At 46.2% G+C, this 71849-nt stretch overlaps 1 pseudogene; it reads right to left on the bottom strand.

The window, feature by feature from the left end:
- Positions 1 to 41813: 41813 nt before the first annotated feature.
- On the bottom strand, positions 41814 to 41909 carry LOC121445197 (annotated as a pseudogene).
- Positions 41910 to 71849: the final 29940 nt, after the last annotated feature.

The following is a 71849-nucleotide window of genomic DNA, read 5'->3' as shown; positions in this document are numbered from 1 at the left end:
CCTTGCAAAGAAGCTATGCTAGTCTTTTTCTCATTTTGCAGATGGGAAAACTGAGTACCATAAGGTTGAGTGGCAAAGCTAGTTAGAATTCTAAAATCCCGCCCCCCCCCCCCCCCCAGTGTTCCTTCTGTTCCTCCAGGACACCGGAGCTGACTCTTCTAGAAGAGTCCATTTCAAATAGTTTCAGATAATAAGAGAAACCCATTAGAAGCATGTCTCTCTACATACCAAGTCCTCTCAAGCCTCAGAGCTCCTTACTATACATTTCAGCTGCACAGCATAACAGTCGTCCTTCCCTCCAGGATGGTTCTGAGCCCCAAACCTTTAATTCCTGGACCTGGACTGTTGATTGTGAACCAAAACTACCTGCTTCTTTTCTTCGTAGTAGTCATTCTGTCTGAAAGACTTCCTACTTCATTGCTCGTCTACGGGCATTACCACCAGTGTATGGGTAGCTGAGATGCTAAGACGTGGCGCTAGAAGCTGGGTGACTTAAAAAAAAAACCAAACAAACTAGTCAAGGTGCTCTCAGGGTTTTTTATGATCTAATGGGGAGTGTGAGGGCAAGAAAATGAATGGGTGGTGGGAAATGGGCTGGAATGAAAAGCTAACAGAAAGGCAAATCTATAAATTCAAGGAGGAAGAGGAAGAGAAAATAAAGTGTTTGAAGGAAGAAGTTGGGGGAGGAAACATCCTGCTTCCAAATCAGGAATCTGACATTTACTGGCTGGATGATGTTATGCAAGCTACTCACTGTCTCTAAGTGGAGATAAAATTGCACCAACTTTATGGGGTTTGTGTAAGGATTACAGGGAAGGCATGTATGTAATGTCCTGGACACAGTGTGTGCCCCGTGATAAGCTCTCGATAGCTGTCAGCTGTTAGCTTGACTGGACCTGCTCTCCTCATTCCCCGTGCCTCTGCTTCCCTCAGCGGTCCCAGGTTGGGCCAGCTTAGCTTACCAAATCTGGATCAGGCAGGACCTGTGACAACAACCCGTGTCACTTCCAAAGGTGATCCTTGGACTCTGCTGCCTCAGCTTGTTTCCTCTTCCTTCCCCTGTCTCTTCCCTGCCACCCCCACCGTGTGGAATTCTAGTTCTAAACACGACCCAGTCACCCGGCCCTGTGCTACAATGCCCCTCTAGGACCAAAGTCCGGTCCTTTTTCCTGGTTTAGGCAGTGATCGCCCAATTGCTTAGCAATCCACTTGCTAGGCTTCCCTCAATCATGCCACCCCTGTGTGAAGCACGCTGCCTTGGCTTGCTAAGTGCTCTCTCTGACTACTGTGCTTCAGCCCTTCCCTTTGCAGAATGGTGGCTAATTCTCTGAAGTCCCAGGCTTCGTTAGCCATTAGCCGAACCTGTAAGGCCTGCCCCGGAAACGTGCATGAATTCACTGTCAGCCAGGAGAGAGTAAGCTATCTTGCCAACAGCAAATGTCCAGGCTTTGCTCCTGGGGACCATCTAGAGAGCTGTGCCTCCCAGTCACTCAGGAATCCAGACTAGTGGAGAATCCATTTTGAACATGTGTTTCCATCATTGCTGAAACAGGAAGAAGGGTTATATGCTCTGGATTCTGTGTTTAAAAGATCTGTAAGCACTGTGTGGGAGTGAGCCGTGTTGCAGCAAGGATGGGAGCAGGGAAGCCATTGAAGAAGCTTGTTCCTGGGAGAGGTGTTGGTAATTTGAGCAGTACTGGGGTGTGTGTGTGTCTGTGTGTCTGTGTGTGTGTGCGTGTGTCTGTCTGTCTGTCTGTCTGGGAGGAGGAGGTGATGGATTTGGGATATATTCCAAAAAAGACAGGCAAGATTTTCTTTCGGATTGGCTGAGAGGAGCAAGGCGAGTAAGAGAGTCAAGGATGGTTTTTGGCCAGGGTTTTTGGTTAAATGTGTAGATGGATGGATAGCATCCACTCTTACCTGGCATGGAAATAGCAGAATCTGAGGAATTATTAAGATTAAGCCCAGTGACATCTGAAGGGAGCCTCGGCTTGGAGTTCTCTTTTGGGGAGCCCCACAGCTGTTGCACGATGACTTACAAGACCATTTCAAAGGAGACTTTTAAAAGTGAACTCGTTGATGAAGGACATACATAGATAGTCACAGGAGCACAAACAGATCCACATGTCTCAGAAGCCACCCACACTGCCAGCTAGCCCCTACTGAACCTTACGCAGTAGTATCCCCACCCCCTGGAAGTCCTTCAAGGTCTCTCTAATACAGCCCCATCGATATTTTTGTTTCTGGTGGGAATGAACATTTTCTGGTGATTTTTAGTAAAGAAGCAAAAACCATGGCTGCCCCCACAATGGGGCTTCCTCTTAGAGAAACAGCTACCATGGCTGCCCCCACAATGGGGCTTCCTCTTAGAGAAACAGCTACCATGGCTGCCCCCACAATGGGGCTTCCTCTTAGGTTGATGCCTTCCTTGGCGGACCCCTGGGAGACCTGAAGTCTGAAGGACCTTTTTCCCCGTCAAAGTGCTTTCCAGGCTAGGGAAATGTAAACACCATAGTGGAAGCACAGCCCTGAAACCAAACGTGCCCCGTTCCAGGTAGTGGTCAGCCACTTTTCAGAACAGCGTCTAACTAAACGTAGAACTGTTGCCTGGGTAGCTCATTAGAGGGGATCAGGGTTGTGGAAACTGGAAATAAAGTGAAGGCGTCTTGGCCACGAACCGGTTAGATCCTGGCAGCTGCTTCTGCCTGAAGCTCACTTTATAGCCTCACTATTTCCAGGGCCCCAGGCTGGACTTCGCTTAGAGGTGTAAGCAGGCACTAAAGGACTGCATTCAGCTTCAGCTTGCCGTAATTTCTCCCAGAAATGGCCAGTTGGGTAGAACATCAGGCTATGTGTTCATGAGGCCGTAGAAGAAAACAGGGTCCTGAGGCTGGGAGAGACGAGCCTTGTTCTAGCCCAGGCTGGGAAGCAGCCTCATCGGGCAGGAAAAGCCCAGAGGCTTCTCTTGGATGGAAAGCAGGATTGGGATGCCTTTCCCTCCTGCCTGGGGAAAGGAAAAGCTTGAGAGCTTCCTGTCTTCCTACCTTTATGGACAGCAGAAAGCCAAGTGTCACTTAGAGTAGCTACAGCTCCTATACAGCTCTGGGGAGACAGGTAGTATTGCCTGGGTTTTTTTGGAGTAATAATGGAGCCGAGCCATACAACTACCAAGTGGCTGTGCTAGGCTTTGAATCTAGTTGGTAAACTCAATTACAAGTGAAGCTGCTTCCTAGGTGTAGGGACAGACAGGCTGTTCTCCTTATGCCTAGAGACAGATCAGAGGGCCACCATCTGTCAGTGAGCCTCACTGTGTTCCGTGACCTTCAGAATTCTTTCCAGCAAGCGGCCGTCAGCTCTTTGGCTCTCCAGACCTGCGTTCCATCCAGCAACTTGGACAGTAGGTCAGAGGATAACCCCACAAAGGGATTAACCCCGGAATTCTAGAGACTTGGAGGGAGCAAAGTCTACTGGGTTGATTTTGGTTTTATGTGTTTTGTTTGTTTTGAATTTGTGTTTGTTTGGAGGAGGATTTCTTCTTCAGGTTTTCTGAGATAAAAATTTGCTGTGTAGCTCAGGTCGGCGTCAAACTTTTTGCTTCAGCCTCGAAATTTCCAAGCATCAGGAACACCGATGTGAGCAACCATATCCCAGGCTAAGGGATTTTTCTGTCGCTATTTGGGATACTGAGGACTGAACCCAGTGCCTCATGCATGCCAAGCAGTGATGCTACTAACTAGGCTGTGTGCCAAGTTCTCCCCTGCTCCTCTGAGCTGACGAGCCTTGTGCATTATAGACCAGAGCTGGACCTCTGAGCTACTGCCCAGCCTGAGCCCAGCAGTTCTCCACGTGTGACCCACTGAGCTCCAGGGCGTCCCAAGCTTCTTGAACCCTTTTAGATAATACTGTTAAGATGCTGTTCTAGCTGGGTGGTGGGGGTGGCACACGCCTTTAATCCCAGCACTCGGGATGCAGAAGCAGGCGGATGTCTGTGGGTTCGAGGCCAGCCTGGTCTACTAGGGCTAGTTCCAGGACAGGCTCCATAGCTACAGAGAAACCCTGTATTGAAAAACCAAAAAAAAAAAAAAAAAAAAAAAGATGTTGTTCTAAGCTCAGCGGTGGTGGCACACACCTTTAATCCCAACACTTGAGGCAGAGGCAGGTGGATCTCTGTGTGTTCAAAGCCAGCCTGAACTACAAAGCAAGTTCCGGGACAGCCAGGACTACACAGAGAAACCATCTTGAAACAAACAAACAAACAAAAAGACACTGTTTCCATCTTTGATCACTTCCAAGCCAGACCTCTTTCTCCTCAGAACTTCACCACTTTCTGCCTGTTTCTGTCTTTTTCCTGTACCAAAAGTACAGCAGGACATATGAGAACAGAGTTGTCTTTTTTTTAAAAAAATAATGTATTTATTTTGTTTTATGTGCATGAGTGTGTATGTCTGTGAGGGTGTCAGATCCCCTGGAACTGAAGTTATACACAGGTGTAAGATGCCATGTGGGTACAGGTCCACTGGATGGGCAGCCAGTGCTCTTAACCACTGAGCCATTTCTCTAGCCATAGAGTTGTCTTTAGACCTCATGTGAGGTCTCCCTTTGGGTACTGCTTCTCTAGCGTGCACTGTCTCAGTTAGCCAGGGAGCTGCCTCTATTGCATCTGGAAAGCACCATCCCTTGTCAGTGGTGGGATTGCTTCATGCTGCTGAGGGGAGGAGACAGACCGGTTGAGTCGTCGTGTGATTTCCGTCGCATTCCTGTCAATCTCTCGAGGCTATTAAAAGAGTTGGTAACTAAACCATAGCTTGAGTCTCATTCTGATAGTCAAGAGATAGTTGAAGTCACAGTGTAAACCAGCGCAGGAAACAGAGTCACAGGGGGACATTGTCTCTTTACTCTAGGGTTAGGAAGGAAGATCTGAGCGGACAGACTCCAGGAACACGGGGCCTATGTCCTACAGCTGGCTCTGGGCTATTTTCTCCGACCACTGAGAATGGCTTGGAGAAAGGAGAAGGGACAGAGAGAACTCTGGTATAGCTTACATACCCATGGAACTCCCCAAACTCAGTAGGTGAGTCAGACTTTCTTACAGCGACAAAAGACCTGATGAAAGGTTTAAAGAGAGGGAAGAGTTACTCTGCCGTTGTCATTGGCCCCGTTGACTTGGGCCCATGGAGAGGCGGAAGATCATGGCAGGAGCATGTGGCAAAGGCTACTCATGTCAAGCAGGAAGCAGAGATAAGAGAGATAAAAAAGGGACAGGGCAAGACATATCCCCCAAAGGATCAGCCTCCAGTGGGCTACTTTGTCCAGCTAAGCTCCACCCCTGAAGTTACTCACTGAGCTATCGCCCAAGCCCTCTGCTTGGGTTTCTAAGTCTAGATTTGCCACTAGTTGATTGACTTTTGGATGGACTACTTAACCCTTTTGTTTTCAAGTTTCCTCGCTTATATTCTTTGTAATGACTAAGTGCAATGGTACATACAGAATGCTTTCAAAGGATTCAATCAATGATAGTTATTATAAGCAACAAGAACCAATAGCCGACATAGAAATGATGGCCAGCTCAGATCTGGGGATGCCAACTTCAGGTTCTTTTGTGGAGCACACAAGTGAAAATTGACTACATGGATTTATGTTTGGACACATTTAGGTCAGAAATTAAAAATTTGAGAGTTATCAGTTTCTTAATGTCATTGAAACCTTGAACTATTTTATAGGGAGAATCTGTAGGGAAATAAAAGATGGCTTAGGAACAATCCCTAAGGGCCCTCAACATCTTAGGACTGGGCAGAGGCAAAGGAGGTCACTGGGGTGGCTGGGTAGTACTCAGAGATGAGGAATATTTTTGGGAAAGTCAAGGGGCAACTCAGTGGTGAAACACTTGATTAGCAGGCATGAGGCCCCGGCTGCCATCTCTAGCACTAGAGGAAAAAATCAGGAGGAGAACAATAGCTTCCCAGAAGCCAAGATAGGGGATGCCTCAGCATAGAGGCAGTGGCTGACTGCGGTAGGGCTTAGGTGAGGCCAGGGGAAGGGAAGAGTACAGGAACCACAGTGGGAGTTAGACCTTTGGCTTCCGTGGTTCCCATGAGGGGGTAGAACTGGCCCTCAGACTACATGGGACTGAAGAATGGGAGTGAAGAAATGGAGAGAGCTGGTATGACTGGTCCCTTCTAGAAGTTTGCTAAAGAGAAGAGAACTGAGGGCTGGAGAAGGCGGGCTTCAGTGTTTCTAGGAAGAAGCAGTGTCCAGGGAAAGGTGTTAGATGCAGGAGGGAGAAGCACTGAGACTTGAGATTCCTGGGGTGGTAGGAAATGCTCATAGATGTGGGGGTCAGATCAAGAGAAGCGGTCTGGGAGGACACTAAGGCAACTCGGATGATAAGCTATGGGAAGTCACATAATGTCTGAATGCTTCTCTTGTGGAACCCAGAGATGGGCTTGTGGCAAGGCTAGAAGCCCGCATACGATAGAGAAGGTCCAAGTGCTCACAGAACCACCACTGAAATGGACAAGAGGGCCCAACAGGGGCTCAAAGAGGATTGCCTGGCCATTCTGAAGCCCTGGTGCTTCTGTGACAGCTCCTGTCTGTGTAGTCCTTGGGCTGCAGCAGAAAGTGTCGACATTTTGTTGAAGTTTGAGGGATTTGTAAAATGAATGAAGGATGGTTAATGAGACAAAATGAAGATAAGACAAGTGACTAACTGGAATTTTCCTTGTCCTCTGAGAAGAACCTATTTCTGATGCTGCCAATAATTCTGTTTCCCAGTCTACTTCTTAGATTCTGCTCACTTTGTACTCTCTCTCCTCCCCTTTCTCTCCCCCCCCCCCCCCGTGTGTGTGTCTCTCTCTGCTATCCGGGTGGCACTTTCAGATTCCACAGGAGAGTTGAGTTGAGAGCTGAGTGGTAACTGGTCATTACTATGGCGATAGACAGCCTAACACCCGCTGGCTGCTGGGCAACCTCTAGGTTTCTCTGTCCTGAGTCAGAGGATTCTGTCTGGTCCATCCAGCTGTGCCTGGCATGAACATTCTTTAGAAAGTGTTCTTGGGAAGCAGAATAGCTAAAGAATTTGAGTTCTGGACCAGCAAGATGGCTCCAAGGGTATAAAAGTGTTTGCTGCCAAGCCCGATGACTGAATTCAACGGGCTGAACTCATGGCAGGATCCACATGGTGGAAGGACAGAGCTGTCTATTTCTGTAGTTGTCCTCTGTCCTTCCCTTGGACACTGCAGTGCGCGCACACACCACACACAACAGACAAACAAACACATGTAATGAAGGATAAATGTTCAAAGAAATTTGGTATTAAGCCAGGACTGGCTTTTCAGAATGCAGACTGCAGACACAGAAATGAAAGTCCAGCCCTGCCTGAGTTGTAGAGTGAGCTTAAGGCCAGTCTAGGCAACTTGGTGAGAGTCTGCCTCAAACATTTTTTTAAATAAGAAAAGGAGCCTCATCAGCTTTTTCTAAGGGCCAAATAATACGTGAATGCATAGAGCACATAGTTCTTTGCTGGTAAATGTCGCCACTTACTGTCATTGCTAGCGTGACATGTTCCTGGGAAGGAAGTGGGAAGGGCCTAGCAGATGTTCACATGAAGCATGGAGGTGGTGAGCCAGACTCCGTCCCCAGGGAAGGCTCCCCCAGGCTCTAAAGGCCCGAAGTCGGCAATGGTCTGGGAACCCAGCTGCTGAATCTGCTTGTTGCTGACTGGGGAGCAATCTTAGCTGTCTGACCCCTCCAGCCTTGTCCTTGGTTTCTGAGTCACAAGTTTCTATGCTAAGCAACTTCTTTTGGAAGTAGGGGGGAGAGGGATTGGGAGAAGAAAGGAGGAGAGCAGCTGCAGCCTTGCCTCTTTCTGAGAGGCTCAGCTCAAGTTGTAGGAATCTTTCCTTTACACCCATCATGAGAGGATTTGGGGGCCTTACTGTGACCAGACTGCCACACGGCGCCAGATAGCTGATGCGGGAGCAATACTTTCTCAGGCACCCTGACATCTAGGCCATCCATCTCTCATGTAGCCCCAGAAAAGAATGTAAATTGCCGACTCAGGAAAAGGGTGTGAGTGTGAAAGGTACAGGGCTGGGGAATGGGCTTCTAGAAACATTCCTCTCATGCCAACACAGAACACGTCCCTGGTCACTTGGCCTGAGTTGGTATTTTCCCAAGTTGTATGTTCTCACGATTCTTTGGTTAAGACTATGGTTGATGGTATGTGAAATAATTTCAAGTGGCACATGACTGAACACACAGTGTTTTAAACTTAAATAGCTGTGATTTTTTTTTTTTTTTACAATTTTTGTGTGCATTGGTGCTCTGCCTGAATGTATGTCTGTGTGAGGCTGTTGGATCCCCTGGAACTGGAGTTACAGACAGTTATTAGCTGTCATGTGGGTGCTGGGAATTGAACCTGGGTCCTTTGGAAGAGCAGCCAGTGCTATTAACCACTGAGCCATCTTTCCAGCCCCGTGAATTTATTTTAATATCCTTTAGAGTAAAACTTTAGCACATTGAATCTAGGAGCTTCGAGGATATTGTTTGCTTAGAAATATGTGGAAGTTATTTTTTTAGAGCAATTTAAAAAAATATTAAATAGATTGGCAGTTGTTGGAATTTTAGACTCACTAGACCTAGGTAAATGGCATCTTTTCTTGTGTCTCTTTTGCTCTTACCCCAATAGGCACTTTCCTTCCCTCTCTCCTCTCTCTCTCCCTCTCTTCTCCTCCCTCCGTCCCGACTCCTTCCTTTCTCAAACTCAGTGGTTGCACTGACCATTCGCTCTGTTCCTCTTTATTCCTCCTTTGGACCGTCTCCTGCACCGTGTGTGACCTGCCAGCTGTCATCATTCATCTGAGTCCCACAGCCTCAGTCTGCAATTGTGCCTCAATTCCTGATTAATCTTCTCCGGGACAGCTCTCAGTGGCACTTCCTCCCATGCTGGTGCTCCAGTGGGTATGGGTCCAGGGCCAGATCCTGAACCAACATGTCTCCGACTTTGGTCTTAGCTCTGGCCTACTGTCTTCCCAGCTCTCCCAGTTCCCATCTAGGCCCTACCTTAGTCTCGCTTCTCCTCAGACAGACACACTGTATAGACTTCTGGATTTGGCTCTCCCTATACTATACCTTGACTAAGGTCCTGTCCTTGGGACTTAACATCTCTTTATTGTTTTCATAGATTGCTATTTGTGTTGACTTTTGTTGTTGTCATTTTGAGACAGTTTTCCTCAATTAACCTAGGCTGGTCTGGGGCTCGTTCCATAGCATTAGCTGGCCTTGACCTTATGGCACTCTTACTACCCGGGCCTCCCAAAAGCTGGGGTTACAGGTATATGCCTGGCTCTTTGCTCCTTTTGTATCTCTCTAAGCAGGTTTGCTCGGGTAAAGAAGTGTGCTTTCCTCTTCTTCTGTACCTCTTTGATACTCAGTGAAGTGCCAGGTAATCAGTAAATCAGTAGGTACTGTTGGGCATGCTTTGTGCTACCGAGCAAGAGAAAACTCAATCTGCAGCGACCTGGACGAATAAAAGTTGCACTTCTTTTTCACAGGACGGAATTTTAAAGGCAGCTGGTTGGCTATTCTGCCACACATAGCAAACCATCGTTCATCCGCCGTCGTATTTGTTGCCTTGTAATTGCAAAGTGGCTGCTGCAAATCCAAGTATTACATCTTCATCTTAGCGGCGAGAAATAACTGCTTTCTCCTCACCATCTTTGTCCTGTTGCTTTTAAAGGGAGACTTTCTAACAGACTGTCCCTTGTGTTTCATTCATTACAACTGTGCCGTGTGCTCAGTCTTAGATCTATCTGTATCTTCCTTGTCTGATAGGAAAATATCTTGAGCCACCCGAACAAACTCACGCCTGCTAACAAGCCAGAAGGTGAAGAGGGTGGCTATTAGGTAGAGAGCCCCAGTGTCTGCCACATGACCCAATAAAGACCGGTTTACATAAACACCGAGCTTTTCTGCTCCGGAGTCGGGTTCTGAAACAAGAGCTTTCCAGAAATAAACAAAGAAGCTATCTTTTTTTATTTAGCCCACCCATTCTATCTGTGCCCAAGTGTCCCTGCCTCTCCTGTTGCAAGGCTAAGGCGAGTTCTCAGCCCGGCCTCTCCCAGCTAAGAGGAAGACCTTGGGCAGATCTGAGAGCTGTCCTGTTAGCTGACTGCTGGGCAGGTGAACAGCTTCTCCATGCAGACCGACGTCACCCCAGTTTTGGCTCTTTGGCTTCCATATATGCTTAGGGGAAGAAGGCATTAGGCAAGTGAGCCCAGTGTGCTGAGGTTGAAGAGCAATTCTGAAGCAGCTGGGGGTCACTGATGGGGGAGTTCAGTTCAACTGGAGTTTAGCAAGCTGGGTCTCCAGCTCTGTCCCCTTGCCCTCTCATGACAACTGGAGCTTGTACTTGTACTTGGGCTCATTTTCCCAGCAGACTGCATTTTGAGGGTGGAGAGAGACCCAGCCATCACGGGCCACCTTCACCATGCCCGGTGACTGGTAAGACCCCACTTTGCTTCTCTCTCACAACTGACGGGGCATTTGGATGGCAGTGTCCACGGTCATTCCAGAATAGTGCGTGTTACTGTGAGGAGACTCAGTGTGAGTTCCTTCTTGAGGTTTCTTGGTATGAGTTGTGTTCCCCCGTCCAGATGTCATCCAAGGTTTATTCTGCGAATTTCTGGACAGGACATGAAGAAAAGCCAGACCTCCAACTCTGGCTGCTCACACTGGCAACTCTGCCAAGGGTGTGGTGTTGCTTCAGAAGATGGCTCTTTCCTAAGAGTTTACTGAAGAGGACTGTGTTTTTGCTGGCTCAGGCCTTCTAGTTTTACTCTAGAGTCTGAAGACTGGAGGGAAGCAGCATGGTGGGGGAGGGGAGCAGTATCTTGTTTTGTTCTTTTCCTGACCACCAGCTACCCAGCAAGAGCTGTCGTTTATTCATTCAGTGGCCACGTGCTACCCCCAGCTTCCATTACTGGGAAACAAGCTCCAGCAGAAGTCACCCAGAGTCACTGATTTGGGGACCAGCGGAAGCAGAATTCACTCAATCCAATTTCTTTGAGTCGGCTGCTCTCTTGTGAGCTTTCTGCTGGGTGCTGGGTTTGCAATTATGGACAAGATCAGGCCACTCCCCTCTTCAAGCTGCAGTAGGCAGCAACTGGATAGGGTGGTACCTTCCCAGAAGAGGGAGAACTGAGGTTCTGAAACAATGAAGGAGAAATGCCCCCCCCCCCACACACACACAGGAAGGAATGGGGAGAGGGGTATCAGCAAGGACTTGGCAGAGGATGTTGTGTCTGGGACTTGATCTAGAGGAAGAAGAGGCAGTGGGTGAAAGAGACATAGGGATAAAAGGGACCCAGGCAGAGGAGAGGCCATTACCAAGGCCCAGCATGAAGAGACCACAGACGTCAGGCATGCTGGCGTGTGCACGTGTTGTCCCAGCTCTTGGGAGGCTCTGGCAGAAGGAACGAGGCTACTGTGACAGAGTGAGTTCAAGGCCAGCCTGGGCTACATAGTGGAGCAATTTGAGAGATGGAAAGGTGGGAGTGGGGAGGCTGTGTGTTGAAAGACTGGACAGAGCCATTTAGGAGGTGCGGGAACGCTGCAAGGTGAGGCCGAGAGGTTTGACAAGGGCTCCTTGGGAAGTGCCTGGGGACCATGCGGAGACTGGATTTAATTTACAGATGGTGAGGGGTGATCACACAGCTCTGAGCAGGAGAGTGACGTGATTTGACTGGCAGTCTTTTTGGCAACGGCAAGAACGGTCTGTAAGGGACCAATAGCAGAAGCAGCCATCTGGGAAAGGAGTGCATTCTCCCTGTGTTGGTGGAGCAGGCGAGATAGGAGACTGTGCCTGTTGGTTTATGGATGTGAATACCTTAGGTGTACATGCACGTTGTCATGTGCCCAGCCCAGCTGAAGTACTTGCAGATACCTCATGCTCACAAGAACTGCTTTAGCTGATGCACTCTTCCTGATCTGGAAATGGAGGCACAGAAAGATTCAGTAACTTGACTGAGGCCACACAGCTCAGAAACTGTCAGACCTGGAATTCAAACTCCCTGTAGTCTCACTCTGGAGTTCTATGCCGTTTCGTCTGTGGGGTCCTTCAGTAACAGTGTGTTCCAGAACTTGAGGCAGAATGATCTATAAGACAAGACCCAGTCTTTGTCCTCGTGGAGTTCAGTCTTGTGGAGGAGGCAGATAGCAACCAAATGGCCACACGGACAGATGGACACATGCTCTCAGAACCCACGATAGCGCCTTTGACATAATCAGGGAGGTCAGAAGGTTCTCTGTGAAGCAGATACGTGAGGTGACGTATGAAGGATGCGTGGGAACTGCTGAGGGAAATATGGGAAGAACAAACAAAGGACTAGCAAGTACAAGGACCGTGTATGTGAGTGGCCATTCCCCTTCACTTTCCTGGCGTCTTGTTCCTCCCCCATTCCCTGATTTTCTCCTATTCCCCTCCCCCACTCACAGGCTGTCTACCCACCCACCCAGTCTTCCTCAGGAGAGAGCCCCAAGCATTCCTGTATTTTGCTAGTCCAGCCTTTCTCTCCATTCACTCCAGCCATTCCTGGGCTCTTTTTTGCATTTATTTTTACATTTCATTTGTGTTTGAGTTTTGAGACAAGGTCTCATTGGCTTAGTCTTCCTGCCTCTGCCTCCTAAATGCTGAGATTGGTTCTTGCCTCTTTTTTTAGGTTACATTTTTATTCTCTCTCTTTCTCTCTCCCTTCCTCATTCTCTCTCTCTCTCTCTCTCTCTCTCTCTCTCTCTCTCTCTCTCTCTCTCTCTCTCTCTCACACACACACACACACACACACACACACACACACACTCCATGCCATGGCCCACATATGGAGGTTAGAGGACAGCTCGTGGGAGTAGATTCTCTCCTTGTCAGGCTTGGTGGCAAGTGCCCGATCTACTAAGCCATCTCACCAACACCAATCCTTCATTCATGATTTTCAAGACTTGCTTAGTCTGTGCAGCTTCCTTCCTGACCTTGCCCCACAGACAAACCCCTCAGCTCCCCCAGATGGACTAAAAGGCTGGGATGAATGGACTCAGATGTGAAGGGATATGGTTTGAGGAACCTTCAGCACTTTTCATGTGCCATTGAGCAGTTGAGGCTGAGAAGCATCCTTGCTTCTTGGCTGAAGGACTGTTTCCCCTATTGCTCCCCACTGCTTTGAAGAAGGAAAGGACATTAGGAACTCATAGTTACTGAAATCCTACCGAGTGCCTGGCTTGGTGCTGGATGCCTTCCTAAGCTGTGTCCTTCACAGCCATAACAAACTTTATGAGATGGTGATGTCATTTACTTTATCTAACATGTGCTTCTTCCCTGTGAGCTCTGTGAGAATATGGGACAGTCTTTGACTTTGCATCTCAGAGACCATGGGCTCCGTGCTTGGTGAGTACTTTGATTTTTTTTTTTCTTGCACTGCTGGATTTTGAACCCAGGGCTTTGTACATGCTAGGTGAGGATGCTGCCACTGCCTCTAACGCCGGTCCAGGAAACACTTTTTGCAGGGACTTGATTGATGATGCTATTGCTTCAAGGCAGCATGCATGCCCTAGGGCAAAAAACTCCAAGACTTGGGGCTCTTCACTGCCTTTGTGACTTGGACAATCAGTTTCATTTTGCTGAGACGATTTTCCTCAAATGGAAAATGATAACAGCGACTCCTTTGTCCTGCAGGGCTTGAGCACGTGGAGGAGGGCTCGGTGAACTCCGAAGTGCTTTCCAGATTGATGTGTGCCACGTCGCCACACTTCCTTGAAGCTAGGCTTTCTTTTTAAAGATCATTTTATCTATGTGTGTGTGTTCGTTTATGTGGCTTTCAGAGGTCAGCGGTGGGGAGTATGGCTCCTCAGACTTACGGGAGTTTGTGAGCCGGCATGCATTGATGCTGGGAACCAGACTCAGCTCCTGATAGAGCAGTAAGCACTCCCAATTGCGGAGCCGCTTCTGCAGTCAGCTAAGCTGAAGTTCCCAAGTGCAAACTGATGGCCTTCCTTTACAAACTGACTCTTCTGAGTTCAAAAAGGAGAAAAATAATAATGTAGTTCTCCGGAAAGCCAGATCTCTTCTCCTCCTCCCTTGTCCTTCTCTTCCCCCTCCTCATCCTCTTCTTCCTCTTCTCTCTTTGCAGTTTTCACAATGTCATTCCGACTCAGAGATGTTAAAACTTCCTTTTGTTGATGGCATCTTGGTTTTAGTAGATGACTGTCGTTTGAAAAATGCCACTACTTAGTCATGTTGGCACCACTGTGCCAGAGCCCCTAAGGGACAAAGTTAGTAGCGGCTGCCCAGGGGGAATATCCAAGACCCTGAGAAGACTCCAGAAGGTTGAGAAGGAGTGCATCAGGAGACAAAGGGTGGGAAAGATACAGGCAAGAATGCTGGGCTGGGTCTCGGCATCTGGATGCTGGGGGCGCCACCCAGCAAGTTGGCACCTCTAAGCTGCCCTAACCAAAGTATTCTGGAGTGGAAATAAGTTGCTGTAATCTAGACAACCAGTTAAGGATGGAAACCTCTAAGGTCTCTGCATCAGACAGAAACTGAACACCTCCGCTGAAGCCCAAAGATGGCCGCCCCTTCAGGCCACCCTGGTGGCTGCTTCAGATCCCCAGCCCATCTTTTAAAAAAATATTTTATTCGTTCATTATGTGTTATGCGTGTGTCTGTGTGTGGGTGTGTACATGTGTGTATGGGTGTCCCAGGATACCAGAGGTGTCAGATTCCCTGGAGCTGGAGTTACGGGTGTTTGGAAGCCACCGGACAAGTGTGTTGGGCCATTAATTCAGACCGCCAGAAGAGCATTAGGCGCTCTTAACTATTCAACCATCTCTCTAGATACCCTGCCCGCCTTCGGACTTCTAGCCCCATCCCTTACCCAGAGCAGCTTCAGTGATGCAGCAGCCACTCAGCTCTGTGGAAATGGCAAGAGCTCACAGCTGGAACACACGGGCTCAATCACAAGTGCTACACACCCTCTCGTTCACCTTTCGCACACCAGAAAGAAAAAATCCAGGGAGAGGGCAGAGGTGGCGGTGGGGGGGGCGGCAGTTGTCGAAGCTGGCTTCTTGCCCTGGAATGCCTGCCACATGGCCTGCCTGGGGATGCGGGTGGGGAGGTGAGGTCCACGGCTCCCTGCTTGCTGTGTGACCTCTGGCCTGCCGGCAGCCACAGGAGGCCCTGCACTGCTGCGAGGGCCAGTACTTTCCATGAGTGCTCACGGTGTCACTGCGTGAGCCTGTGCTTTTCGATTCCAAGCAGCAGCCTGGATTATCCATTTCTTACTTTTCTCCAGACCTCTGTTCTAGCCATTAGATTTTTTTTCTACCTGGAATCCTTTGGCAAGTGGGTGAAGCCACAAGTTAGTCCACTTGGGACATAGGCCAGGTGCCTGCTGGCTGGCCATCTGGCCCAGGCAAAAGGCAATGGGTACCTTCTAGGAGAAAGCCTGTGGGGGCAGGAGTGGAAGGCAAGGCCAAGGAGCTGTAGTAGCCATGCCCAGATTCATGACCCAAGCCTGGCCAACAGTACTTGGCAGGCTTCCTGGCTCCCTGTTTAGGGCAGGTCACCATGGTGCTTGGCCTGCTGGCACATAGGGGCTGGAAACAGAGCAGAGACATGAGCCCAAGAGTGGGGGCAGGGGTTACAATAGGGGAGAGCAGGACTTCTTGCCGTAGTTCCAACTGGGTTTTGAGTCATCTGCAGAGTAGTGTGGCTGCCATACGGAGAAGCCCCTATGCCCTTCTGGCCCCAGGGATTCCTGCCACTGTGAGTGCCTACGCTCTTCCCAAGGGTCCGTTATCTGTGCCATGGCTCCACTTCCTCCACTGACTGGCAGATTTTTCTTATGCCTAGTAAGCTCTTCCAGCCCCTGCGACTGAATTTGGACAGCTTTGTTTACCACTCCCACCCTGAGCCAAGCAGCCACTTCTGTGGGGGGATGTCTCCCATACTCTCTCAGTATCTGCGCTGGCTTAATGTTTAGAAGCAGCCTGCAGAAGGCTGGCGAGAGGGCTTAGTGGTCCTTTTGAAGAAAGCATTAGAGCTAAGTCTAAACTTCTGGGCTTGCTGTTCAAAGGCTTCTACAACTGATCCTTATAATACACAACATTCCCATGCCACATATTTCAACTATCAAGATACACATATACATGTGCGTGCGCACACACACACATATGCGCACATACATACATACATATATATGTGCACACACATACACACATTGAATACTTGCACGTCTGGCAGTATGTAAGGGATATGGGAAATGTGGCTAGAATGTTTTGTTTTTATTTTGTATTTGACATTTCATAGGTATAAGTATGTTGTCAAATTTTATTTGCAAGTTGACAGTTTCCAACTTTGTGTATCTACATATGTTTGAGTGGTCAGTATTTAATCTAGAAATTGGTATGTTAATGTCTGCCTTTTACTACCAGGTGGAGCAAACCAGCTTGTCCTTACTGGTTTCAGATACGAAACTAACATAACATGGTGGCTCATGTTTGTCAGCCCAGCCCTTAGGAGCCTGAGGCAGGAGAATTGCCATGAGTTCTAAGGCCAGTCTGGGCAAACAGTGAGCCCTTCCCAGAAAACATGAAAAAAGATCTCAGACTCCGATACCATCCATCTCTCAATACCAGGCACAAAGGCCATCTCCTTCTGGAGCTCCCTCGACCTCTTCTAGCTGGGCAGTCTTTCCCCATCCCCCCAGCTGTGTCCCCAGCTTCCTTGGCTTTACTCCAGCATCTCCAGCATATCCCCTCTGAGGTCACAGTTAGCAGTGCATTCCCCAGCACCCCATGGCCTATGCTCCCAGAAAGCACAGGTCTGTTCTGGTTCCTTCTCAGCACCGTCAACTTTTACAGCCGAGTCTGCAGTGGAATCCTCCTGAGGATGCAGGCTTGCCTCTGCTGTAGTTTACCCACATCCAGAGAAGCTGCCGAAATCTCCAGTTTCTCTCTAAGGAGAAGAATTATCCCCTTCCAGTCTAGGGCACCGAGTAAAGGGGTTTTTCACTTCTCCCTTTACTTCCATCTCCTTTCCCACAGCACCTGTGTGACAGGCTCCTCCCCACAGTTAGTCCTTGGGGGTCATAAACGGGATGAGAGCCTGAGGAGACAGAGGTCACTCAGACTCTCCCTCCTGTTTGCCTTTAATGCTGGACAGGAGAGAGGAGGGAGGGAGGAAGAATTTATGCCAAATCTAAAATATACATAAATTTGGGACTGGGGAAATGGCTCAGCGAGTAAACTACCTGCTGGATTAGCACGAAGATCTGAGTTCAGATACTTAGCATACATATAAAAGCTGGTCATGGTAGCACATGTCTGAAATGACAAGCAGATCTCTGGAGCTCATTGGCCAGCCAGACTAGCCAACCTGTGAGTTCCAGGTTTAGGTGGAAGCTGGTCGGTAGTGGCGCATGCCTTTAATCCCAGCACTTGGGAGGTAGAGGCAGGCGGATCTCTGAGAGTTCGAGGCCAGCCTGGTCTACAGAGCTAGTTCCAAGACAACCAGGGCTACACAAAGAAATTTTATCTCAACAAAACAAAACAAAACAAAACAAAACATAAAAGGTAGAGAGCAAACAAGGAAAACACCTGACATCAACCTGTGGCTTCCACGGGCAAGTATGTGCATACACACGCACATATATAAGTGACCATTCAAACACACACATACAGCACACACGTAGATAATAGAAAAAGAAAATGATTATAGATAAAACTTACCTATTTTGCCCTTTTAAGTGTACAGTTTAGATGGCTGTAAGTATAATCATATAATGTGCAACTGTCATTAGAACTTTTTTGTCTCCCCATAAGAAACTGCCCATTCGTTAATCAGCATGTCCTCCTTTGATGTTTCCTCCAACCCCTTATAAACCAGAATTTTACCTTTTGTCTCTATGAATTGGACTATAAGTACTTCATATACCTGGAACCACCCAACATCGGTCCTCTATGCCTGGCTATCTTTCACTGAGCATCATGTCTTCAAAGTTAATCTGTATTGTAGCGTTGTCAGAATTTCCTTCTTTTCAATGGCTTAAAAGGGTGTTCATTGATCATGCTATAGAATTTTTCCACTCACCTGTCACTTGCAATTAGGTGGCATCCATCTTTTTGCTATTGTGAACAGAGTTGTTAGGAACATGAGTATCCAAGTTCTTGCTTTTGTTTTTTGTTTTTTTTTGTTTGTTTTTTGGATATATGTATTGCAGAAGTAGAACTGTTAGTTTTCTTTTATATTCTTTTAACTGTGTGTGTATGAGATGAGGTTGTGTGTCAGAGGACAACTTGCTTCTTTCTCTTCCCCATGTGGGTTTGGGGTCATCAGGCTTGGCAGCAGGTGCATCTACCCACTCAGCCATCTCACCAGCCTGTTTTTGTGTGTGTGTGTGTGTGTGTGTGTGTGTGTGTGTGTGTGTGTGTGTGCTTAAGACAGAGTCTCATAACCCAGGCTAGCTTGGAACTGTGCGTGTAGCTCAGGCTGGTCTTGAATTTCCTATCCATCTGTTCCAGCCTCCTGAGTGCTGGGAATACAGGCAGGTGCCACCTCATGTAATTCTCCTGTCTAGTCACCAAGCAGTCCTAATCCTGCAGAGCTTCCAGGGTTGTTGTGGGAGCTTCGGGCTGCGTTCCTGCCACCCAGCTCCCACCACTGGCTAGCTTTACCCAAAATAACAACACACAAATTGGATTCTTTTAAACACTGCTTGGCCCATTATATCTAGCCTCTTCTTGGCTAACTCTCGTACCTGGACTAGCCCATTTCTAATAATGTGTGTAGCACCCCAAGGTACGCTTACCAGGAAGATTCTAGCCTACGTTTATCCTGGGTCAGAGCTTCATCATGTTTGCCCCAGAGAGCAGAGCTATCGCATCTGAGCTCACTTCCTCTTCCTCCCAGCATTCTGTTCTGTTTACTCCACCCACCTATGTTCTAACCTATGAGGGCCAAGCAGTTTCTTTATTTTTTAACCAATGACCTTCCTCCATCATTTCCCCTTTTTCTGTTTAAACAAAAAAAGAGGAAGGCTTTAACTTTAACATAGCAAAATTACATATAACAAAACAGTTATCAAGTAAAAATTACAATATTTACATCTATTTTATCTTTATCATAACTAAGGAAAACTATAACTATAACTAACTATTCTTCAACTCCATCAAAGACTCCAGAAAGATACAATATTACCTAAACAAACAAGAAATAAGCAACTTTCAAAACTCTAGAAATGACAGAGACATCTCGCTGCCTGGACAGTCACCCAAAGTTCTTTTGTACCGCTGGGGCATCCATCTTTGGCCTTCAGGCCCATAGTATCCAGAGACATTTCCATGAAGCAGGAAATTTCAAAGGCAGTTCAGTCACTATCTGCTGTGTTCTGCAGAATGTCTTGCAGACTCCTTCATGAATCAGGAACCCCAAAAGATCATCTCACCTTTAGACAAGTTCAGTAGTCCTCTCTCTGTGTGTTCTCTGTGTCCAGTTTATAGCATAGTCCAAGCAAGATCAGTTTCATGCCCAAATGGCTATCAAACTCCATAAGGATCCTCTTTGATGCCCATCTTCCTCTTGAAGTAGATTGGTGCTGCCAGGAGCAGAGTGTCTCATTGTCATGAAAAGTCCTAAGTTATTAAAATATTTAAAATGCCATATTCTATAATCTTTGAAAGATATAAAGAATGCCTATTTAAAATATATCTATATACATCTAGAAAATCTTAACTAACATGACTACAAACTTGACTATTATGATTATCTATTAACAACCTATATACATTACATTTTAAGTGAACTACACAATCACAATACCTTAATCAAGATCAGAAATACATATACATCTAACAAAATTGACCTTAAATTTAAATCACTAAAGCAAAATCCATATCAATGTAAGTTATTCATACCTATATCATATCCCCCTTTAAATGTAAAAGAACATTTATAAACAATATTTGGGAATATGGGCATAGTTATTTCTCTCCAAATTGCTTCCTGCTGAATGGGGGCGCTGTTATTCAGGTCTTTTATGGGATAACCTGTGTGCTAGATTCATGTCAGTCGGCAGTTGAGTGAAGTGATTTTTTTGAAGGTGTTCACAGCAACCCTTCAAGAGGGCGTGGTCCATCATACCATATTGGGATGGAAGCAATCCACAGAGTCTCATCCTCTGTGAAAACAAAAGAAGAAACTCTTTTCCAAAGTATCATATCCTTAGATCCAAATTCTGAAGTCAAGATATTTTCAAAATATCTATGTTGGATTAATTCAGCAGCATTTATAAACAAATATCTTTTAGCAGCTGTTGCTCCTTCCTCAGCATTCAAACAATTCAAAGAGAGCATAATAGCATACAGTATCAAAATTCTCTGTTTATTTTCCATCTTTGTACGGCTTTATTTTAACTCTATTTTGTTTATTTTTACCTTTTGAGACAGGTTTTCTGTATATCTTTGTCCTGGAATAACTCTGAAGACCAGGCTATCCTTGAACTCTCAGAGATCCGTCTGTCTCTGTCTCCCAGGCATTGGGATTAAAGGCGTGTGCTACCACACCTTGAAATCATAGAGGTCAATCTCCCTCTGCCTTCCAAGTGTTGGGATTAAAGGTGTGTCCTACCACACCCAACTACTCTCTTTCTTCCTTTTTTTTGTTTTTTACTTTAAGAACTTTAACTTTTAGTCTGCATATATTTTCAACACACTGTAAATCAATTAGAGGTTTTCTTTGTTTTTGAATCTCTCTTTACTGTATCTCTCTCTCTCTTTTTCTGAACACATGAGCCTTTAAATTACAGAGCAATATGGGTAGGATTAAAGCCGTGGCTTTGCCAGCTAGATCCAGCCCATTCCTTAGCTTTCCAGCCTCATGGCGGAGGTACCAGTTGTAGCCATGTTTACCGCCACAACTCTATGGAGTTTTAAGGTCCCTGCCAGCAAGAAAACTGAAGCATTCTGCTCACAGACCACATTCAGTTAGACTACCTGCTTGAGTCTGGGTCAGAGTTTGCCCTGGCAGGATGGCCCAGAAAACCAGCATTTTAAAACAGCACAACTTTTTTCCTGCTACGGCTGAAAACAAACAAGCATTCAGTCAGCTTTTATCAACACCATTTAAGTGTTTCGTGGAAGGACCTCTTAAGAGCTGCAGGGTTTTGCAGCTAAAGCTGAGTCAGGAAGCCTTTCTTAGATGAGAGCGTTTGCCTGCCTCTATCAAGCAGAGCAGAACTGAGAAATTGCTGCCACCAAGAAGCCATGCTGTACTCCGTTCTTTCCCAAGCCTTCTCAGGCTCTCTGTGGATACAGTTGTTCACACGTTGGGCAGCCATTCTGTTGAGGGAGCTGCGGGCTGCTTTCTGCCACCCAGCTCCCGGCCGCCTGGCTAGCTTATGCCCCAAAATAACAACATACAAATTGGATTCTTTTAAACACTGCTTGGCCCATTATATCTAGCCTCTTCTCGGCTATCTCTTGTACCTGGACTAGCCCATTTCTAATAATGTGTGTAGCACCCCAAGGTACGCTTACCAGGAATATTCTAGCCTACGTCCATCCTGGGTCAGAGCTTCATCATGTCTGCCCCAGAGAGCAGAGCTATCGCGTCTGAGCTCACTTCCTCTTCCTCCCAGCCTTCTGTTCTGTTTACTCTACCCACCAATGTTCTAACCTATGAGGGCCAAGCAATCTCTTTATTTTTTAACCAATGACCTTCCTCCATCACAGGGTCTCATGAGATCTGGTACTTATATGGTGGTATCGCTGTAATTCTTGTAATTCTGTGTTTTAAATTTTCGAGAACCATCATCCTGTGTTCCACAGTGTCTGACTAATTTTACAACTCCTCCAGAGATATAGCAGGCTCTGGTTTGAATATGTCTTCCAAACACCTCTCCACATTGAGGAGTGTGAAGTGGCATGTCATTGTGCTTCGGGCTGGAATTTGTCAAGTGACTATTGATGCTGAGCAGTTCTCCTGTGTCGGGCTGCTAAGTCTTTGACCTGCCGTCAAGACTATGCATCTAGCACTGTTTCTTAGGAGCTCTTGAAAGTGAGATGTTCCTGTCATTTTTCAGGCTAGAATGTACTTGACTTTAACAAGATTTTTGTTGTATGGCCAGTGGCCTCTGGACTCACTGTAGTCTAAAGCCTGCAAACCCATAGCCACTGAGTCCAGCAGCTTCTCTCTCCTTTGCCCATGGTGAGTTGTTAGTTCTCTCTTTCTCTCTCTCTTTCTCTCTCTCTCTCTCTCTCTCTCTCTCTCTCTCTCTCTCTCTCTCTCTCTCTCTCTGTGTGTGTATATGTGTGTGTGTGTGTGTGTGTGTGTGTGTGTGTCTACCACTGAGCTGTATACCCAGAATTGATTTTGAGAAACATTGTTTTGCTGAGTTGTCCGAGCTGGCTTCAAGGTGTCCAGCTTGATCCTTTTGCTTGAGTAGCTGAGATCACAGACTTTTGCTGCCAGGCCTGGCTTTACCCATCCTTTCTGAGCTGTAATGGCCATAGCCCTTGGATTTCTGTTTATTTGACTCATGCACCACTCTACTTTGCTAGCTAGCAAGCCATCCTGAAAGGAAAAGAGTCAGGGATTGGAGAAGAGGGGAGATGCAACAGGTGACAGATCTCTTTAAATCCATTTTCTGGTTCAAACAAACAAACAAACAAAACAAAACAAGATGGCACATAAAGCTGCTTCTCTCTCCATGCAAAGCAAGCCAACCCTTCTTTTTCTGCCAAGGAGTTCCATCACATCTTACAAACTTAGCAGTTTTCTCTCAGTCTAATTCACGAAGAAGAGAAGTAGATCTGAGAGGAAGTGTCAAATGCCTGCATTAGTCACTGCAAATGTCATCGAGAACTACTTTTGTTTTTTATTGTCTATGTGTAAAGAGCTGGCGACTCCCACGTAGGAAACAGGAAACCTGTGCTGGATGCAGTGGCTCGGGCTTGCCATCCCAGCTACTCAAGAAGCTGAGGTAGGAGAATCACCAAGTTCATGGCCAATCTAGAAAACTCAGCAAGGCTCTGTTTAAAAGCTTAAAAATCTCCCCCTTCCATATTAAGGACTGAGGATTTTGATTGGTGGCAAGGTATTTGTCTAATGTGCACAAAATGAAAAACTTCAAAGGAAGCACCTCCCAATTCTTAGCAATGTCTGAGTCTATTCAGGCTGCTATATCAAAATTCTATACACTTTGTAATTTATAAATAACAGAGAGCTATTAATTACAGATCTAGAGGCTGATAAATCCAAGGACAAGATGCTGGCACGTTTGGTGTCTGATGAGGGGCTATTGGTCATAGATGGAATCTTCTATATGGTCTTATGAGGTGGAAGGCCCCAACAAGTTCCCCTTTCCCCAGCTCTCTTTTAAAAGAATAGGTCCATTCCTTGGAGGGGCATCCCTAAGAAACTATCACTTTGTATAGGCTCCACAGTTAGTGGCACCACACTGGGAATTAGGTTCCAGTGTATGAATTAGAGAGCAAGTGGTACCAGATCAGATCATAGCAGAAATACTGCCTCAGTTTCCCTTCCCTGGTAGAATCTTCCTACAAATCTTCCCACTGTTCACACTCCATCAGGCGGTGGGCTGCAGAATGCTCTGTGTTAACCAATCTGGAGATCAGATCCAGATCCTTCTGGAATCAATAGGAACTTTATAAACTGTGACAAGAGAGCTAGACGCAAATTATTACGGAAATTACAACCAGCAGGATCTGAAATGTGGCTTTTGTGAGAGCAGGTTTTAGGTCTAATAACGAACCTCATCTGACCCATGAGGAGCTGAGGCATCATGGCTGCTCCTTCCCCTGACTTCCTTCTATTCCAGCCTCCAGAGCCGGGTACTGTGGCTTGAGGGTGGTAAATCTCCCACAGGCTCATGTATTAGAACACCTCGTCCCCAGTTGGCAGCTGTCTCGGAGGTTGTGGAACTTTTGAGACATGGGTCCTAGCAGGTATAAGTAGGTCAGTAGGACTATGCCTGCTGCCAGTTCTAGCCCGAACTCTGTGAGTTTACTATCACCCAGTAAGATGTGAGGGGCCTCCACCACATGGTCCTGTTACACAGAGCCATTCCACCACACCTTCCCCACTAGAATGGACCGAAATTCCTCTGGAATCATGAGCCGTGGTAAATCCTTCCTCCCCTAAGTGGCTTTTGTGATGCATTTCGTCAGAGTGATGAGGAAAGTAACTAATGTAATGGGTGTTGTAGATGGAGCTGCAGACTGCATTCCTGCCACCCAGCTCCTGGCTGCCTGGCTAGTTTATACCCTGAAATAACAACACACAAATTGTATTCTTTTAAACACTGCTTGGCCCATTAGCTCTAGCCTCTTACTGGCTAAGTCTCATATCTTGCTTTAACCCATATCTAATAATCTGTGTAGCACCATGAGGTGGTATCTTACCAGGAAGATTCTAGTGTACATCCATCTTGGACTGGAGCTTCATCGCATCTGACCCAGAGAGGAGAGGCATGGCGATTGCCTCACTTCCTCCCAGAATTCTGTTCTGTCTACTCCACCCACCTAAGGACTGGCCTATCAAATGGGCCAAGGCAGTTTCTTTATTAACCAATGAAAGTAACTCCTCCATCAGGGTGTCATCTAACTTTGCTGGGAGGAGTTTCCAGGCCAAGGTCCAGAGAGATCATGATTCTGTTTTTTTTTTTCCCCTTTAGCTGCTACCTGCATGTAGCTGTGGTACCAGGTCAATGTGCTCAAGACCAGAGGTCTTGTTCTCTGAAGCCAACTTTTGAAAGTTAGCCTCCTGTACTCCTGGGGATGTGTACCTCTCGTGCTTTGGGATTGTTATTTTCATAGAAGTGTGTTTTATTTTTATAGCTTCCTTCCATTTAGGTTATGTGATACTGAGTTCACTTGCATACTTTTCTCCTTGTTGTGCTCAAATGCCTGGCAAGAGTCCCTTGAGGGAGGACTGGTTTCTTTGCTCAGAGTGTGAAGGCACAGTTCACTACCACAGGGAAGGCATGGCAGCAGGAGCCTGAGGCAGCTGCTCACATGGCCTCTGCAGTTAGGAAGGGGAGACTGGTGAAGACTAAGCCTGGGCTCGCTTTCTTCTCTTTATTCAGTGTGAGGCCCTACCCTATGGAGTGGCACTGCCCACATTTGGGATGGGTTTTCTCATATCAGCTAAGCCAGTCTAGAAACTCCTCCACAGATGTGCCCAGAGGTTTGTCTCCAAGGTGATTCTTGATCTTGTCAAGTGGACAATATTAACCACCGCATATACTTTAAGAGTAAAAAATAAAAAGAAAAGTATAACTGAATAATAGGGTGTGTGTGTTAAAAAACCAGGAAGGTGTCCCACAAGTGACAGCAATTGGGATACTTTCAAAAACTGTTGTGAGGGGCTGGAGAGATGGCTCAGAGGTTAAGAGCACTGGCTGCTCTTCCAGAGGTCCTGAGTTCAATTCCCAGTGACCACATGGTGGCTTACAACCATCTGTGCTGAGATCTGGCACCCTCCTCAAGCGTGCGGGCATACATTGAGGCAGAATGTTGTATACATAATAAATAAATAAATCTTAAAAAAATGTTGTGAGGACTGTGGGACACGAATTGCCAGCATTCAGTTCCACTGCCCTTCCCATTTTGAATCTCTGGTGTTCTCTGGTGAGAGCAAGGAAAGCCTAGAATAAATTTTTCTCTCCTCTTTGAATAATTCTATAATAGCTTTCTCTGTAAGTTTAGATATAGGGCCATTAGCTATGTATTGTTCCCTAATTAGCTTCCTCTAATGGTATCCTTGCCAAATCCTAGGCACGATTGGTAGACTTTCTTAGTCCATTTTCTCTTTCTATAACTGAATTTCGCAGACTGGGTGATTATAAAAAGGACTTAAGAGCCCATGATTCCAGGAGCTAAGCTGTCTAAAGGCATTGAACCAGCATCAAAGGGTGGCCCCTTGCTGCATCATAGCATGGCGTCATAGAGGGCAGCGCATGGCAAGATGCAGCAAGTTACAGCTTCTTCTCTTCTTGCAAACTCACCATGTGGATGCGGGTTGTAGGAGTCCCATCCTGATGACCCCAAGGTATAAGCTACTGTCATGTTGCTGGGACCAAACACCTGAACAGAGGCAGCTTAGGGGAGGAAAGGTTTACCTCGGCTCGCCATTTTCAAGGGCTCTCAGTCCATCATGGTGAAGAAGGAAGGTGATAGAGTTGTGGGGTGGCAGTTTTTCACACAGGACAGACCAGAAAGCAGAAATGTCCGTCAGAACCAGAAGTGGCTCTAACCCTTCGAGACCTATCCTAGTGAGCTACTTTTGTCAGCTAGCCTCCACATAGAAGGCTCCACCACCACAGGGCATGGCGGTGCACACCTTTAATCAGTCAGGAGGCAAAGGCAGGTGAGTTCGAGGCCAGGCTGGTCTACAGAGCGAGTGCCAGGCCAGCCGGACTACACAGAGAAACCCTGTCTCGGGGAAGAAAGCGAAGGCTCCAAAACCCTCACAATTGTGCCACCCTTTAGACTGCATGTTCAGATTATGACCCTATGAGGTCCAGTCCAGATTCAAACCACAGCCCTCACTTCATTCCCCTCCAGGGGTCCCTCCTCAAAATGCCCTCACTCTATGGATTTGGGAATTCAGTTTCTGCATTAGTGGCTTTTCTCACTGCTGTGACCAAGTGCCTTACAGAAGCAAGCTAAAGAAGGAAGGATTTATTTGTGCTCATGATTCAGAGGGTACAGTAGTTTAGTATGGTGGGTGAGTTGGTCTGGTGCAGCGGGAATCTGCTTCTCACATTTTAGAGATCAGGCAAGAAATGACAGTCCCCTGCTGTCACCGTCAAAGGCCTGCCCCAAGTGAAACAACTCTAGCCATGCCTCCAGTTCCAAAGGATCTACAACCTTCCAAAACAGTGTCAATGCATGGGGACCAAGTGTTGAAACATGAAACTTCACATTCGAATGGTAATAATCTCTAACACAAGGATTTGGTGGAATGGAAACATTTGAGCTGTGTGTAGCAATGCCCCAAAACCCTAGAATTACTCTTTTATGGAAGAACCTCTTCAGCATAACAGTGTACATCCTTTCTCAGCCTGGCCCCGCCAGAAAGAAGGCCAGGCCTTCTCCCTCGGCTCCACACTTGCCTGGCCCACATTCTCCCAAGGCACCGCTTAGAGAGCATTCACACAGTTTCAGCCCCGAAGGAATTCACATGCGGCTCATCCTTCTACTCGGGAGAGTGCTTCTTGCTCCCCTGTATTTGGGCATTCCCTAGGGAGCCCAGTGGGGTCCCTGCCTTGACCCAGGCACTGTACTAGGCTAATATAATGGGGATCATCTGACATCTGGGAACGCTGAGGCTTCAGGAAATTGCCCAGGCTTGCCAGGCAAGGAAGGGGCTAAAGCCAAGAGGACATGCCTCATGGGGGTCTTCTGGCACCCACAACTTCATATTCTTGGACAGCTAGTAACAGTTCCCTCCACAGGCTGTCATTGTGCCTGTGACAAGAGAGTACTAAGCGGGGAGGGGGGGCAGATTGCTCTGAGTTCAATCTGTCCTAGTGGGAAACCCGCCAGAGCATCTCTGGAGAGCCTGGGCCAGAGCCCGAGTTACTGTCAGGATGTGGCCTAGAGCCTCATTTCCCTTCCTGGCCCTCCCTTTATCTTGCTCTTCTCCTTCTGCTCCCTGACCCCGCTGCCCCTTCCATGGGAGCTGCAGCGCAAGCTGCTCAGGAGGAAGCGGCTGTTGTTATTCGCCCTGCAGAAGCATTTTGGCTTGCCTGCTCTGCAAATCTACTCATGGCTGAGGAAGAAGACCAGGGACATCCTAGTGGGTTTGGGGGGGGGGTGCAAAATTTAAGTAAAAGCAACACATTCCAGCTTTTCTACCTCTTTGGGGATTCTATTTTTGTTGCCCAAGCAGCTTGGGAACTTGTGGGTTCAAGTAGTCCCCTTGCCTCAGACTCTCGAGTAGCTAGGCCCCTACTCCTGTAAGCACAGTAAACGGTAAATACGCAGAACATTTATCTGGAGTTTCAGTTACCAGCAAACTGGCCTCAAGCAGCCATCCTAACTTCGTGCTCACCCGTTTCTTATTTAGTCCTCATTTCTCACTGGCCATATCTACCATAGCTAAAACATGCCCTGCCTGGCCTCCTGATCTTCCCACATCTGCTTATTTGACAGATTCATGGAGGTAGTGTGAAGTCAGGCCCCACTTACCAGGTTCACCCTCTATCAGTCTCTCAACTGTGGCTAATCATATAACCAGCCTTCCCTGTCCGATGGCTGTGACCGTAACAATGGTCTGAAAATTGCCTTGTAAAAGGTTCGCACGATCTAAAAGTCATTTCTTTCCTTCTTTCTCTCCCCTTCCCCTTTCTCTCTCCCTTCCATTCCTTCTTCATTAATCCCCCCTCTCATCTTTTTCTTCCCCACCCCCTTTTTTTGGACACAGAACCTCCTTATATAGCCCAGGTTGGCCTGGCATATAAATCCTCCTGCCTCAACTTCCCACATGCTGGTATTACAGCATGTGGGATTATATCATGCCCACCTCCAATGCCATTTCTCTCTCTCTCTCTCTCTTTCTCTCTCCCTCTCTTTCTTTTTTTAAACAGGGTTTCTCTGTGTAGCCTAAGATGTTCTGGAACTCATTCTGTAGATCAGTCTGGCCTCAAACTCACAGATATCCGCCTGCCTCTGCCTCCGTACTGCTGGGATTAAAGGTGTGTGTGTGCCACCACCAGCTAGCTCCAATGCCATTTCTTATTGGTAAGGAAAACTGACCCATCCTTAATGGCTCAGCCCTGTGGTATCTCCTTAATGACTTGGCTAGCAGTGAGCTCTCCAACATCAGCACTTGGAGAGTCTTCACAGGGCACATGGCTTGGTGCCCAGAGGGAACGTTACTTGTGTCCAAGTCTGTGTAGGGCTCTCTCCTGGGCTATGTACATATGTGGAGCCAGAGAACTGGCTCAAGGTGTCTTCCCTTTCCATGGGTCCCAGTTCTACACATGATCGATTCTTGAAAAGAGTTTGCTGAGCTGGGGGAGCAGAAACAAATACACAAGTAAGAGCTGACTTTACGGCTTGGAAGCTAGTCTTGGCACTAGCTGATTTTGTGTCTCCTCTGTAAGCAGGGAGGTTAGGGAAAGTGACGAAGTGCGCTGGTAGAGTGGCTATAGAGGGAGGCGATGGGAATCTTTTAAATTATGCAGATTAATCTATCTTCTTGACTGTACTTCTTTTTTTCTCATCTGGTTCAGGATCTCTGGGAGACAGAAGTTAGTCATGCCCCATTCGTGCCTTGTCCCAAGCACTACATAGATAAATGAGACAGCAGGCTACAGAGCAAGGAGCTTGCCTCCAGGTGCCCCACACTGTAGCCCCTGAGCAGCAGAGTAGACTGCCGGCCTCAGAGTGCCACCTCCTGTGACAGAGAGGGGATGAGAGATCCCTTGGGGACTGCGGAGATGGCTCTGTGTTAAGAGCACAGGCCATTCTTGCAGGGGACCTGAGTTTGATTCCCAGCACCCACATGGTGGTTTACCATGATCTGTAACAATTCCAGGGACTCTTCTGGCCTCTGCAGACACCAGGCAGGCAGGTGGTGCACAGACATAAGCAAGCAAAACACCAAAACACAGAAATAAAGTGAAATGGACAAATAAAGAAGAAAGCTGCCTTGTGAGTAGCAAGGGTGTCCGTGAACCAAGAGAGAAGGAGCCCTGATCTTGAACAATAGAGCTACTTGGAGGTCCCACGAGGCATTACTAAGCTCTTTCTTGGGGTTACACTTGGGGTCCTCCTCTGACCCATCCACTTTTACATTGTTGAGATAAAGGTGGCTCTACCACATGGCCCGTTTGAAGTAGACAGGCTGCTCAGTTTAATTTTGCCTGTGAAGAAGTACTAAAACCAGCACAATGACCATTTCCACTGCACCCAAACTCTCGTCTCCTGGCTCCCTTTCACCTTCCTCTGCAGCCTAAGTGAGGAGATCAGGGATCTATGTGGGTGGGCTAGTCTAAGACTGGAACATTCTCAGGAGCTGCAGTCTTAGATTTTGAGGACTGGGGCCAGCAGAGTCTTGGAAGTCAGTTCTTCATGATCACTTGGTCCTCTGACATTGAAATTTGGATGAGCCGAGGCAGCCCTTAATCTCTTCATGCTTGAGAGTTTCTAGCAATGAAGTGAGACGGTTGGGCAAGATGCTAGGATGTCCTGTCAGTCTGGAGCACGTGCCCTTTCCGTGACAAAACTTGTCTAAACACTGGTTTTTAAAAAATATAAAAGAAGTACAATCCATCTTTGTTTTCTGATGCCCTGAGTTCTAGTGGTGCTAGAGAACTGGGTGAGGATGCTGGCCGGCCGGGACCCTGATGCAGTCTTCCTGGTGCAGCCTTACTCTCCCCTCATTCTCTCTTTTCAAGAATACAGACTTGGTTTTCTCTGCTGTGCTCCTAAGACACAGTGGTTTTTTGGCTCTGCTGGAGAAACAAGGCTCACTCCTTCAGGGGGAAATAGGGGTGCAAAAGGGCGGCCTCCTCTGTCCTCCCAAAACACCATTATCAGGCCATAGAATAGGAGCCTTAGTTTGTTTTCGGTTGGAGTTTCCAGGCACTCTTTTGGCATGTAATGACTGAAGGGCATGCACCCTCCCTGTACTGGATGTGGGCACACAGGTGAGCCCTGGTGGTGGGAACACAAGAGCAGCAGGAGAGGCAGAAACACTGAGGTGTGAAGGGAATTCCACCTGGCACACTGGGTCTTGGGGGGCTGCCTGTGAGGATAACCCACTAAGGGGACAGGCTTTGAGCTGGGCATGGAGGAAGAACTAGAGTGAGCAAGATAGGACTTTTGAAGAAGGCACAGGCCTTAAGGACTTTTCTCACTCCCCTGAGGAAGAGAGGAATCAGTTACAACCACACCCCCCCCCCACACACTTGTTACTGTCCCCTGCCTATCTGCTGTGCCCCAGGGAAAGGTGTGCAAAAAGGCGGTTGCACGGTTGTGAGCACATTCCGGGGTTTACTTCCTCTGTGTTCAGCAAGCGCCCAGTAGGTGCTCAGTAAATGTCTGTTGACAGACGGAGTGCACTCGAATGCCATGTCAGGCACTGGGAGGGGTACCGAGAGAAACTGGCCCCAGTCCACATCTGTGGTCAAGAAAGAGGGATAAGACAAGCATATAAATAACTTTATACAGGGACAGACTGTGGTAAATGCCTTGGGAGAAAAACAGAGACGAGCCATGGAGGAGGGGCACTCACATCTGGCAGAAGAGGTAGCAGGGCTCCAGAGAAACCCGGCTCCTGGTGGTGCCGAGCAAGCTGATCTGGGGTAGGGATGGGGCTTCCACAGTGGCTCAGGAATGTGTGTGTGGTGAGGGTGGGGAGTGAGCACAAGCTGCATTCCAGACCCCAGAGGCAGACTGGGGGGACTGAAAGTTCCTTCAGAATGGCTCCAGCAAGCACAGGAAGAATAAATCACTGACAAGTCGGAGCCTTGCTAGAGCTAGTCAGGTCTCCGACTTCTTGCCCTGCGTCAACCCCCAACTCACAGAACAGACTTAGCAGGGGTCCTTGCTGGTTGGGCAGCTCAAACCATAAGTGGTAGCCAGTCCCAGTGGCCTACCCGTGATTTCACAAAAGCCTTCTCTCCAAACTCACTGTGCAGCTAGGAACAATAAAACTCCTTGACCCCAGGAAAAGGCCACGCAAGGACCAACAGTTGCTGGCTTACTTCATCCATCATTCATGTGCCTGGGATGGGCTGTTGCCGGGCAGCAACGTGAGCAAATGGGGACGGGAGCCACGTTATTTCACTTGAGATTGTTTATCTGCTTATTGGCTGCCCCAAAGTACACAGTGGGGAGTTGGGTGGCAACATTCCTGGTTGTGCTATACATAGACAAGGGCCTGGGAATCAAATCCAGTCCTTCCTCTGCTCTCTGCTTTTGTTCCCTAGGCTAGGTCTAAAGGACGTCAGTTGCTGTGAGCCAATACATCGAATGATTTCTTTTTAACAAGCTATTATTACCATCATCAGACGTTTCCAAATTTCTTATCTCATTGAATCTTCAAAAATTCTTCTAAGGGGAAATTATTGTTTTTCCTTGACAGATGAGAAAATAAATGAGGAAATAATAGAGACATTAAGGGCCTTATCTAAAAACACACCAGAAAAACGGTGCGCCTATTGGTCTGGTCTTCTAATGGCAAGTGGCCCCAGCTCAAGTCTGAGAGTTTGAAGTTGGTTACAAATCATCAGCATTCAGGAACCAAACAAAGGAAAAGTGGAAGTGGAAGAGCCACCAGACGAGAATGTGCTATCATAGAGAAAAAATTCTTTGGCTTTTTGTTCTTTGGGGGCCTACAACCCAGCTCCCAAATAAATCCACGGAGACTTATTCTTTCTTATAAATGCCCAGCCTTAGCTTGGCATGTTTCTAGCTATCTTTTCTTAAATTATCCTGTCTATCTTTTGCCTCTGGGTTTTTACCTTTCTATATACCTTTCTTTACTTCTTACTCCACGGCTTGCTGTGTAGCTGGTGTCTGGCGCCTTGGAGTCCTCCTCTCCTCCTTTTCTTGCACCTCAATCTTTCTCCTCCCAGATTTCTCCTCCTATTTATTCTCTCTGCCTGCCAGCCCCGCCTATCCTTTCTCCTGCCTAGCTACTGGCTGTTCAGCTCTTTATTAGAACAATCAAGTGTTTTAGACAGGCAAAGTAACACAGCTTCACAGAGTTAAACAAATGCCACAGAAAAGAATGCAACACATCTCTGCATCCTTAAACAAATGTTCCACAGCATAAACAATTGTAACACATCTTCAAATAATATTCCACAACAACAATGGAAGAGAAAACTTAGCACAGCAAGCTCAGTATGGAGGCATCTAGAAGCCTCCAGAAAAATGGGAAAAAACGGAGGTGGAGCTCTTCCTCACCTGGGATCTCTTGTGCCCACTGTGTTGTGGCTGCAACCCATTGGAGGTGTGCATGGGACAGCTCTGTTCACAGCCTCAAGGCTGACTTTGCCATGAGAAGCTCTAATGCTGATCAAATTGAATCCACGAACATTTGTTACATGTACAAAAGCAAGAGACAATATAGATATCACTGTGTGTAGATGTTTGTGTGTTGGTGTGTGTACACGTGTGTGTCTGTTCATGTGGAGGACAGAGGAGAATCTGGGGTACTCCTCAGGCTCCAACCACCTTAGTTTTTGAGCCGGGATCTCTCATTGGCCTGGAGCTCACCAAGTAGGCTAGGATGGCTGATGAGTGAGCCCTAGGCATCCACCTGTCTCCACCCAACCCTGGGATCACAAACTCATACCATCAGGTCCATATGGTTGCACGGCAAGTACTTTAGCAACTGAACCATTCCTTCTGGAAGGAAGAACATGTCCCAACATGTAGCAGCCTGGGATATATAGCAAGACTCTGTCTCGAAATAAAATAAAAATCAAAACAAATGTTCAATTATCACCACAATCAATTTTAGAATATTTCATCTTCTCTGCAAATAAACATCGTACCTGTTAGCCTTGTCCTCCACTCCCAGTATCCTTTACTCCCCACTCCCCAGACACAGGCAATGGCTAGTCTACTCTCTGTCTCTATGGATCTGCCTATTATGGACATTTCATAGAAATATTATACAACATGCCTTCTTTTATAAATGGCTCTGTTCACTTAGCATAAGCTGTTTTGAAATTCAGCCATGTTGTAAAGATGGGCCAACATATTGTTTGTAGAAAGATATTAAATTATATGAATACTCCATATTTTGCTTATCCATTCATAAGCTGATACAGTTGGCAATTTTTAAAGGAAATTCTAATTTTTAAAAAATTGTATCTATTTATGTGTTTGCACACGTGTGTGCAATGCACCACCACTACGTGAATGTGGGGGCCATAGCGCAATTTGTAGGAGTTAGTTCTCTCCCTCTACCATATGAGTTCCAAGGATTGAAATCTGTTGGTCAATACTGGTAGTAAGCAAGTCTTTCTTTTGTACCAACTGAGTCATCTCACCAGTCATGCTGTGTGTGCGTGTGTGTGTGTGTGTGTGAGAGAGAGAGAGAGAGAGAGAGAGAGAGAGAGAGAGAGAGAGAGAGAGAGAGAGAGAGAACACTCTCTTGGAGACTAGGAGTAGAATTTCAGAGTGGAAGAATAACTCTTCTGAATTTTGAGTACACAGGAGAATGGCTTGTGCCAATTAGGTTATGTCAACTTGACACAAGCTAGAGTCATATGGGAAGAGGGACCCTCAACTGAAAAAGTGCCTCCGTGAGATTGGCCTGTAGGCTAGGCTGTAGGCATCTTCTTGATTAACGATTGGTGTGGGAGGGTGCAGACAGCCCACTGTGGGCAGTACTACCTGTGTGCATGTGGTCGGGGGCATATAAGACATCAGGCTGCATGAGCCATGGGGAGCAAGCCCGTAGGCAGCGTTCCTCCACAGTCTCTGCTTGGTTTCTGCTTCTAGGATTCTGCCATGACCTCTCAGTGATGGACTGTGATCTGGGAAGTGAAAGTCAAATAAACACTTTCCTCTCCAAGTTGCTTTTGGCTATGGTGTTTATCAGAGCAGAAGAAAGTCAACTAACACAGGCTACATCATCTCTCCATGCTCTTTATCAACACTAGCTTCCAGTGTCACGGTACTCAGAGCCATCTCAGTGAGGGAAAGATGGTTTCTCACTCACTGTGTTTTTGAGTCGTATTTCCTTAAAGATTCATTATACTAGATAACTTTTCTTGGTAGCAGGTCATCTGTATCGCTTCTTTGGAGAAGTATTTATTTCCATTCTTTTCCTTCCTATAGCTGGATGATGTTTTAATTTTTGACGCGTAATTGTTCTTTATATATTCTGCATACTAGAATCAGATAAGTAATTTACAAATATCTTTTCTCATTCTGCACATTGTATTTTATTGTCTTGGTAGGGCCTATTAGTGCGTAGAGGGTTTAAATGTTCATAAAGTTGAATTCATCTAATTATTCTGTGACAAAGCTTTTTACTGTCATATCTGAGAAACCACTGCTAAATCCAAAGTTAATATCTCTCTCTCTCTCTCTCTCTCTCTCTCTCTCTCTCTCTCTCTCTCTCTCTCTCTCTCTCTCTCTTTCTCTGGTACATTGGTATAAAGAAGTAGAAATTCAGCTTTATTCCTTTATGTATGGATCTCCAGTCTCACAGCACCATTTACTGGAAAGACTGTTCTTTCCCCCTTGAATGCTGCTGTCACTGTTGCCAAACATGAGTTGTCCTTAAATGTATGGGTGTATCTTGGGGTTTTCATTTTAACCAGCTGAGCCATCTCTTCAGTCCACACTGGGCTTTCTTGAGTACGTTCTGTTCTGTGTAATTATTCGTAAAACTTCATATATCATATTCCTCATTTGCATCTGAAACCTCCGCCCGTTCAGGGGTGTGTGTTTCGCTACTCTAAAGAACTGCAAATCGTCTTTGAACACTCTGAGTGCTTCTGTTCCTGTTCAGATTCGTGGGTTTTGAAAGACTTAGTGCTGTTAAACTGTCAATATTATTAACAGCATCCAAAGCAACCTGCAAAGACCGGTGTGATAAAGCATACCTGTAATTCCAACACCTGGGAAGCTGAGGGCTGAGGATTGTGAGTTCGAGGCCAGTCTGAACTACAGTGCTTTTTATTGAAGACAGGCAGTGGAAGGGGGAGTGGAAGGGTGGGGGGACAGTGGAAGAAGGAGGAGAAATGGAGGAGTCAGGTGTGTTTGAGTCTTCTATTTGCCAATCGGTTTCTTTCATAAGCTAATATTGCAGCCTTTAGGCAAGATCTTTTGGACTTTACTCTGTACTATTCCCCTGCCTCATTAGGACTAAAAATCAAATGTGTATGTTCTCCAACTTTGTTATTCTTTTCCAAGACTAATTTTCCCTAGAAATTCCAAAGGCTGTCTTGGAAATCCATGTAATTTTAAAATTAGTTCTTCCATTTATACCAAAAAAGGCCATAGGGATTTGAGTAGGAGTTATATTGTGTTTGTAGGTTTGGGGGTTTTGTTTGCGTGTGTGCTTATTTCTTTGTTCATTTAGATTGGGTCTTCTGCAGTGCAGACTAGCTACATACTTCCTAGTTAGCTGACGATGACCTTGAACCTCTGATGATCCTGCCTCCAGCTCCCGAGTGTTGAGATTACAGGCGCGCTCTCATGCCTGGCTCCGATGGGCTTCCTTCTAATATATGGCTTTTTCTTAACTGTTTTTCCACATTTCACACTTTTTTCATTGGGAATTGGACATTTTAGAGAACTAGCACATTCCAGCAACTTTTGGCATTGGTCTCTCCACACTTTGTCCCAGCATTTCTTCATGTTATTCCTCGGTTAGTCCAGGCTGTAAAGTTTTCATAAAGGTCATCCCCCTGCAGGCCAGCAGAAGGTGATCCCTAGGGTGCCCCCACACATCCAGAGTTTTGACTGGCCACTTTGTCTCTTTCCCTGATCACACCTAAAGTGTAAATTGTTAATGCTAATTCTATTGGTTTAAAAAAAATACTCAGGGCATAAATTGCTTCCTAACCTGTCCAGCCAAATTATAGGGGTTGTTTCTGAAGTACCAGTCCCCTAGATTAGTGTTTGAGATTTGTTTTGACCCCTGGTGTGTTCATCTCTGATGTCTCCCATTTCTGTCCAGAAAAGTAGCTAGTCTATAGTTTTGCTACATCTCCAAGGCACCCACAAAGCCACCATCCATTGCCTCCCCGCCCCCTTCCCAGGTTAGGTATGGACTTCTCCATGCTGTTAGACATAAAGTCAATTTCTTTGGGGAGTTATTTTAAACTCTCTATTCTACAGCCTGCTTTTCTCCTGGGGCAAAATCTCTGAGCCACAGTTTTGTTCCAAGGTCAAAGACGATGACCAGTTTCTGAGTAAATCCCCTCCTTCCTCCCAATTTAGGAGCTGAGCAGTCACCCAAAGGGGATCACCGCTGTTGTGGATCTTGCTTTTCCTTACCTAGTACCTGAGCCCCAGAGGCCAAGCCAGCGAGCATTACTGTCTTCCGTGGTGTTCTAGCCCACAAGAGGGAGCTGCACTGCAAAAGGGAGCCCCTGCCTCTCAGAACTGGAACTAAGCCTGAGCAACAGGTCACTGAGGATGGATGGAAAGTGCTCCATCTCACTCCTCTTGGGAAGATAGTCCTCCCACTGGGAGCGGGAGAAGAGGATGCCCGTGTTCCTGGGAACAGCCAGGGTGGGGTTTCTGTCCCTTTGCACCAGGTAGGAGAAGGTGGGAGTAAGTCTTGTTCGAAACACCCCAGGTTCACTTTTCAGACTGAAATTTAGTAGATTTTCTTGAAGAAGTGGGTTCTTTTTCATTCGTTGTATGCTTTTAGGAGCATTTCCAGGGACTCACAATTTTATAAATTACACTACTTAGTGATTTTAAGGTTCCCACAGAACCTTCTCTCATCCCTCCTGCATACATCATGGCCTGCCTCCTCCAGTGCAGATAGTACACATCCCAGAAGGACATTCGTTATGGCTGATGTCACATCGTTATCACTGACGCTAACAGTTTACACTACTGTCCACCCCTGGTGTTGTACCCATGTGCACGGTATGAGTTGTCTCCTGTTATCACACGGGACCCCTCCATTACCCTAGGCGTTGTCTGTGCTTTACCCACTCATCCTTCATTCCCGATAACGCCAGGCAAGTTCTGATCTTTTTTGCTGTCGCTGTAGTTTGGCTTTTTCTGAAATGTCATATCTAGGCAGGATAGAAAGCCAGGGAAAATTAGAACACTATGGAAAGGGAAAGACAAGAGTCAATAGCTTCAGCGCAACTGACGAAATCAAGATCACCTACAGAGACAGCATTCTCCTTTTCCAAGAGATGCCTTAAACAAGAGCAATAGACATCAACGCGGAAACCATGTTGCTTCAGGCCAGAACGTGTGCGCTCTTTCCAGTGAGCAGCATCAGCAACGCCTCCCTCATCCTTAAGTCTGAACAATGTGCCTCATAAAGCCACCTTACGATCTCAAATTCTTCGAGAAGAGAAAGGCAAGCAGCTCATCTATTTTTACTTTATCTTTGAACCTGGTAGTCAATTATATCCTCTGAGCAATGCAACTTCAAAAGTCACAAAACCTTATGCCTGTAAGTAACATTTAAGTGTTAATATTTCCTGGGGCCTGAGACATGACTCAGTGGCTAAGAGCCCCGCTGCTTTTCCAGTACACTGGGTTCAATTCCCAGCACCCACAGGGTGGACCTGATGCCCTCTTCTGATCTCCAAAGGCACCAAGCACATACATGGTGCACACACATACATGACACAAAACACCCCCCCACACACACATAAAATAAGTAAAATTCTAAAAATATTGGTCTTTCCTATAAAACACTGTAAAATTTGCATTTACAGAAAGAAATTCCAACCTTTTCATCTCTTGCTTTATAAGACTTGTATGCCAATATTTGGAGCCCCCACCCCAGCTGGTAAAACCTTCAATAACCCAAAGTCACCTCTGCATTTCAAGAAGGCCTAGAGCAGTGACCCTCTTTCCCCTTTGCTGCCATTTCTTTTATGCTAAGTCTTTTAAAACTAGCCAATCAAGAAAAGCTGTGAGGTCAAACCCCAGCCAATGGGGAAAAGATTCACTCACCACCTGCCCTAGCAGAAAAACCAAGTTCACTTCCTGTCTTGATGTTCTTGCTCTTCCAAGTGTACCCTCTTGAAGCGTAAAATTTCCGTTTGAGACAATTTAATTAGATTGGTAGTCTGCTCCCAAATTTTCTTCCTTCCTTCCTTCCTTCCTTCCTTCCTTCCTTCCTTCCTTCCTTCCTTCCTTCCTTCCTTCCTTCCTTCCTTCCTTCCTTCCTTCCTTCCTTTCTATTTTTGAGTCAAGGTTTCTCTGTGTAGCCCTGGCTGTCCTAGAACTCGCTTTGTAGGCCATGCTGGCCTTGAACTCACAGAGATCCACCTGCCTCTGCCTTCTAAGTGCTGGGATTAAAGGCATGCACCACCACTGCCTGGCTCCCAATTTATTTCTAACACAGTCATTGAGACACTCAAGGTCTCTCTCTCTCTCTCTCTCTCTCTCTCTCTCTCTCTCTCTCTCTCTCTCTCTCTCTTTCTCTCTCAAGGTCCGCACTTAAATATAAAGCATATACTAACAAACTCACTAACTTTGCTCTACTCTACTTCCTCTCAAGATCCTTTTATGTGACGTAGTCAAGGATGCTGTTTTACCTGAATGGAGTCTGCTAAATGGGACACTTCCTTATGCTATAGGATAGCCTTCTCAGATTAGTTTCTTTCACTTAGCAATATGCCTTTAAGCTTCTTCCATGTTCTTTCATGGCTTGGTAGCTCAGTTCCTTCGGTTTGGTTTGGTTTGGTTTTTGTTGTTTGAGATAGGGTCACTAGCCCAAGCTGGGTAGCTCATCTCTTTTAGCACTGGATGCTATGCCATTGTCAGGTGGCAGCTTAGTTTCTTCATTTGCCTACTAATGAGCATTTTGGTGGCTCCCAAAATTTGGCATTTATGAACAACGCTACTCCAAACATACATGTGAAGGCTCTATGTAAATACAAGTTTTCCATAAAGAACATGACTGCCAGATCATAGGCTGAGTATACTTAGTTTTGTAATAAATTGCCAAACTATCTTCCCAACTGTGTGCACCATGTTGTATTCCTACCAGCAGAGTGAGAAAGCTCCCGTTGCTCCATAGGCTTGATTGTGTCATGTTCTAGATCTTGATCATTGTAATACTAGATATTAATATTTCATCGTTGTTTTAATTCGTAATCCTCTAATGACATAATGTTGACTATTTCTTTCTATTTTCTGAGACAGCGTGCCATGTAATTCAGTCTGGTCTCAAACTCACTACATAGCTGAAGATGCCCTTGAATGACTGATCCTCTTGCCTCCACCTTCCAAGTAAGGGGATTTAAAAACTGCCTGGCTTAAAGATTCTTTCATATTCTTATTTGCCATCTGTATATCTTCTTTGTGAAGTGTTCGGGTCTTTCATCATCTTGTGGTCATCATTATCACTGTGTGTGTGTGTGTGTGTGTGTGTGTGTGTGTGTGTGTGTGTGTGTGTGTGATGTATACCACTATGGGATTCCAGCATTGCACTCGAATGGTCAGACAAAGGAAGCATTACCTGCTACACCATCTTGGCAGCTGTTATTCAGGTCACTTACCAATTTTTAATCATGTTCTTCATTTTCCTACAGTCTATTCTTGTGAGTTTGTATATTTGAGACTAGCAGGTTTTATCAGGTACGTCTTTTCTAAATATTTTCTAAACATTTCCCCCCAGTCTGTGGCTCGCCTTTCCATTCTCTTGGCAGTACTCTTAGCAGTGCAGAATGACTACCATTTTTCCCTTTTTTGTGGTGCTACAGTTCAAACCCAGGGCCTCAGGCATACTAGGTAAGCACTCTGCCATGGGGGTCATATCTCCAGTCTAGAATTTTTACTGTTAATGCATCTAGCACATCAATGATTTCTTTCACACATTGTGCCTTTGGCAGTGTGTCTAAAAGTCATTGCAACGTAGATTTATTGATCATAGCAAATGTACAGCTCTGGTGTGATGTGTTGGTAGTGGATGTTGTTTTGCACCTATGAAGACAACTTATATAGAACTCCACAATTGCTACTCTTTTGCTATCGATCCAAAAGCTCGCTGAAAACTAAAGTTTGTGTGTTTGTTTGGGCCTTTTGCAAGAGACGCTTACTCTGTTGTTCAGACTGGTCTGGAATTCATTCTCTCTGGAAACCAGACTGATCTCAGACGTGTAATCCTCCAGGATCTGCCTTTTGAGTGCTGGGATACAGGTGTGAACCACTATACTCTGCTAAAATGTATTCATTTAGGAAAACCTGTAAAGTCCTAGGTGAAGAAGGCTGTTAGCATTGTAAGTAAACTAATAAGTGTGGGTAAAATAATCCTCATTCTGTACAAGGCCATCTAGAGTTTGAATTCTATTACCACCTAGGAGGTGTGTTGTCCTGCACTTTGCATTTAGATCTGTGAACAATTAAGAATTAATTTTTGTGTGATGTCTGATTCCTTTCTTCCTTCCCTCCGTCCGTCCCTCCCTCCCTCCTTCCTTTCTTTGGCACATAGATGCCCACTTGTTTCAGCACAATTTGTTGGAAAGATTTCTTTGCTCCATTATGTTGCTTTGTCCCTTTCTCATAGAGCAGTTGACTGATTCAAGTAGGCCTATTTCTGTTCTCCACTGATCTGACTATCTGTCTATTCAGTCACTAACAACAGTCTTGATTGCTGCGGCTTTACATAGGTTCTCAGGGGTTGGCCAGTGTCAGTCCTCCAACTTTGTTCCTCTCCTTCAATATGGAGTTGGTTATTCTGGGACACTTGTGTTTCTATATATAAAACTTTGGAACTAATTTGCTTAGATTCAGAAAATAACTTTCTGTGATTTCTATTGGAATTGCATAGAACTGTAGATCAACTCAGGGAGAACTGGCATCTTGACAGTATTGAATCTTCCTGTTGTGAACATAGAGTATCTCCTCCATTTATTGTTTGATTTCTATCATTATAGTTTTATAGTTTTCTCTATACAGATGTTGTATAGCTGATGTTAAATTTTTACTCGTGTTAGATACTTTGGGAATGCTAATATATGGTAATATGTTTTTAAAACAATGCATAAGGTTAATATATATAATGAATTGTGCATATTTAATATACATATATCTTAATAAGTTTTAGGTAAAGATATACTAAAAATATGAAACATTTCACAATGTTGTCTGTCATCCTTGCATAGGATCACACTAATCTCTGTATTGTCTCAACTTTACATGCTCCTGAAGAAAACACCATAGTAATGTGTTTTTAGTTCCAGATTCCACCTACTCATCGCAGTTGGCTTTTGTAAGTCAACCCTGTGTCCTGTAACCTTGCAATAGCTGCTATTAGTTGTCAGAGTTCACTTTTTTTTTTTTAGATTGCCTACCTCTATGATCATTGATGTGGGAGTGATTTCTTATTAATAAAGAAACTGGCCAGGCAGTGGTGGCGCACGCCTTTAATCCCAGCACTCGGGAGGCAGAGGCAGGCAGATCTCTGTGAGTTCGAGACCAGCCTGGTCTACAGAGCTAGTTCCAGGACAGGCTCCAAAGCCACAGAGAAACCCTGCCTCGAAAAACCAAAGAAAGAAAGAAAGAAAGAAAGAAAGAAAGAAAGAAAGAAAGAAAGAAAGAAAGAAAGAAAGAAAGAAAGAAAGAAAGAAAGAAAGAAAGAAAGAAAGAAAGAAAGAAAGAAACTGCCTAGGCCCATTTAATAGGCCAACCCCTAGGTAGGTGGAGAAAACAGAACAGAATGCTGGGAGAAAGAAAGATGAGTCAGTGAGTCACCATGATTCTCCCACTCCAGACAGACTCAGGTTAAGATCTTCCCCGGTAAGCCACCTCATGGGCTACACAGATTATTAGAAATGGGTTAGATCAATATGTAAGAGCTAGCCAGTAAGAGGCTGGAACTAATGGGCCAGGCAGTGTTTAAAAGAATACAGTTTCCGTGTAATTATTTTGGGTATAATGCTAGAGATGCAGGCGGCCAGGTGCCAGGAACGTCACCCCGCCGCTCTTAATACTACAGATCATGTGATCTATGAGTAGAGTTTTTTCCCCTTCCTTCTTTGTTTACTCTTTCCTTCTTTGGGGGAGGTGTATTTTGAGACAGGGTTTCTCTACGTAACAGCTCTCACTGTCCTGGAACTAGCTCTTGTAGACCAGGCTAGCCTCGAACTCACAGAGACCCACCTGCCTCTGTCTCCCGAGTGCTGGAATTAAAGGTGTGCGCCACCACCGCCCAGCCTACCCTTTCCTTCTTATTGCATTGTTTACACTTCCCTGTAAGATGTTGGAAGACAGTGGCAGGAGGGCACATCCTTGCTTTTGTTCCTGATATTAGTGGGAAAGCTCCTCAGAGTCTCACCATTAAGTGTGTTTGCTGTAGGTATTTTATAGATTTTTTTCTTTTTGTTTCTGAGATGGGATCTAACCATGAAGCCCAGGCTTACCTTGAACTTAAAATCCTCTAGCCTCTGTGTAGTGTTGGGCTTACAAACGTGCACCGCCACACCACAGGTTCTTTTAGTCCTAGTGTGCTGAGGGTCTTATTCTGACTGGACATTGATATTTTCATCAAAGCCGTTCTCTGCATCTGTTAATATTATTGTGCTTTTTCTTTGTTACATTATCAAGGAATGGACTGCATTAATTAATTGAGTTTTCGCGATAGCGTCTCACAGTGTAACTCTGCTGGCCTGGAACTTACTTTGTAGACCAGACTTGCCTCCGAACTCCTGGCTCTGCCTCTAGAGTACCTTGATTGATTTTTGAAAATGCTGAACCAGTCTTTCCTAGCTAGCATAAATCTCACGTCATTGTGAAGTGTAATTCTTTTTCTACATTATTGGATTTGACTTTATCTTTGTTCGATTTTAGTATTAGGATAATGTTAGTCTCATAGAATGCATTAAGAAATATTCCTCCTGGTTTCTAGAAAAGTGATACGTATTCCCCCCCTCCCCGAACAAATATTTGGTAGAAATTTCCACTGAAGCACTCCAAGCTTGGTGTTTCTGTTTGGGAAAGGTATTAGTGACACAGTTTCTTTAATAAATATAGGCCTATTCATATCGCCTAGTTCTCCTTGTGTGGGTTTTGGCAGGCTCTGCCTTTAAAGGAATTGACTGATTTTGTCTAGGGTGTTGAATTTGATGGTATAGAGTTGGCCACTGAATTCCTTTGTTCTTCTTTTGGTGCATGTGGGATCAGGAATGAGGCCCTCTCATTTGTGGCATTGATAGTCCATGCTGTCTTTTTTTTTTCCCTTTGCCTGGCCTTAAGGGTTATTGGTTTTACTGGATCTTCTCAATGAACTCATCTTTGGCTTTGTTGATTTTTCTCTAATGATTTCCTGCTTTCAATTTCATTGATTCTGCTCTGATTTTTATTATTTCTTTTCATCTATTTAGTTTGGGTTTAATTTAGTCCTTTTCTAATTTCTGATGGGTTAAGCTTTGATTATTGCTGTTCTGCATTCCTTCTTTTCTGATATTTGCACCCAGTGCTGTAACTCGCTCTCGCAGCTCTGCTTTTGTTGCACATCTGGAGAGGCTGGCGTTTCATTGCCCTTGATTAAAGCCTTTTTTATTTCTTTTGAAATCCCTTCTTTGACTTGTACGTTATTTACAAGTTTGATTTTAATCTCTAAATATTGAGGCTTCTGGAGACAGACTTCTGTTATTCACTTCTACTTCCACCCCACTATGATCTGAGCAGATTGCATGCAATTTCTTGTCCATTAAAGTGGAAAGGTGGTTAATGTGTGCTTTGTGGCCCACAAAAAGTTACTAGTAGCTAGCCTTTGTCCTCACTGAACTTTCAGTAATCCGTCAATCGACAATTCAGATTTCATACCTAGTACCGTTTTCTGCTTATGAGACCTCCATACCGCCTTCCATACACATTGTCTTTCAGAGTCACGGTCTGGCCACGGTGTACTAGCTGGTCTCAGAACTGCTGGGCACAAGTGATCCATCTCCCTGCCTCAGCAGCCCAAGCACCGGGGGCTACATATGTGTGCTGCTCCAACATGCCGGCAAGCCTCTGCTACCTCAAGTTAGTATCCTCCATGTCTAGTGCCTGCTCCAATTTTAAGGCAGTGCCTTTACCTTGGGACTTCTCTGCTGGCCCTAAGAAGAGCTGCCGATACATTCAGCTTTTTACCTGTTAGGGCAGATTGGTGATTTTGGGTTTTGGTTTTTTTTTTAAGCTCTTTATATGCTCAACTGGAAATTAGAAACCAAACTTGGTGTTTGAGGTTTTTGGTTTGTTTGTTTAGGTTTGGGGTTTCAGGTTCTATGTAGGGACTGTGGCGGTGGTGGGTGACTTTGTTTGTTTCCTTTTGGTTTTGAGCCAGGTTCTCTCTGTGCAGTCCAAATTGGCCTAGAACTCTTTATGTAGCTCAGGTTGGTCTCCGACTCACTGGCCACCTGCCTAGGCCTGCTGGGAGCACAGGTGTATACCACCGTACCAGGCTTGGGCCTGAAGTTTTGAAATATTTTGTAGAATTTATCAGTGAGGCAACTTGAGCAGGACTCTGCCATGAGGCAGCTTCGCATTTGTTGACGCCATCTTTTTATTTGTTTTACTATATTCATATTTTTCCTTCTTCTTGAGCCCATTTTAGAAGCTGTTCTCTCTGGGAATTTTTCTATTTCATTTTACTCTTCTAATTTGTTCCCACATAGTTATTCATAGTTTTATATTCACTTCTTTTTAGTTCCGTAATGTCAGCAGTGTTGTGTCTTCTCCGTTTTTCTGTTGGTCTAGTCAAAGACTTGTCTTTTTCCCCTCAAATAACCAATTTCTGATTTCGGTGATTTTCTCTATTGTTTTCATGCTCCCTTATTTATTTCCTTTTATTTGTTATTATTTCTCTTGCTTGTTTTGAATTTAGTTTGTTGTTTAGTTTCCTGGGCCATTTGGTTTTTATTCCTTATATATCACATCTTGTTTTGTTTCTCTGTTCTTTTACTGACTTCTTTCGTATTGTTTCCTAGTTCATAATATAATCCATTTAGTGATATTTTTTCAACTGCAGTATTTTTATCTCATTTTTGGGGACATTTTTTTGTCTTTGGCTTTTTGTTTGTTCTGATTTTAACTTGGGGGGTTTTGTTTTTCTCAATTGTTTCTTAATTGACTTGAGGATTGGAATATACATTTTAGTTTATGCATTAGTTGCTTTTTCGTTGCTATAATAAAATGTTTGACCAAAAGCAAAAACAAATTAAAAATTAAAAAAAAACAAAATGGAGGAAAGGGTTTATATTCTCATGGTTCCAGAAGAGAAATCGGTAAAGATGGAGGAGGCACAGCAGCAGGCGGTCAGAGCAGGAAGCTGAGAGATCTAGACTTCAAGCATAAAACCGAGAAAGCAGACCGGAAGTGTGGCTATCCTGTGCACTCTCAAAGCTCATCCCAACTGGCGTACTTCCTTCATCATTGCTGCAGCTCCTAAAGGTTCCAGGACCTCCCTAAACAGTGCCACCAGCTAAGGGCCAAGTGTGCAAATATGTGAATTTTAGAGGGACATTTCTCATTCAAACTGCCACAATCCACCCCTGGCTCCCCTAGGCCCAGGATCATCTCGTGATGCAAAGTGCATTGAGTTCAAAAGTCCCCACAGTCCTTCAGTTTCAACATTGATTAAAAATCTAAAGTCCGAGGTCACTTCTGAGACTCAAGACAATTTCTTAACTGTGATCCCCTGAAAAATCAAGAAGCAAAGTATATACTTCCAACATCACAGTGGCACATTACCGTGCCCAACGGGAGGGATGAGGGCATAGTGGGGAAATACTGGGCCAAAGCAATATTGAAATCTAGAAGGGCAAATATCAAATATTATAGGGCTGTGTCCCTTGCTTCGGTGGCTGTGCTTCGCCGACTCTGATGTCTGCCACATGTCCCTCTTGAGCTGGCCCCACTCCCCGTAGGCAGCTCTCCCCTGCAGATGTCCCACAGCTCTGGCATCTCCAACATCTTGGGGTCTCCGCTGCACTCAGACTTCCCTATCAGTCGCATGCAATGGCTTCTTGTGCCCTCCTGGTCTCTCAGGGCCTTCTCACGGTGGCTCCAACACTGCCACACATTGCCTGGCTGCAGCAGCTCTCTGAAACCATGGAGGGAAAATGTATAGTCTCTTGATCCCTGTATCTTTGATGCCTCCAAAGCCTGTACCGCTAAGTTTGGCTGCCAACCTGGGGTGGCCCCTCACCCTTTTGATTTACATCAGTAGCAGCCCTTTCCATGGTGAAGCAATTGTTTTCCAGTAGCAGAAAACTACCTGGGCCCCCGTTTTCACAAGCTGGAAACCTAGTTGGGTGGAATGTTGATCTGAGAGCGCCCTTTCCCTGGTCCTAGAGTAAAACAGGACTCCTCTGCTTAACAGTTACAGCCTCCCTTCCCACACAGGCCTTGGCTGTCACATTAAACCTTTTCTCTCCAAACTGTACATTTTATATTTCTCTCTGTCCTACATGTTCTTTTTCATTGGAGACCTACAGAAGTATTACCAATAACAACCATGCCACGGATTTGACCTTACCAAAGAAATTAGCCCATATTGTTTTTAATATAGCCTCAGGCAAGTTCTTATGACACAGGCAAAAAGCAGCCAGTTTCTTTGCCAGAATCTCACAGGAGTGGCCCGTGGCTAACACTGTTCCCATCTGAAAGCTCCCGACCCACGCCTCTATTGTCTGCATTTTGCTCAGGACTGCCGTCTTCCAGGCTCCGTTAAGCTCTGCTTACAGCATTCAACGGCTTTTCTCGTCCAAAGTGTCAAAATCTTCCACATTCCTTCCCAAAGGAACATAGTCAAGTTCTTCACAGCAAGAGCCACTCCCGGTACCCACTTCTATATTGTTTCCTTTTCTGTGGCCGAGGTAAAATTCTGGGACTAAGGCAACTTACAGACGGAAGGAAGTTGACTTGGCCGTTTAGTTCTAGAAGGGAAGGTCATAATAGCAGGGGAGGCAGGGCAGCAAGTGCCCGAGTCTGAAGCTGAGAGCTCACATCTTCAACCAGAAGCATGAATCAGAGAGAACAAATCGAAAGTGAAGCTAGGCTATGGACTCTCAAAGTATGACCCCCAATGGGATACTTTCTACAGCAAGGCTGCACCTCCTAAAGGTGCCACAGCTTCCCCAAACCGCACCATTAACGGGAGGGCAAGTGTTCAAATATGTCTCTGGGGGACTTTTCTTTTTCAAGACTCCACAGGTTAACAAAATCTACTACAGGTTTATAGTAAACCAACAATAATGAGGTATAGGAGCTGCATCTTTATGTAGCCCCCTTTTCTTCCTCCGTTCTTGTGCTTTTATTATTGTCTGCCCGTGTATATTCAAAATCTAACAATACCTGTTTATAATTATTGCTTCATATAGTCTTATATTTTTTTTTAAAGAAAATACAAGAAGACAGGAAAAGTCAAATCAATTTTTAAAGTTTCTAAAATGCCACTGCTGGTCCTCTTCATTTCTTCCTGCACACTGGACATCTTCAGTCATGGCCTTACGCCAGCACATGTGCACTGTATGTTTTTTATCCTAACTGCCTCCTTCATGCTGTTCTCAAAAGTGATTTATTTATGCATAATAAGGGGTAGAATATAATTTTATAGATGTTGTTCATGAAATTACTTTTAAAATCAGTTAAATAAATAAAATAAGTTTATTATTATTAACCCCTTACCCTTTCTCTGAGAAATGCTGGAGATTGTACCCAGGGAATGTAGGACCTTACAGATGGTTGTGAGCCACCTGACAAGGATGCCGAGAACTGAACTCTGGGTCCCCTTGTAGGAGAAGGAAGCACTCAACTACAGAGCCATCTTTCCCACCCCATGAACCAGGGTCTTGCACACACTAAGCAAGTACCCCACCATCGTGCCACACCGTTGAGCCTCATTATGTCACCTTTTTATTAGTATTTGCATAATTGCTTTTTCTGGAGCTCGTGGTCATTTGCGTGACTGCACAGTGCTGTTGGATGTCATGCTCTGTGGGTGTGAAACGCTTCCTTTAGTATGTTGTAGAAAGCATGGACTCCAGCAGAGCATTCTTTCAGCCTTTTTTTTCCCTATGGTCTTTCATTTGCCTTCGTTTATAAAATGTGCTTTTATTGGGTTTAAGGATTAACCATTCTATTTTTTCTTTTAGCACTTTGGCTGTATCCATGTCCTCTTGCCCTCTTGTGGCTCTGTTGAGAAGTTAACTGTTACTTCATGTTCCCGGGGTTTCCTTGTACATGTGTGATGAGTTGACTTTTCTCTTACATTAAGATTTTCTCTTGGTGTTTGAACAGTTCGGTATTTCAATAATTTTGATGTGTCTTTATGTTCTTTGCAGTTCATTGAACTGGATTGCTATTGGTATTTTCCATCAAATTAGATTGGGTTTTTTTGTTTGCTTTGGTTTGGGATTTTTTTTTTACATTGTCTTTCTTCCTCCTTGTGTACATGTGCCGGTACACTTAATGGTGTCCCACTTATCTCTGAGGCTGTTTATATTTTGTCACTTGTTCAGATCAAAAAGTCTCTTCTCACTATGTTTTTTTTGGTGGGTGAGTGTGCAGGTAAGTGGTGTGGCTTGGCTCCTGCCATCACAGGTAGGGAAGCTTTGAAATGTGCCCCCTGTTCAACCAGAAACAAGTAGCCTAAGCGTTCTCTCCCAAGTCATTCTTGAAAGGGATTCAATCTTAGGCATACCCAGTCTTCAAAACTGCCAGGGATTGGTGTGGTTTAGCTTTAAGCCTGGTTTCACAAGAGTGGCTCCTGGGTGGAAGCAGCTAATTCTTCCATCAGGGTCAGATTAGAAGTTGTGGGCTGGTAAGGCATCTGTTCATCTGCATGTGGTTTGAAACTGTGTCCAAATCTGCCCCATGCCCTATCTTACTGTTGCTCATCTGGATGCAGGCTGTAATGAGTCTTTCTCTATCCCACCAGTCAGCTCCCAAATAACGACATGGAGACTTCTTATTCATTATGAAATCCCAGCCTTAGCTTAGGCTTATCCCACCAGCTCTTATAACTTAAATTAACCAATTTATATTAATCTACATTCTACCATGTAGTGTTGCCTCTCTTTCATCTTGTACCTCTGTTTCATCTCCATGTGTGGTTCCTGGTATCTCCTGTGCACCTAAGATTCCTCCTCCTCTTCCTTTCCCTCTGAGGAAATCTCACCTATACCTCCTGCCTAGCTATCGACCATTCAGCTTTTTCTTGCACCAATCACAGCAATGTGTCATCACACAGTGTACACATACCCCACAACAACAGCCTGTGCATGTAGACAGGCTTTCAGGTCTGAGGTGATTGATGCGATGCCCTGAGGTGTCTGCATAGCTCTCTTTCTCCTAGGTTTTCTCTGGTGCTTCTGTGACTAACCTGCCATTTTTTTCTGTCACCACTAGTTTCATATAGCTACCAGCCAACCTCCTCTCAATTGCCCATGGCTAAAGTCTCCATTGTTTTCAACAATGCTCTTACATGTGAACTTCTCTGTGGTCTCTTCTAAATAATCATTTTCCATAGGGCAGAACTGTGAAACTCTCCATCCTACCACCTGCCTGCAGGGCCTGTTAGGCCACTATACTGGAGCTGGTGATGGGGCTGGTTCTGCATCTCCCAGACTGATACCTCTTGCCCTATGAATGGACACTGAGAAGACAATAGTAGTACCAGTCCTTCTTGCCTGTTCTATTTGACCCTCCATCCTATGAGTAGGATGATTGAGGCCAGTGTGCTTGGCCTGCCTGCAGGACCTAAGACAAAACTTCTGCCCTGTTAGTGGGGTTTGTGTCGGGGAAAGGCTGCTACCTGGAATGGAGTGTCTGTCACACTGACCCAAGGAAATGATGTTGCTGGGGTGGAGTTGTCACCACTAGACTGGGAGGAAGAGCAAATGGTGTTTTCTTGGCCTTGCCCGCCCAGAATAGTCCCACGGAGTCAGTCACAAAGGAGGGCTGGGGAGAACTGTTGTTCTCAAGGTCTTTGCTGGCATTTAGTAGATTTCCTTGGATAAATACTTCTCTGTTGGTCTGTACTTTGAGGACAATTGCCAGAGGCTCTAAATAGGTGCTTTGAAATTTTTCGCCTGTTTCCCTGGAGAGAAAAATGAGCTTCCCACACAGTCATCCTGGAAGTCCCAACCCTTCGCACTTTTCCAGTGGAAAAATGTTTCTTTTGTTGGAGACTCTGCCACATATTATCTCTCTAAAATTCAATCAAGCCCAGATCTGGGATTTCATGCGGGCGCAAAAGAAAGCACACAAAATGATAAACTAGGTTTCCAATCTAAGGCTTATTTCAAAAACCAGCCGAAAACATCATTGGAGGTGCTTCGCAGAGGAGCTGCTCTCCAGAAAGCAGGCGCTCATCAGAGGGGAAGCACTAGTAATTATGTGTAAATCACTCTAAACCCGGAACAGCAGAAAGAATATCATCCTTGGGAACTGCTGGGGGGGGTTATGTTGGGACTTCTTCGCTGTTAATGCGACTATGGCGTTGAAATTCCAATTTCATGTTTATGAAGGTGGGTGGGGGAAATTGTCTTTAATAAATATTGGCAGGAACACAAAATAGCCCCCCTCTGGTTTCTAGAAGCACATAGGACAGGCTGCAAAGTACAGTAGGCTAGAGTGTGGCGCCGCCGTGCCTCTGAACTGCTTGGTGGTTGGGGAGTCCTTGTCCCTTCTCTCTGCCTCGCTTGCTCCTGCCTCCCTGGAGCATGCGGTGAGGTGGTGCCCCTGGGAAAGGTGCCTTCTGACTGAATAACCGGCTCCCCAACTGGGCCTCTCCTCAGCCCCACAATTTGTTCAAGAGAATGGTCAGTTGTGAAAAAGGACAGTGTGTCAAAGAGAAGAAAGCCCTAGCGTCCTTCGCTTCTGTCTCCCATTCTTCATCCCAGTTCCCAACAACCTCGATGTCCCGAGCAGATGACCGTTTTCCCTGGCTTCGTGGCTAACATTGCAGAAGGGGTGAAGAGCGACTCACTCACCTGATCCCTGAGGACACTCCCTTACTTGCCTTTTGTTCAGGATTGATGGCAAGGGGCACACTGAGGACTAGCAGGCTGTGCCCACTAGAGAGGTGCCCTGACCTCTCATCTCTGAGCCTGGCCTCCACTGGTGCACTCTCCCTGAACACATTTGTTTCAAAATCCCCCCCCCTTTATCTCTCTATTCTGAGCACAGCCTTTCCTCCCACAGCTTCCCAGCGCATCTGCAGTGGGGCCTCTTAGCCTTTTCCAGAGCATCATGAATTTAGACACTGCCTTCTCACTTCCCTGCCTATCTGTTCCCCCCATCCCTGTTTCTCCCCAAGTCCCTCTTCTCCTCCCTCCACTCTTCCTCCATCAGTAAATACCTCCCCTTCCTTCTCTAAACAGCCTGGTCACCACGATGACATCACCTCCTTGACCTTTGGCCTCCCTCGTCATACCAACATCTCAAGGCTTATTCTGGGCCTCTTTCCAAAAGAGCCTTTTCTCCTCTCTTAGCCTTGAGTACTCTTTATAGAGACAGCAGGAGTCCCTTCATACCCACCCTCCCCCAGGATCCAGGTCTGAAGCTTGATAAAAGGCAGGGCTCCTCTCCTCTAGTCAACTAAGATGACAGAGAAGTAGGCCGTAGCTGGTCCTGTGTAGAGTCGAAGGAAAAGCCTGCAGCTGGACCTGCCCGCCGTGCCCTGCTGAAGCGCCTACTTAGTGTTACTCAAACCACTGGTTGAATAAGAAAGGAAAGCAACCCAAATATTACGGTAAAATGTCCCATTTTGAAGAGTTGACAATTATTCTTTTTCTCCCCAAGAACCTAGGAGCAGGGCTGGAGAGAAGACGTGGCAGTAAAGAGCACTCTGTTCTCACAGAGGACCCGGGTTCAATTCCCAGCACCCACAACTGCCTATCACTCCAGTTCCAAGGAATCCCACCTGCAGACATGCATGCAGGCAAAACAACAATGTCCATAAAATAAAAATAAATAAATAATTGATTTTAAAAAGTATCTGTAGCATGGGGTTGTCATAAGAGTAAATGAGTTACTACATATGAAGTGTTTAGTACAGCAGTTGGCACATAGTAAGTCTTGATTTAAATAGCTATCATTAATAGACTAGGAAACGAATTAAGAAATCATGAGGTCTACCTGAAGCTTTGCCTCTGGGTTTCCTTTTCTGGTTTCTGCCTCACTTTGCCATGCATTACAAGCCTCTAATTGAAGTGCATGCCTCAAGAAGGGATCCCGCTCCTCCTAGCTTTACCAGCCCCCACCCTTGGGTGCTTTAGTCCAACCTCAGCCACAGGGCTCTCACTTGGCGCCAAGACTCTTAGAACAGCTACTTGGAAATCTCCCTCATATTGTCAGACTCTTGGCCCCACATTCTGTGGTCTTAAAGAAGAAAAGCTTCCCGAGCTGTTTTACTCAGCAGTGGAGGTGTAGAGCGGCACACACAGCAGGTATGAAGGTGTTAATGCATCCCCTACTCAATGATGAGCAGGGTTTGGGCTGGGTGAAGTGGCCTACCCACTGAACCCCAGTGCATGGGAGTCTGGGGTAGTAGGATTAGGAATTCCAGGCCATCCCAGTACCAAAACCCAAACCAAACCAAAATGGCAATGAATGGTGAGGTTGCGTTTATATTGCTATTAGGTTATTCATGGCTCTGGCATCCTTCAGCCTACTGTGGCCTCACATTCTGTCCAATCCTAGCCATGTGCCACACAAACTATACTCATGTAGCTCTCCTCCCACGCGTCTGAAGCACTTATTACTTAACACATACACATATGTAAAGATAATGAGTGTGCAAGGATCAATAGGCAGAATGGTGCCTACTTCTGCATTTCTGCAGCTCTGTAGCACTGAGACTTGGAGCTTTGGGGATAGACAGGGTCCAGTGCACATCTTGGCTCTGCCTCTTGTCAGTTGTGGAGCCCGTGGCAAGTTCATCTGATTAACTTTGAAGGTTTACCGTAAAATTGAAGAGGTAGCATTGGTGGATTAGTTCCTTTTCTTCTGCTGTTTTAAAACACCATGACCGAGGCACCTATCGAAGGAAGGGCTTATTGGGGTTTACGATGCCAATGGACTAGGCATACATAATTAGTGAGACAGCATGGCATCATGGGCAGACATGGTGGCCGGAGCTGGAAGCTGAGAGTTGAGAGCTCATATCTCAAACTGCAATCAGAAAACAGAGAGTAGACTGGGAATACGGAGGCTTTCGAAACCTCAGAGCATGCCCTTAGTGGTGTACTTCCTCCAGCAAGGCCACACCTCCTAAACCTCCCTATACAGTGCTGCCAACTGGGGCTCAAATATCTAGATGCCAGAGCCTATGAGAAATATTCTCATTCAAACTATCACAGTAGGTGAGTACCAACAGAGTCCTAATTGAAGACATTTCCTGTTATTATGAATCATGATTTTGCCTAATCCCAGTATCCAGCTGATGTCTAATGGTACTGGAGCAAGTTCATGTTCTCTGCTGATTAACACATTAGAAGGCAAGAAAGAAGTGTTGTTGGAAATCTGGGGGAGTCCTGGTCGAGCCACCATACAATTCCAGGGAAGTTAGAGTTCTCTTGTTAATAAAAGAACCTGAGAATGAACTCAAGGACAGTTTATCAGAGTTTAAAAGAAAATCCCCAGGGCAAACAAGCTGGAGATCTTGCAGCTTCCTGGAGGAGGGGAATGGAGACCAGAAGGAGGGAAAGTCATCCCCTTTCAGACAAGCTGACAAAGAGTTAGCCACATGCCAGGGAGAAAAAGAAGGAAGAGGAAGCTCAAAGCATTGGGGAGCTGAAAAGAAAAATCCCAGTGTAGGTAAGCTTCAAATCTTGAAACTGCCCTTGGGGGGATGTGGAGAAGTAAATGGTGTGTGTGTGGGGGGGTGCCATTTGAGAGCCACTGGCATGGAGATTAGCCAGTGGCAGCGGGCAACCCCATGGCAGAAGAGGACCTTTAAAAGGAAGAGTTAAGCCGGGTGGTGGTGGCGCACGCCTTTAATCCCAGCACTTGGGAGGCAGAGGCAGGTGGATCTCTGTGAGTTCGAGACCAGCCTGGTCTACAAGAGCTAGTTCCAGGACAGGCTCCAAAACCACAGAGAAACCCTGTCTCGAAAAACCAAAAAAAAAGGAAGAGTTAAGAAAGCCCAAAGTACCAGGGAGTTTAAAGGCATCCTTAGACTCTGGCCAAGACCCCAAAGAAAAAGACAGTCGAGAAGGAAAGGAAAAGTTACACCTTCCTGAGTTAGGACTCGGAAAGGCCGTCTGACCCAGCTGAATCTCGAGGTGTCTTCCCTAGCAGCTGCATTAGTGGATGGGAATCCTGGGAAGGAAAAGCACATCACTTTCTGGTGACCCCACCATCCTACAAATGATCCCTTGGGTAGGCCCTTGGCCTGACCAACTGGGCCTAGCGCTTGAGGGAGACAAGCACGAGCGTGTCTCCACCTAGAGGCAGATTCCATTCTTGACTAAAAGAAAACCAGGCTGTTGCTCCCAGAAGTAAAAGGGAAAATCTGGAGGGAAGGGGCGGAGTAAAAGTGAACCCCATGTGCAAAAGTTAACTCAAAATGGATTGATCAAAGGGGTACTTGGAAGAATTAAAGCTTTAAAGCTCTTAGAAGGTAGCATAAATCTCCCTAACCTTGAGTAGGCAATGACTTCTTAGATATGACACCAAAGGCACAAGTGACAAAGAAAAAATTAGATACATTGAACTTTGTCAAAAGTGAAAAAAGAAAGAGCTTCAAAGGGCACAAAGAAGAAAGTGAAACAATCTCCCAACACAGAAAAGCCCACAGAGGATAGCTTCTTTCTCTTGGGAATTCTCCCAGATTTTTAAAAGAAGAACTAGCACCAAGTTCACTTAAACTACTCACAAAATGGAAGGACAAGAAAGAATCCTTCCAGACTCATTCCTGGTTGAAAATAAAACATACAAAGTCACACCCAAAACAAAGTTGTACACCACTTTCCTGAATGAACATGGGTGAAAAGTGTCTTAAAGGCGAACTCAACCCAAATGATCAAATGAACACTCATCTTGATCAAGAACCATCTCCCCAAGCAATGCAAAGCGGCTTCAATATATGCAAATCAATACACTGTCTCCCACCTTTTTCTATGGGAACCTCTCAGCAGACTGTGTCTAGACAGCCTTGGGTAAATGTCAAGGGACTCGAAGCCAGCACACAATGGAGGTACCTGAATCCCCGACAGACTCCAGGGAGTGGGAAACGGAGGTAAAAGAGGGGGTAATGAGGGTGAACGTGATAAAGCATATTCTCCTGGTGTGGGAAAATGTCACACTCAAACCCCTTTTACACATAGTTTGCTTTAGTTTTTCAATCTGGCTTTTATAATTAGGTATAAATCAGGAGTGGTAGTACTTTATAATCCTAGTAGTTGGCAGGCCAAGGGAGGCAGGAGGATTGCTGTGAGTTTGGGGCCACACTAGAGTACATAGTAAGTACCAGACCAGCCTTAGCTACATAATGAGACCCTGTCTCAGAAGAAAAGTAGAGGCTTAAATTAAGTGTTGGTGGTTTATGCCTGTGATCCCAGCAATTGAGCAGCTACAGCAGGAGAATCATGAATTCAAGAGACGACAAATCCATTAAGAGCACTGACTTCTTCCGGAGGTTCTGAGTTCCGTTCCCAGCAACCACATTTTGGCTCACAATCATCTCTAAGGGGGATCTGATGCCCTCTTCTGGCATGAAGGTGTGCATGCAGTTAGAGCATTAAACATCATTATCCTTGAGAGAAACGAGTCTTAACCACATGAAGTACCACTTCACATCTAATAAGATGTGACACTGGGCTTTGAACACTGGACCGAGTGCACATTAGACAGGAGCTCTATGATTGATCCACATTGCCACCCAGGATGGCTATAATCTAGTAGACAGACAATAAAAGGTGTTGGTACAGATGTGGAGCAATTAGAACTCTCAGACATTTTCTGAAGGGTAAGACACTAGGGACCAAGCCTTTAATTCAGACGTTTGGGAGCATTATAGGTCCAAGAGCAGCATGTGGATTATATCCCAATAAAACTGTTTTTTTTTAAGGAAGAAAAGGACTATCCAAAGCCACCATGGTTGACCTGACAAGGAGTCACCAACAGGTATCTATGTAGGAATTGTGTTTCCTTTAGCCATTGCGGCTATATTGTATGTGCATGTGTGCTTCATATGTGCGTGTCTACATATGTATAACGGTGCTTCAGAAGATTCCGGTCCTGGCCTAGCCAAAGCTGTCACATAGGCAAAATTCTCCCTCTGGTTTTCCCAGTCAGAGATGAAAAATTTGAATTTACTGTCCTTTGAAAAGGTCTTGCATTCTTATTGGACACGATTGCTGAGTACAGATTGGGCAGCAATGATCTTTCTGGGTGAGGCCAGTTTGGAGAAATTTTACCAGCTATTTCTCTTTGCAGGTAGGGCTGCAGGAGAGGGGCGGAGTTATAAAGACTGCATGCAGCATATACCAGCACAGCAGAATGTCACCACCAGGCTTGCCAGCTAGCTTATGTGGAGTTCCCATTGTACAAGGGGCCCAGGGCAGAATGCCAAGCTTTCCCACTGGAGACTGTGTCTGATGAAGGCCTTCTCAAGTTGACCTGAACCTCAGGCCACTGACACAAAAAAGCATGGGCTTCTTGGAGGAATTAGCCTTGACAAAATTTCCTCCCACTTTTAGGTTTTGACTTGCCTCAGATGACGGACGGACTTAGGTCGCATGATGGAAAGGGGGCTGGCACACCCGTGGCACTGATGTTAAAGTCCTGGACAATGAGTGCCACCCTAGACTTCCATATTATTCCGGGCTGGACTTGATGTAACCAGAGTTGAGCATACTCATAGAAAGAAACTACAATAGCCCGTGGTAGCCCTCACCTCAGGTCCTTTCTCTCCAAGGCCGTCAAGAACTTTAATTCTCCGTTTCTCTAAATGAAGCATCTCAACTGTTGTTTGCTCCTTTACCAATTTGGGGCAATCTGTTGACTTCAGCTAAGCTAGTTGAGGATTTAATGTCATTGTCATCCCTCATCATTTTCAGTCCTTTCCTGCTCACCCGAGGGGTGTTCGCAGTAACTAACACCTTTATGTTCCCATCGTTGCTTATCAGCGGCGTTTCAAGCCCTGCTTGATGAGGTAAGATACTGGTCCCCTTCTCCTTTCCTTCAGCTCTTTTCTCCATCCAGTCCTCTCACCAGGAAGTATTTTAGTAAAACATTTAATCTTTAATTTTTTTTTCATTTTAGTGTTTTGAGACAAGGCCTTATGTAGTCCAGGTTGGCCTCCATCTTGCTCGAGGATGACCTTGAACTCCTGATCCTCCTGCTTCCACCTCCTGAGTGCCAGGATTTCAGGTGGGAGCTACTACTCCTGTCCGGTCCTTATTTTCAAAAGTCCTTGTCATAAAAAGCGGATGTGAAGGATGGTGCTGGCTTTTACCAAGCAGGCGCTATTGTCAGGGCTACGCCTCATGGCAATCCTGAGAAGGCAGTCACTTCCTTGGGATTTGAGACATGAGAAAACTGTGACCAAATCACACATCTGGTAGGGACCCAAGCTGGATTGGAATCAAAGTTAGACTCCAAAGTCCCTATCCTTTTCCCAGAGGCCCACAATTCCTCCAGCTTTGTTTTCATCTACAGTATTTTGAGTCCCCTTTCTAGGACCAAAGTTTGGACTGAAAATCATTATCTATTTTTGGGACCCCATGGCGATTCTGGCTCACTCACCAGGGGGCACAGGGAAGGGTAGCTTAAGCGGGAACTCAAGGCAATCTCACTGTCCCTGGGGTGGAGGGAGTGACCATCTGCTGAGAGGACTGGCTTAGCTGCATCCTTAGCGGGCCTCCCTCTCTGCCTGTGCCTAGGCCTTGGACTTGGAAAGCCAGCACAGAAATCCCGGGTGGTGTCTGAGGCGACACTGGGAGCCATTTGATAGCACCGCCGTGCATCTCCCGGTCCTGCTGCCTTTGCTAGGAAGCAAACTCTGAATTTTGAAGGTTACAGCTGACTCAGAGCATGGCTCTGGCACTGTAGTCATAGACACGTGTGGGAAATTCCCAAACTGCCTTTCCCACAGAGCTGTTTTGGAGTGAGGGACAGAAAGAGGCCGGGGGCGGGAATGTATTTTAGTTATTTATTTGATCACTATTTGTCAAATTGGCAGACCATTTTAACCAGAGGCTCTGAGTGGGATTCCCCCAGGGGTCACTTCCAGGCATACACAAGAGTCCAGAGGTTAGAAGGCCCAGGCTCAATTTTCCATACAGAGGGGGGAGAGGCCGTAATAGCATAAAACAGACTATCTAGATTCTTACTCACCTTCATGCTGCTAGCATAGAAAGACATCCAAACATCTGCTTCCCCCCAACCCTGGACCACTGGGTTCTTCCTCTCTGTTGAAACTCTAGACATCCACCCACCTTGGTCGCATCTCGGTCTATCTCTTTGTTCAGTCCTTCTTCTTGGCCCCTGGCTTATCAACTCCACTGTATCTCCAAAATCCTTCATCCCCACGGCGTGGCCCCAGTTCATCTCCACACTGCTACTAGATGAGTCTGCCTCCAGAACAGAAGTCTGCGGACTTCTCCAAGGCTGCTATGCATCTTCTCTCATAAAATCCATATGCCTCAGTTTGGCACTTGAGGGTCCACACACTACCCGCCCTCAGGGTACCTCCTGGCTCAGCTCCTGCCATCCTCTAGTGGACAGAGAACTTCCTGAAGATAGACAACTGTCGGGTATAGTTTGCGACTATGGTTGCATGGAAGGTTACTTAGGATGTGGTGGGGTCAGGACATATTTGATGAGGGAACAAAAGAATGAGTGTGACAAAGACATCATGCACGGGGGCGGGGGTGTCCCTCAGTGGTAGAGTGCTTTATCTAGCACCCAGAGGACTGTAGAGGCCATCCCGGTGTCACAAACAACATAATTAAAGAGGAATTGCATGCTTTTGTGTGTGAAAGCGCCATTGTTGGATGTACTTTGTCAAATAGCTGTGCAGGGTCGCCTTCACTGGCTCAATTTATCCAAGTGATCTTGGATAAATCTTCCAATTTCCCAATTTCTTGTCTTCCACAAGAGTCTCAAATTCGCACTCAGGTCTAAGAGGCCCACCGAGGTGTTTGTTGATGAGCGCATGAAATTCACTTGAAATGCCTGTGTCGAGGACATGTGTGCTCTAGTTGTGCACTGTGACAGCCGTTTCTTCCCCCTGCCACCCCCGCCCCATCATTTTCATTAGCCGTTCAGGGCCTGGAGGCATTTGTGACTCTGGGATTAGGCCGTGTTTACTTCCCCTTTCAACTCTGGCACGGCTGGAATTCTGTTTGACCCGCTTTGAAACGAAACTTGCTGGTGCGCTGCCTAAGTGCTTTGCGATGCCAGCCAAGAGACAGCAGCCAGGCAGGACTGCCCATGCCTCCTGAAACAGCCCACCCACCGAAGGACAGTGGTGAGTGCTGCCAGTATCTCTGCCTTGTGTGGTCAGCTGCACAGGGAGATGCTGTTCCATTAAAAGAGATTGTCTTTCCATAGCCGAGCACAAGTGGTGCTCATCAACAGTGCAGAAAGGACCAAGCACAGCATGCCATTTGCAGTCAGCTGGCCATACAGAGGGCATTGGTTAGAAGCACAAAGTATGGATTTAGCCCAAGTTGCCTGGCAGGGTACTCTCCAGGACAGAGGGTTGAATAGGAGTGTGTGCTGGATATGGCACAGTCTATGGAGGGACTGCACACAGCCACTCACAGAAGGCAAGGCGGGGCGGGGGATCAGGAAAGCATTTTCCCCACTGAATTCCTTGGCATTAACCAGTCCCAAGGGCTACATGAGCTGCAAATCTGTCTGGCCATGGGCCAGCAGAGCCCAGCTCCCTGAGAGACATTAGACAGGCACAGCAGCGGCTGGAAGCCGTGGCTCTGCCCCGACACCAACTGAGCCCCACTCTTTTGGGCAGCATCTGGGTAAGAAGTACCGAGAGCTAGGTAGATGGATGGTGAGGGTGTGGGCCCGTCGTGAGACACAGACAGGCACTGGGTCGAAGGGGAACTGCTGACAACTGCAGCCACTGTGTACACGCCGTGGTAGGGCTACCCCTAAACTTGGCAAGGATGCTAGGGAGGGGCTGTCCTTTTAGGAAATTGTAGTAGCTGGTGCACAGCTTGTGGGTAGCTGTAGGCTCTGAAATGGTGGGTAGGGAAGGGAGGGACAGGGAGAGGAGGGGAGGGGAGGGGAGGGAGGGCTGGCAAAAGGGAGAGAAAAGGCAACATTTCTGACTAAGCCTGCTCACGTGCCTGGAACAACTCCAGGGTGCTTCCCAGTGAACAAGATTGACTGTGTGGCTTGGCCATCGCTGTCTCTGTTCTTCTCTGCTCTGCTGCTTATGAACTCAAGGAGACAAGTCTCCCATAGTCCTGTTTGTCAACATCAAATAGAACGGAGAAGGTAAGTTTTACAAAGCAACTTCATGAAACAGTGCAAAGTCCCGGGGAAATGCTTTGGCATACTTTTTAGGAATGGTTTCCTTTGCATGGCTATAGCCCACGCGTGGCAACCAGGCACTGAGTGACAGACACACTTAGGAATGAGGGCTGCCAAAAATGAGTGGAGCTTGGGTGGTGGGGCTGGCAGGTCTCACCGGTGCTAAAGGATGCTGGATGCCAGCTAGGCAAGGCTCAGTTGTGAGCATGACCAAAGATCAGAAAAACAAAGGAAGGAGGGGCTGTAGAGATGAGTCACAATTGGAGGGTGACCGAGGTCATGCTGTATGTTATGTGTGTGCTTGTGACATGGTTGGGGAACCTGCCGGTGGCTGTGGTGTGTGGATTTAGTATGAACAGCTTGAAACCACAATGCTCTGGCAGTGACAGGGTGGCTAGGGACAAGGCCAGAGAGTCCAGTGTCAGGTAGGTAGGAGCAGCAGGAACTGGCAGCCAGACCTGTTCCTGGCAGTGGCAGACCCATTGAGGTTTCCTTGCCTCCTCCTGCTAAGTTGCAGTGTGCTCACTGGAAGCCACAGAAACCCACACAGTGACCTATGCCATTCCTGAGACACCCAGGTGTCCCTGAGGCCCAGAGGTGCTGTTTCTCTGCAGAGTGAGTAGAAGGGTTCTTGAAGCTAGGATCTTAGCTGCAGATATACCCAAGCCTCTGCAGCTAAGACTATATCATCATCACCTGGCCAGGATGCTTGCTGGAATGTAGTCGCTTGCTGAGATAGAAACTATGGGATCCTGGGGTCTCTGTTGTCTCTCTTTTCAGTACTAAGAGTTCAGAGAATACTAAGGGTTCCGAGGAATCCTGGGCTCTGCAGCCGCTGCCTGTGCCCTGCCCATCTTCCCCCTCATTTCCTACCAAGGATACCTGAGAGGCTTTGATACAACAGCTAACAGACACTTGGCTCTTCATACTTGTGGCTGCTAGGTAACTAAGTGGCCAACCTCGATGGTGAAGGCATCCATTAGATGAGGGCTCTTTGTGAGCAAGCCACGGACAGCATCCTTTAAGCAGCAAGACTTTGGTCCAGCAAGAGGGCCCTGGGCTTTCCTGGCCTGGGGATGTCACACTTCCCACCCCAGCCCTGGCAAATAACATTTGGGCAGGAGGCAGCCAAGTCTGAGACAACTTGTGGTATGACCAGCCACAACGCCCATCTCCTCACATTACTTTTGAAAACGCTGTGCAGGGGAAAGAAGGCCAAGCTCAAGGCATCTGCAAGCCATATTCAGCCTCCTCGCTGACAGTTCGTGACTGATGCGAAAAACAACACTGGCTTTCATGTCTTGAGAATTCGTTTTGCCTGGCGAACTGTTTTCTTTTTAAAAGATTTTTTTTTGTTTCAATTTATGTGTATGTGGGGGAGAGTATGCTCTGTGTGTATGGGTGCTCAAAGAGGCCAGAAAAGGTGTCAGATCCCTGAGAGCTGGAGTTACAGACATTGAGTTGTCCCCTGCCCCAATGTGGGTGCTGGGAACAGGACTCAGGTCCTCTTGAAGATCAGAAAGCACTCTTAACCCCTGAGACGTCTCTTTTACCCTAAACTGTTTTCTTTTTTAAAATATTGATTTATTTATTATGTATACAATATTCTGTCTGTATGCCCACATGCCAGAAGAGGGCACCAGACCTCATTACAGATGGTTGTGAGCCACCATGTGGTTGCTGGGAATTGAACTCAGGACCTTTGGAAGAGCAGGCAATGTTCTTAACCACATCTCTCCAGCCCCCTAAATTGTTTTCTTGGGAAAACAGTTCCAATGGTATTTCTGTATCACTTTCTCTAACTCCTTCCTTGAGACAAGTAAACAACTTTTTCTTCAATCCTTTAGTATTCCACTGAAATACAGTCGAATATTCATTCATTCATTCAATAAACTTTATAGAGAGATGGTGTCTCATATAGTCCTCACCCTGGGGAGGCTGAGGCAGGAGGATGACAAATTTGAAGCCAGGCTGAGTTACATAGTGAGATTGTTTTGAAAGAAAAGGAAAGGGGAAGAAAAGAGGTCTTGGTATGTTGTATAAGCTGCTCTTGAACCCCTGCACCCCAACCTCAGCCTCACACATAACTAGGATTACTGGTACCCACCACCAGGCCTGGCTTTCAACAGACCTTTATTGACTTCTTTGGCAAGGGCAGTGCTGGGTTGCATAGACAAAGAAATTAAAAAAAAAAAAAAAAAAAAAACCTACCCTTAAGTAACTAGTCCAGTAGGGAGAGAAAAGGGAGCAAGCAATGGCTCTTAGCGTGTAAAGCTCACACAGAACTCCCTGAGAGAGGCAGCTCCGAGGTTGGACATAGAGGAAGGAGACAGATGGCCAGGACCAAAGGATGAAAGCCAGTGAACCCGGCTGAGGAACACACAGGGCTTTCCTGACCAGGGGAGCCCTGGGGAGATGCTGAGAGTTCTGGAAGGCAATGGCATGCTCAGGCGTTGGCGAGTGGCCCTGTGACGGGTGTGTGCGGAATGGAGAGCTGGGAGTGGCCGGAAGAGAGGCAAATCTTTTGGGGCCTGGTGGGCCATGCTGTGGATCTTGGCCATTTTTCCTCTGGAGGCTGTAGGGAGCCTGCTTTTAAAAGCTAAAGGGCAGTGACGGGTCTGCCTGACCGTGGATTTGCAAGTTCCGTACTGGGGCCTGTGTGTCAGATGGATAGAAGGGACAGTGGCAAGGAGTGCCTTGGGGATTCAGCTCAATCCAGCCCTGCAGAGTGGGGGTGGTATGAAGGTGATCCTTCTGTCGTCGTGACATGCTTGCAATGAGCAGTTTCAAAGGGGGAAGTGTTATTTGGGCTGATGATCTAAGAAGTTTTAGCACATGTTTGGCTGGCCCCCTTGCTTTGAGTCTGTGGTGACGTGGAACAGCCTGATGGGAAGGAAGGTTACTGACCTTAAGGTGGCCAGGAAGCTAAGTGAGAAACTGGGGACAGGGTTCCAATACCCCTTTACGGTCACATCTCCCTCCAGTGGCCTAACTTCCCTCCCATGGAGCCCACCTACTAAAAGTTCCCCTATCCATCAGGGATAGCAGCAGAGCTGCTACTACAGCCAGTCCTGGGCACTCAGCTCACCACTTCACGGGGGCTGCCTCCCGTCGACATCTGCCTCCAGTCCTTACTGGGCACTGCAAAGCTGACATATTCAAAAGCAAACTCCCGCCCTTGTCTCTTACTGTTGCTACAGTCCTCTCCGTCGCTGTTCATGTCAAACTGAGCTTTCCAATTGCTCAGAACGCAAAGCTCCTCGATTCTTTTCTCCCACCCCCCACATTCAAATCATGTTGTTTCCACCTTCAAAGCATACCTGGAAACAAACTACAGGTTACCAGCTTTATGGTCAAAAGTGGGCTGCCTGTCACCGCTCAGCTGGAGATCTCCAAGCATACTATGGGATCTCCTGGCCTCGTCTACCTCGGATCCTAACTATTATTCTCTGCTACCTCTTCCTATGGTCTGGATGGTGGCAGGCACATAGAGCCGACTCAGCAAGGACTTATTGACTAGATAAGCCGAGGAATGAGGAGGGTCAACGAGTGGTCCTGGGCCACCTTTAGTCCATGTGACCTAGAATTCTCGGAAGCAGGTTGTTTAAGGGCAGCAGACTTTATTGGATTATAGGCGTTAGCAGATCTAGCTGGGGTGACCTTGGACTAGTCTCTTCTCCTCGCTGATCATCAATTTGCTCGCTTCTAAAGTTATTGTAAACACCAGGGTGGGAATCAGGGAGATGGTTTAGAGAGTAAACCTGAGTTTTATTCCTAGATCCACAGTGGAAGGAGAGAAGCAGCTCCCAAAAGTTGCCTTCTGATACCCTCACGTACATCATGGCATGTGCACACACACGCACACACATTAATTCTTAACTAATTACAGTAGGGTATAACTCAGTGGCAGGGTACCTTCTTGACACGCACGAAGCCCTGGATTTCATCCCTAGTGCTACAAAACACTAAGCAAACAAAATGTAACAGATAAATAAAGTACTTTATATTGCAATGCAATAATCTTTAAGAGACTGCCCTGTAGTCAGGTGACATGGGCTTATTATCCTGGCTATTTAGGAGGGTGAAGTGAGAAGATCGAAAGTTTAAGGCCTGCCTAGGCTGGGATTGAGAGTGAGTTTAAGGCCAGCCTGGGCAATTTAGAAAAACCTTGTCTCAAAATAAAAACTGAAGAAAGAGACTAAAATCATAGCTCAATTGTAAAGCATTTGCCTAGCATGCACAGGCTCCTACATTCAATCCCCAGTACTACAAAAACAAACAAACAAACAGTGTTTGGGGTCTTTCAGAGGTAAGATGAGCAACTGACCGACTGCCCTTGCCACTCAGTCCCAAGGCAGAAGGCAGAGGTCCCCATTCCTGTGACTCCCCATTTCTTTCTCCACCTCTTCTAAAACACAGTCTTATCTTCCACCTACATCTGTAAATAATACTCCATTACAGATGTTCAAATACCAATGAAAAAGGACTGCCAGGCTGCTGTATTCAGCTGAGCCAGCAGTGTTCCCTGAAGTGGGCTTGCTTCTGGCCAGATGGCCTCACACAGGGCAGTGGTCTGGGAGGGGCCAATGCTAGGATGACATCCCAGGCCACTTCTCAGAGCCATCGTACCCACCATGCCTGCTGCTCAGGTTGGCCCACCAGGGGCTTACAGTTTGCCAAGAACCTGGCACTTAGGATTGAATCCTCACTGTAACTGCATGAAATCAGTATCCCTAGGACCAGTTCTCGGAGACCTTCTTCCTTTTTCCGTAGAAATCATCAGATACTTGCTCACCAATGTCTAGGCAGGAGCTACAAGAAAGAGAGGATGCTCCGCTCTTTCTCTGGCTCTATGTAGCCTGCAGGTGGAGCCTAGGGGAAGGAACGCAGGCCAGACCAGATGGAAGTCATCACTATCCCACCGGCTCCCTGAGGCTGAGCAGAAGGGAGGCACCTTCTCTGCCTAGCCCCACCAGGAATGCTGGGCTTCCTAAGGCCAGTTGTGGGGGTTGGGGGGCGGGTTACTCTAGTTGATGAACTATTTTCCTTTCTCATTCCTAGGATCAGAGAGTTCTTAGTGAGCTCTTCTTTGTTGCAGTAGAAACAGAAAACCAGACAAGCCCAGTGGGGGTTGGCCAAACTTTTCCTTTGTTCTGCTGAATAGGAGGACTAAGCAAGGGGTGGGGTGGGGTGGGCTGGGGCCAGCACAAGGGCAACAGATAGGAGACTAGGAGAGGATCCTATCAAAAACATCAAAAACAGTGAGACTAACCAAAAGCAAAAGCACTAAAGGCATCCAGTGAAGAAGAGGCCTCCTCCCTCCCTCCTCACAGGCCCAAATCTGCAGCCTCCCGCAGGGACCAATGTCACTCTGGAGTCTCAGCATGCATAGCCACCTCTCTCAAGACCTAGATATGCTAAAGACTACCCCCAAGAGCCTTGTCCACCGTGCATCCTTCAAGCTCAGGAGCCCAGATGTTTTCCTACCTCCACAACACACTGTGCTCCCATGATGAACAAGAACTCAAATATGTCGTTGAGTTTGTCAAGGATGTTCCCGTAGCACTTCCAAAGGCACAGTTGCCTGGTTGGTAAGAAGAGAGGTGCAGGGCCCACTCGTCCTCACACTGACATTCCACAGCTGTGTGGGTATTAATAGGCAAGTTATTTAGCCTCTGCAGCCCAGGCTCCTCACCTTAAAATGGTAATGCTCTTGAAGAATAGAGAGTTTTTTATCTTTCCTTCAGTGCTGTAACTCTGTATCGGCACGAGATATTGGGCATCTAGTAGGTAGTTGGTCCTTACTACACATGCACATGGCTTAGGATGGGTGATGGCTTTTAGGAGGCACCAGAGATGTCAATTACTGTCATGTGAGCTTTCATATTTTCACAGGGCTTCCAAGAAGAGCATTCTGAATTTCACTCATATCAGTGTTATTCTGTGAAAGGTTCAAGTTCTGAGTTTCTTGTGGCTTTTTGTTTGTTTGTTTGGTTTGGTTTGGTTTGGTTTGGTTTTTTGTTTTGTTTTGTTTTGGTTTGGTTTGGTTTTGCTTTTTCAAGACAGGTTTTCTCTGTGTAACAGCCCTAGCTGTCTTAGAACTCACTTTGTAGAGCAGGCTGGCCTTGAACTCACAGAGATCCACCTGCCTCTGCCTGCCTAGTGCTAGGATTAAAGGCGTGTGCTGCCACTTCCTGGCTCCTGAGCTTCTTGAAACTCGGGGGAGACAGTGATAACAAAAGGCTTCTACTTTTTTATTTTAATTCAAGCCTCCTGTAGCCCAGAGTAGCCTCAACCATACTATGTAATAGAGGCATTAAATGTTATAAAGAAAAAGCAGTGTATTGTGGAAGGCTAGAGTGTGTCAGGAGTCTGGCACCGGTGGTCTAGGTGTGAATGGCTGGAGAAAAGGAGCTTGTGAACTCTTGATACTTATGCAGAAAGGTCCTGTCCCTGATTGTCCTCTAGCAAGAGCGGTAGTTAGGTGGGGTTAAGCAACAATTAGCTGGTTTTCAGCTTCCCTGGAGATTGTCCAGTCTTGTCAGCGGGGTGTCTGACGGTAAGTCCTCCTCACCCCATGCTAAACTTAGTGTCCCTGAGTCCTACTCCTTCACGTGGATACACTCTATCTCATCTTTCAGACAACACAGGCACTATCACAACCCAGGTTGTGATAATAAGCACTCTTTTTCATTCCGTGCTTGGGCCTTTGATGCTCAGTGTAAAGTTGGCAGCTAGGAAAGGCTTGCTGATTGAAGGACTAAGTGAGTGGCTGTTGTTTCCTTGCTTCCTCAGTGGGTCAGTCCCACTCGAGCATGGATGCTCAGCTTACCTTTCATTCCACATGAGAAGCCTATCTTGGCCTCCTTGCACCTACCTGGTAACTCTTGACTATCCTTAATCTTCGTCTGCAAAGCCTTCCTTACCAGGCAGGGTTGATCCATCCATCCTCTGAACATTCTAGCACATTCTGTACCCTCCATTCTAGCCCTGATCCCTCTGTAGGTTTTATCTGTTATTGTTGTCACTTCTACCCTATGATTTTTCTCAGTGACAAGAACTGTGTTTGTCATCTGTGTACCTCTAGCACTAGCCTTTAGAAGAAGCCCAGTAAATATTTGCAGAAATCGCGCTGGGACTCTAGCTCAGGAGAAATTTTACCTTACACGCACAAAGCCCTAGGTTCAACCCTCAGCACCAAAAAGTGGAATCAATGGTGAAAAACAACAACAGCGATGAATTGCTTCTCAGCTTTTCTTTGAGTGGTTTGCTGGAACTGGCTTGTAGTGGTTAGTGACAGCCAACTGTTAAATATTTAGGAATGTGTGAGCCAAGTGGTAAACATTCCATCTTTAAAAATTAAATTGCACCAGAAAACAGAAGACAAACTGGAATGGAGGGACAGTCAACAAAAGAAATGACCAAAAACATGCAATATGGGATCCTGGAGTGGATCTGAGAACAGAAAGAAAACGAGGGAAGCCAGGTTAGTCCCAGTAACTGCGTACTCTAGTGCATTGTGGTGCTGTGCCAAGGCTAATCTCCTTGCTTTGACAAATGCTTTGTGAGATGTCAGAGTAAAGGGGGAGCTTGGGGAAGCGTATGCAGGGAAGAAACGGAACAAAAAAAAGATTTGTAGTCTAAAATTTTCCTGGACATTTAAAACGAACTCTTAAGCAAACATACTAAATTACATAAACCTATAATTGAATAATTCATGTTAAAAATAAAGGTGGTAAATACAACTTTTCACCGCCGAATCCTCCAATTGCTTTCCATGTTAATCTAGGCCTTTGTACTTCCTGTCATCTCTCGCACACGCATGGTATACTCCTTCATACCTCCTCCCACTTTGTGCCAAATTAATGTCACTTTGGAAGCTTGAAATGAGCCCAAATGAGTGTTTACATCTTGGAAATCTCTGTCACAAATCTGGTCTTGGGCCATTGTTTTGCACATTGTACTGTAGGCTTAAAAAGTGGTGGGGACTGTATGGGCTTAGCATGCAAGAGGTCCGGGGTTCCGTCCCCAGAATGAGAATTGAAAAGGTGATGGAGGAAAAGGGGAAGGAAAAAGAAAGAAAGAAGAGGAGGAAGGAGAGGAGAAGTGGAAGTAGGGAGGGAAGGAAGGTAGGAAGGAAGGAAGGAAGGATAAAAATGTTACTTTTTTACATAAACCTTGAAAATGTGATGTGTCTATTGCTGTTGGCTTCACAAGTCTCAGACGCATAACTGAAGAAATAATGTTTTCTTTCGATAAGCCTTATGATTCCACAGAGAAGTTCACATGATGAAGAGTCGGCGAGGGTCTACCACTTCTTTGTCGGTTCACTTTCTTCTTACTCATGGGCACAAATGAGCTATTTGCCTCTCATGTAGGGACCACACTTGTCTTTCTATCACTGCCAGAGTTTGACTTTGGACAGAGGGCTCAGCAAGAGCCATGAGAGCGCTTTCAAGAGTCAGTTGACTGTGTGGGATCTGCGATGAAGACCTGTCTCATCACTGTTTGTAATCGTGTGCTGTATCGTCTTAGATGAGGAAATGTGCAGATTCACCTAGCTACATGCATATGGTTTTGAGAGCCCAGTGCTGAACCTTTCTTAAAACGACATCACTGATCCCAAGGACTTACTTTGTCCCCGAGGAAAAGAATAGCTGCATCTCCTCTGGGCCAGGCTGCATCATCCCTTTCTAACATGAAGTTATTGCAGACCCTGGTTGCTCTCTGGCTCAACTGTGTGAAAGCATTGTGGTCACCATTTCACAAATGGGCTGTTGAGACCCAAGGAGGTAAAGTGAGGAGGCCAGGGATAGAATACCACTTATCTACTTATATCTGCACGCAAAGCTAATTCTTAGTTTGGGGGCGCTTATTTGTTTTTCTCTGGTTGTTTGGTTGGTTTTTTGAGACAGGGTTTCTCTGTGTAGACCAGGCTGTCCTCAAACTCAGAGATCCACCTGCCTCTGCCTTCTGAGTGCTGGGGTTAAAGGTGTGTGCCACCATGCTGGCCTCCTAATTCTTGGTTCTTTTAGCCACTGTAACAAATTACCATAAATGTAGCTTCTTAAGGCAACACAAAATATGATCTTCTGGATCCGGAGGTCAGGAGTTCAAAGCGATCTGAACCCTGGTCTTCATACTTGTGTGGCAAGTAGTTTACAAACTGAACCATCTCCCCAGACCTGTGTTGTCATTTTAATTAGCATATGTTTATTATACACGATGATAGGTTTTGTTATTGCATTTTCATATGTAATACATATAGTGTACTTTTATGATAGTCACCCCCTTTACTTTCTTCTGCTCCCCTCCCATTCCTGCTTATTCTTTTCCTCCTCCCCCACCTACTCCCTCTTCCACTTTCAGGTTTCTGTTTATTGGTTGTTTTTGATGAGCCAAGGAGTTTCATCAGGATTGCTCGCAGGGTTCTTACAGCTACCAGTGGCTACACCACTGAAGAAAATCTCTCTTCCTTTCCTAGAGTCTTTGAAGTGCCATATCTTTTCAAGGAAGTGGGGAGCCTCATGATCCCTGCCCTAGAGCTACCATTATCAGCCATCGGTCCTGGGAGGGTGCCTTTCAGCCCATTCTCCTCCCATGATAGGATGTTGACAGCCCCAGTCTTGTGTGGGTTTTATGCCAGTAATTGCAACCGTGTGAGTTCAAAGGCCCAACAGCTGGGCCATGTTCTAAAACAGCATTCTCCGTCACTTTTCCCTACCCTCCAGCTCCTACACTGTTTATGCGCCTTCTTCCAGGATGTTCCCTGAGCCTGGAGGAGAGAACATAGATGACCTACTTATTGTAAGAACCCTGCGAGCAATCCTGATGAAACTCCTTGGCTCATCAAAGACAACCAATAAACAGAAACCTGAAAGTGGAAGAGGGAGTAGGTGGGGGAGGAGGAAAAGAATAAGCAGGAATGGGAGGGGAGCAGAAGAAAGTAAAGGGGGTGACTATCATAAAAGTACACTACTTATTGTTAAACCGACACTTATTCTCATCACCTTGACCAGCTAGGAGTCTCTTCAGTCACCACTGACCACTGTGAAAAGAAGCTTCTCTGATCAAAGGTGATTGTAGATTAATCTCCAGGGGTAAACATAATTATTTAGATGGCTATTTGATGGACACACCTGTCCATTTAACCAAACAGTAAAGCAGCTGCCTCACTAGGACCTATATCCTCCCCAGTCATAGGCTTTGACCAGGTTTCCAGCACCAGGCAAGGGTTCCTCCCTGTGGAGCAGGCCCAAGGCTGTTTAGAAGTTCTAGGGAAGAATCTCTTTCCCAGCTTCTGGAGGTTGCTTACATTCCTTGGATTCAGAACCTGCCATGGATGGTCAAGTTTTTGTTACAGCCCATCTCTGATCATGTCACATAAACCTCTGCTTTGCCCCTCTCCTTCGCTTTAGAAAGACCTCCTTTCTGTCAAGGGCAGTTGTTTAGTAACTTTCATACCACTTGCTAGCCTTACTCTCCTTTGCAATGTGAAGCAACATGGCCAGGTTCTGGGGATGAGGACCCGGGCACTGTTGTGGGCTGGGTTTCTGCCTACCTCTTTATCTTTCTCCACAATGTCACCCACTTCATTTTCCCTACATATGTGTGCACACAGCCCTGTGCTCCCCGTGTGTGCACACAGCCCTGTGCTCCCC

The sequence above is a fragment of the Microtus oregoni genome, unplaced genomic scaffold (assembly GCF_018167655.1).
Source record: "Microtus oregoni isolate MIOR12 unplaced genomic scaffold, Mior012 000163F_ref0000286, whole genome shotgun sequence".
Lineage (NCBI taxonomy): Eukaryota > Metazoa > Chordata > Mammalia > Rodentia > Cricetidae > Microtus > Microtus oregoni.
Note: the sequence above shows the minus strand (reverse complement) of the source record. Positions and strands in the feature narration are given on the sequence as shown.